Consider the following 72,089-nt stretch of genomic DNA (forward strand, 5'->3'; position numbering starts at 1 on the left):
AAAGCCTTTTGACTTGAATTGAATGGTACTGTGGCTGTGTGTGTGTGTGTGTGTGTGTGTGTGTGTGTGTGTGTGTGTGTGTGTGTGTGTGTGTGTGTGTGTGTGTGTGTGTGTGTGTGTGTGTGTGTGTGTATGTGTGTGTGTGTGTGTGTGTGTTGATGAGGGTCGTATGCATGGCCATAAAGATGTCTGTGTGGCAGTGTGGTGCTAAAGCATAAAAATCAGGCTGGGACAGTCGTAACACACTTGCTAACAAAAGACTCACAGCCTGTAGTGAGTGCCACATTCATCAGCTATCTGCTAGAGAATTTACACACTCATCATCTTATCATCATATACTTAAATATATGCAGACATGTGAGGGGTCTACTCACTTTTATGATACACTGTATATTACAGCTCCCTCACCATCTTCTTACATCTTGTGGGCTCATCTTTATTTTCCTGTTTTTTTTTTTTTTTACTTCACAGGTAATACATCATTATGAATACATTCTTCATCATCTTGATTGTTTAATGCTTAAACAGTCAGAAATTGGTGGGCTTAAGATGTCAGAGTAAACAGATAAACAGAGTAAACACATTTGTTTGCTACAGATCCTTGGTGGGATGAACTATCACATTTCCATACATCCTATTAGCATCGTCTTTAGTGTGAAACATGTAAATGTGCTGTTCATATCAGTTTCATTTTGTGTTGCACACACGCACACGCACACACACACACACACACACACACACAGACACACACACACACACACACACACACACACACACACACACACACACACACACACACATCCTGATTTTCCTCATGGACCAATCTATACAGTCTGATTGCAATAAATTGCAATAAATTTTTCAACTATTTTCAAACTAAGGTCACTGCCATCAAGTACTGTCTTTCTCCATCAATATCATGCTTGCAATTTGCTAACCTCTGACACCTGGTCTTCTTTTGCTCCTCTTACCTTACAGGACACCAGTGCTGTGCTTTGGCATATAAAACTGACTTCAAGTCCTTGTGATGTCGTTCCTACTTCTTTTTACATTAGTGAGTTTCCCTTAATTGGCCCCTGTGTTGCGGAAATGATTAATACTAACTAATACTCTTCATACTGGCTTAGATCTCAGCATCTACAAACAATCTGTTGTTGATATTAAAGAAACCACTTTTGGACCCGTCTTGTCAAAGATTTTGGAATAAAACAGCAGCAGAACACCTTAACTATTTCTTGTAGGAAAATAATGTTACGGACATTTTCCAGTCTGGTTTTCACAGATTGCACTCCACTGAAACCACTGTGCTTGAAGTGTATAGCAGCATATTGATGGCAGTAGACTCTGGAGAATACCCAGTTCTGGTTTTATTGGATCTCACCTCTTCTTTTGATACTGTTGATCCTGTGATCAACATGATCACATGATAAACAGGCTGAAAGGACTTGTTTGCAACAACAATTCTACCTTGTGGGGTACTTTGCTTTGTGTACTCCCTCTAGGCCAAATTATTAGACATTACAGTATTTCTTATCATCTCTATGCTGATGACATTCAGTTATACTATTCTTTCAGTGCCTGACAGAAATCAAGCAATGGTTAAATGACAACTTCTCCCAGTTATATACTGATAAAACAGAAACTTTGATTATTGCTCCTGACCATACGATTTCAAAAATTAGGCAGCATATCAGCTTCTTAGGCTCTTCTGTTCAACAAACCTCAGAAATATTTAACAGTTCAATTTTGCTTGAGATCACTCCAAAGTTCAGAACTGTTTCTATCATTTAAGAAATATTTCAAAACTCATATTACTGCTGGTGTCAAAGGCTGAACTTGAGATGATTATTCATGTTTTTATTTCTACTCATTTGGATTATTCCACTGGTTGTTTTACTTGTTTCAAGAAATCAGCTTTGGATTACCTTCACACTTTTAACTGGGACCAACAGAAGATCATATCCCACTCCAGTTTTAGAACTCTACATGGTCAGGTCCCCCCAGTATATTGCTGACCTGCTGAAACCTCATTCTTCTTCCCAAGCTCTTAGGCCATGAGACCGAAGGTTGTTGCTGGCCCCACACACTCAGTCTAAACATGTAAGGATCAGGCTACTTTTGTACAGACAAGCTTTTAATTAACTTGTTGTTTTATGTTGTATTCTGTAGCTTTACATTGTTATGATATATTTATACTTTTATTTCTTGTGTTTTATTGTGAAGCACTTTGGGATTTTTTCCAGTAAAAAGTGTTACGTATATAAATACATTTTTCTCACTTGCAATGACTAATAAGCATTCTGGTGCTCTTTATTATTGTGTGTCTGGTGATACAGTGTCAGTATGTGTGAATAAGTGCATGTGTGTGAGAGTATATATGTACATAACATTAGAACACAGCGAATGTTTGACATTGTAAGCAAAAAACAAACATAACTCTTTGAATTTGAAGGAATATACAAAAAAGCTCAAATACAGCTTTTCAAAATTGTGTGTGTTTGTATTTGTGCCTGTGTGTGACTGCATGTCTGTGTAAGGGTGTGTGTGGTTTATGGGGATGGTTAGAGAGAGATGCATGTACTTCAGTCAAGCAGCAATTTTTTGTTGATCTTGAGGAAATGATCTTCTTAGAGCCTCTGACAGTGGACTCATCTCTGTTCTTGTCCTGTTAGACCTCAGTGCAGCTTTTGATACTGTTGACCATAACATTTTATTACAGAGATTAGAGCATACTATAGGTATTAAAGGTACTGCACTGCAGTGGTTTGAATCATATTTATCTCATAGACTCCAATTTGTTCATGTAAATGGGGAGTCTTCTTCACACACTAAGGTTAATTATGGAGTTCCACAGGGTTCTGTGCTAGGACCAATTTTATTTACATTATACATGCTTCCCTTAGGCAGTATTATTAGAAAGCACTGCATCAATTTTCATTGTTATGCAGATGATACTCAGCTTTACCTATCAATGAAGCCAGATGACACACATCAATTAGTTAAACTGCAGGAATGTCTTAAAGACATAAAGGCCTGGATGACCTCTAATTTCCTGCTTCTAAATTCAGATCAAACTGAAGTTCTTGTTCTCGGCCCCACAAATCTTAGAAACATGGTGTCTAACCAGATACTTACTCTTGATGGCATTACTTTGGCCTCCAGTAACACTGTGAGAAATCTTGGAGTCATTTTTGACCAGGATATGTCCTTCAATGCACATATTAAACAAATATGTAGGACTGATTTTTTGCATTTGCACAATATTTCTAAAATTAGAAACATCCTTTCTCAGGGTGATGCTGAAAAGCTCATTCATGCATTTATTACTTCTAGGCTGGACTATTGTAATTCATTATTATCAGGCTGTCCTAAAAGCTTCCTGAAAAGCCTTCAGCTGATCCAAAATGCTGCAGCTAGAGTACTGACAGGGACTAGAAAGAGAGAGCAGATTTCTCCCATATTGGCTTCTCTTCATTGGCTCCCTGTTAAATCTAGAATAGAATTTAAAATTCTTCTCCTCACCTACAAGGTCTTGAATAATCAGGCACCATCTTATCTCAAAGACCTCATAGTACCATATCACCCCAATAGAGCACTTCTCTCTCAGAGTGCTGGCTTACTTGTGGTTCCTAGGATACTTAAGAGTAGAATGGGAGGCAGAGCCTTCAGCTTTCAGGCGCCTCTTCTGTGGAACCAGCTTCCAGCTTGGATTCAGGAGACAGACACCCTCTCTATTTTTAAGATTAGGCTTAAAACTTTACTTTATGATCAAGCTTATAGTTAGGGCTGGATCAGGTGACCCTGAACCCTCCTGCTATAGGCCTAGTCTGCTGGGGGGGTTCCAATGATTCAGTGTTTCTTTTTATTTACCTTTTTTACTCTGTTTATACTTCAATCTGCATTTAATTAGTAGTTATTATTAATCTCTGGCTCTCTTCCACAGCATGTCTTTTCTCTCCCCTCAGCCCCCCCTCAGCAGATGACCCCCCCCCCTCCCTGAGCCTGGCTCTGCTGGAGGTTTCTTCCTGTTAAAGGGAGTTTTTCCTTCCCACTGTCACCAAGTGCTGCTCATAGGGGGTCGTTTGACTGTTGGGTTTTCTCTGTATTATTGTAGGGTCTTTACCCACAATACAAAGCACCTTGAGGTGACTGTTTGTTGTGATTTGGCGCTATATAAATAGAATTGAATTGAATTGATTAAACAACTAACAGATTCAGCAAACCACCAGAACAGCTCCAGAAATAGGAAGTGGTATGATACTGCAGTGACAGCACCTCCAATTACTGAAGTTAACTGAGAAAGCTCAGTTGAAGAGAAGAGGTCTAAATAAATATCAGTAGTGTTAAAAGTAGCTGTGCATAATGATATGTCTGTGGATGGTTATGAGTGTTTTTTTTTCCTAAAGGTTAAAATTTTATTTGTGAAGAAATTCATGAAATTAAAGTGAACTAGTTAAAGTGAAAGGAATACTCGGCTCTACAGAGCTCTGACTCTTTGTCAGCCTGGCTACAGTGCTGAGAACAAACCTGGGGTTGTTCTTATTTTCTTCAATCATTGAGCCTTGAGAACTCTTGGGTTCTTATAGCCAACTAATACACAAGCAGGTCCCACATCTATCAATTACCAACAAAACATAAAGCGACGCGTAGCCAGTGATTCACCGTGGTCTCTACAATTCTCCATTCAAGTGCCTAAAATATGGTTATCAATCAAAGCTTCAAATTTACAGTTCCAAACAAATAAGTGGTATCATGGTGGCTGCCCCATGTTTTAAATTGGGTCTATGGGATTAACATAACCATGCCAGTTGATGACTAAATGTTATCAAACAGCTACACAAAAGTCTCAGTATAACATTACAAAAAATAAAACTCAGCCTTGTGGTGAAAGTCTTGTATTAGTCAAAAAAATTCCAAACTTATAGCAGAACATGTAATAATCTATCAACTTAAAACATTAGAAGCAAATGCTATTAGATAACTCTACTTGATGTATTTATTATAAAACATAATGATCATCAACTGTCAGCTTGATTCTATTCGTGCTACTCTGGACAGTGACGTGTACATGTGTGAACCGACAAGTGTTTTTAGTCTTGAGGACATTTTTAACACAAATTCCTCACATTTTGCTACACAGTAACACAGAGGTACAAATGCACAGTTCCATTAATGATGTCACACTATTTCAGGAGTCAGCAGGTGGTCGTGGCAGGCCAAGATAAATAATGGTGCTTAAATATATGCTTAAAATGTGCGAATGCTGCTAATGATTTTGGCATCGTTTATGATGAGAATGCACGTCTACATTGGATTGGACTAGCAGGATGTTGACTTTGATGTCGGCCAGTGTGGTGTGTGTGTGTGTGTGTGTGTGTGTGTGTGTGTGTGTGTGTGTGTGTGTGTGTGTGTGTGTGTGTGTGTGTGTGTGTGTGTGTGTGTGTGTGTGTGTGTGTGTGATAAAACTGGATTGAATACTACTACAGGCCACACTGTTTACTGCTGTTATTACTACATCTGGTAACATTCAAGTTTTAAGTAGCATAATTTTCTTATTCCTTTCTTATTCCTGCTGCTGAGAGTCAGCTGTGTTTGGGCATCAAAAGACAGAAAGCACAGTGTTATTATATCACTTCATTTATGTAGTTATCTTTTGATGATTTGCAACTTTCAGTTACACTTATGTACACAAATTCATGGATTTAAACAAACTGCATTCATTTTCTGTACAAAAGATATTCTAGCAGTCTTTATGACAGCTCAGGCAGCACAGTGTAAAAACACCAGGGCCAAGTTTAGGAATTTTAGTGACCTCATTTAACATCAAGCAACATAACTTTACAACAAAGAGTGACATAAAAACATGCAGTTTTATTGGAATTTCAAATCATAGATCTTGATGCTAACTTGCAATTATGTTGGTACAAAAGATTAGAAAAGGGCTAATTCCTATCACACACTGCACACACCAACTTTCTCACAAGCTGTTGTGTCTACAAGCTCTCAAACTCACAGTGACCTGAATGGAAGACAGCTGGATTTCATTTCACTAACTAAAGCCAAAAAAGCAAAAGTCAGAATGTGCTACCCAAACTGTCTGTTGTTATTCAAGTCATGTTTATTTATACAGCACATTTAAAACAACAACATTGACCAAAGTGCTGCACATTTAAGTATATAGCCCCAAGAACTACACTCAAATATATAAGCATCTTTTACTACATCTACATAAACAGGAAGTAATGGTAACTGTTGCTAAAGCAGCTCATTTTTCATGATCAAAGAAATTAGCATTTGTTTCTATTCTTATAAATGAACTTCCTCTATAACTGTGTCAATCTCATCCACTTTTGTTAACACTGTTCTGACTCTCCTTGAAGGTAGATTGATGGTCTCCACAAAGCTCTCATCTGATCTTATCTAATTAGGTAATGGCTGTGCATTTCACATGCTAATGCTTATTAAACAGATTATTAACTTGTCAGCTGGAAGTGGCTGAGTTGGAGCCTAAATGACTATATTATTTGCTTGTCTCTAAGAATTGTGAAACAACACATAGAAGGATGTGAAAGGACCAACACCGAGTGTTGAAGTCCCTTCTGGGACAATTATTTTTTCACTTTTCACACCTTCTAGGCACCAAAACGACCTGGTTGGTGGTCTTGGTGCCTAGAAGAAGAAAAATTAGTAGCTTGGCTTTATTTTAAAATGTAACTGTATGTATAGCCTTTGCAAATGACCTATGGGATGAAGTCCTTCCATGACTAGATAGGCTATAGGCCTTAGTTTTCCATTAAAATACTTCCAGCATGATTAGAAAACAATTATTTTTTTAAGTATAATTGTGGTTACAACTTTTTGCAGTTGTGTCCTCTTGCAGCAACATTTCTCATAACATTGTACTCACCAAGGTAACCGCTTTGGTTAATATGATGACTGACACAAAAACATATATTTATTCACCTTATTTGGAGGTTAAGGTCAAAGCAAGAGTACTTATTAACTAATAATCCCTTCCCTTAGGGAAACAGTTGTAAAATGTGCTCCCATAACATTATAGTGTTTTGGAATAGAAGAATAATACATGAGTGAAACATTGTGCAAGATTCTCCTACATTTTCTTCCCCAGTTATCCAAGTAGGGTTGTTGGGAGTTAAAGTCCCAACAACCCAGCTCAAAATATCCAGAAGCTAGCTGCACCACAGTCAAGTCTGGTCCATCACAGTGATGAATTTTCTCCTAAAATAAGTTCAGGATTTTTGTTTCCAACCTGTCTGCCTGTTTGACTTCATTTCTAGCCCTGTGATGTCACCATGCTCCCAGATTTCAGCAATTACACTAATTAATACATTTAAAATAGCACCTATGAACAAAGCTGGGATAGGATCAGATCCCTCTCACCCTTAATTGGATAAATAGAAGAAATTGGATGGATTGATGGATCTTAGGCATAAATATTCAGTTGAAGTTGCAAATACCACCAGTTCATAACTGCACTGTCTACTAAGCAATGTTTTGAACCTGAGTGTGATACAAATGGGAAGTCAGACTTCACACAGTTGGAGCTCAGTGAGTGCGGGCGAGGTGTTGTTTGGTTAAGTGTGCACATTAAAGCAATGAATTGGCTTTGAAGTCTCAGTTAAGGTACAGATGAAGAGCTGTCAAACTCCACTGAAGTATGTTCTAGACCACCGTATCCATTCATCTTCTTCAGCTTCAGCTGGTCAACATGGATCAGACCCTGGCTCTCGAGGACCGCCTCTTTCTTTGAGAACATCCGGCTGATTTCCATGAAGGTCTTGTTTTTGGTCTCTGGGATCACAATGTAGACATAGATGGCCACAGATGCACAAATGATGGCAAACACTAAGTAACAGTAAGCTCCTGCTGACATCTGATGGTTGGGTGTGGCAGGTGGAAGATAAGATGGAAAGAAAAGGACAGAAACAGTCAGTTTTGAACTAAAGGCATCAGAATTCAGCTCCTTTGAGTAGATGCTCCAGTATGTATGTCAGAATAGGTAGCTACTCTTACATTTTACTTTGGTTTTCCCTCAGAGCACAGTTGTGTAAGAAACTGAGTAGATTCACAGAAAGGGGAGGAGTCTTACACCCAAACTGTGTGGGTGATCAGTGATCACCTCAGTCAGTTCTCTTCAAAGTACGTTTGTAAAACCTTTAAAGCCATAGTCATTTTATCATGCAGAAATGAGATGCAGGACATTACAGTGTATAGCTTCTACCTGCAAGAATGGAAAGACGAATCCCACAGTAAAGTTGGACAACCAGTTGAGTGACCCTCCTATTATGTAGGCCGCTGGTCGGTGAGACTGTTTAAACAACTCTGCTGTGACCAGAAACGGAACCCCGGCTGCAACAGGAACAAGGTAAAACACATGAGAACAGCAGGCACACTCTCCTGCTGAATGCTACTGCAGTAATTTCATAGTGCTCAAAAGTGATTTAGTCCTCCATCTGAGACAGTTTAAAAAGAATAAGCAAACCTGAGACTTTTGCTCCCTTGATTAACCAAATGTCCAAAAACTCATCATCCTACATCTCCAGTAATTCAGCAGGATAGTGTCTTCATTATATTCACAACTTTCAAACTCGCTGCCTTCAGTTTGTAAAGCTAGTTATCTGATGGCATCAGTGTGATGTCATCAGTTTTAACCACTGGGTTAATATAATTATGAGTGTCTATTTATTTGTTTTAAATACAGCTAATGAGCAGAATTGCAACCATTTTTATACCAGTCCAATATATATTACTTCTATGGCTATCAGACTTACAAAATATAGTATCTAAAAGTGAAACTGTATGAAAAAAGAAAATGTAATTAGAGGTGCTTTAAAATTATAAAACAGTTTCAATCTTTCCACTGGTTAGTGACGATGTTCTAATTGTCTCCACCAGAGGGCGCTGTGCAGCCATTACAGGAAGCAACCTGAATCTCAGTAAATCAACAAGGGCTGCATTTCACCTTATTCACATGGTGTCAAAATATCCAAGTCAAAGCAACCCTGGAAAACTAAATTCAACCATCCATTCTCAGCTGCAATCAAATTGGATTTAAAATAAATTTGTAATTTTTTTTTTTTTTTGCTGTTTTTTTTTTTTTAATTTATATATATAAAAAAACCTGAACAATGAGACCACTGAAATTTAGTTTAAACTACGTTTTATCTTTCTTGAAAACAGTATATTCATTTTTCTATCATCCAATAGGCTAAAAGCGTACCAGGTTAGCCTGTTAGCAACCCTTTACCACTGATCTGTCATCGTTGACACATTTGAAATATGTGTTGCCGTTTTCCAACACCTCGACCACTGTGTGCGTGTGTGTGTGTGTGTGTGTGTGTGTGCGTGCGTGTGTGTGTGTGTGTGTGTGTGTGTGTGTGTGTGTGTGTGTGTGTGTGTGTGCAGGGGTAAAAGAGTGAATATGCGAGATTCCTGCAACGGCAGAGTGAAATTACCGTAATCACCACATGTTGGCTGTGAGGCGCCGGTGTTGAGCCAAAAAGTGATTTCTGATGTTTTTGTGTGCTTTTCTGTTTAATGTGTTTGTTATATTGATAAAAAGAGTGCAGTCAACAGGATTTATAAATGACTTCTATATAAATTAAAGAAATGACCTGTTTTGCGAGTATCTTTATGACTCTGTGTTACTGTAGCAACATTATAATCAATCTATATAATAAATATCTTTATAGATCTGTGATGTCATATTTGTTGTGATTTCTGCTGCACTCTTGGCCAGATTTCTCTTTAAGAAGACATTTTTAATGTCCCCAATAAAGGGGGTTAGGGTTATTTTATATATATCTATAAAAAAAGTCCCTTTGCCAAGATGATTGCAGCTTCTATCTTGTGACAGAAATGTTGTTTCTCGCTCAAAATGCCCTGATATCATTCATGAGAGATATGTTTGACACGTTTCAGATTATAGATCAACAAGTCATTAACAACAGTTTAAAGACAGAGATTCATTTTCTGTCAAATACCTGAAATCACAGGGTCATAAGGGTGGTGCTTGAATAGCTAAATATTTTCTGAGGTGGTGCTCATTGTGAAAAGTTTGAGAACCACTGGACTAGAGAATAATAAAAACACACACATTTAAAAATCACAGAATTCAGTATCCTGTTTACTTCCCCAGAAACTCTGAGCAGCCTATACAAAAGCAAACATCCATCCATCCATCCATCCATTTTCTTCCGCTTATCCGGGGCCGGGTCGCGGGGGCAGAAGCCTAAGCAGAGAAGCCCAAGCTTCCCTCTCCCCAGCCACCTCCTCCAGCCCATCCGGAGGGACCCCAAGGCGTTCCCAGGCCAGCCGAGATACACAATCTCTCCAGCGTGTCCTGGGTCTACCACGGGGCCTCTTCCCGGTGGGACATGCCCGGAACACCTCACCCAGGAGGCGGCCAGGAGGCATCCTAATCAGATGCCCGAGCCACCTCAACTGGCTCCTTTCGATGTGGAGGAGCAGCGGCTCTACTCCGAGCCCCTCCCGGATGGCCGCACTCCTCACCTTATCTCTAAGGGAGAGGCCAGCCACCCTTCGAAGGAAACTCATTTCTGCCGCTTGTATTCGCGATCTTATTCTTTCGGTCACTACCCAAAGCTCGTGACCATAGGTGAGGGTAGGAACGTAGATCGACCGGTAAATCGAGAGCCTCGCTTTTACGCTAAGCTCCCTCTTCACCACGACAGACCGGTGCAGCGTCCGCATCACTGCAGAAGCAGCCCCGATCCGCCTGTCGATCTCCCGTTCCCTTCTCCCATCACTCGTGAACAAGACCCCGAGATACTTGAACTCCTCCACTTGAGGCAAGAACTCGTTCCTGAGCCGGAGATGGCACTCCACCCTTTTCCGGTTGAGGACCATGGCCTCAGACTTAGAGGTGCTGATTCTCATGCCAGCCGCTTCACACTCGGCTGCGAACCGTTCCACTGCGAGCTGGAGGCCCCCCCGTGATGAAGCCAACAGAACCGCATCATCTGCAAAAAGCAGAGATGAGACTCTGAGGCCACCAAGGAAGAAGCCTTCCGCCACCTGGCTACGCCTAGAAATTCTGTCCATAAAAATTATGAACAGAATCGGTGACAAAGGGCAGCCCTGACGGAGTCCAACACCCACAGGAAACAAATCCGACTTATTACCGGCTATACGGACCAAGCTCTCACTGTGGTTGTACAAGGACTGAATGGCCCGCAACAATGGGCCAGACACCCCATACTCCCGCAGAACCTCCCAAAGAACACCCCGAGGAACACGGTCGAATGCCTTCTCCAAGTCCACAAAGCACATGTAGACTGGTTGGGCAAACTCCCACGCACACTCGAATATCCTTGAGAGGATAAAGAGCTGGTCCAGCGTTCCGCGACCAGGACGAAAACCGCATTGTTCCTCCTGAATCCGAGGTTCGACTAACGGACGCACCCTCCTTTCCAGCACCCTGGCATAGACCTTACCGGGGAGGCTGAGGAGTGTGATCCCCCGAAAGTTGGAGCACACCCTCCGGTCTCCCTTCTTAAAGATGGGGACCACCACCCCGGTCTGCCAATCCAATGGCACTGCCCCAGATCTCCACGCGATGTTGCAGAGGCGTGTCAACCAAGACAGCCCTACAACATCCAGAGCCTTCAGGAACTCAGGGCGAATCTCGTCCACCCCAGGGGCTCTGCCACCAAGGAGTTGTTTAACTACCTCAGTGACCTCACCCCCAGTGATGGTCAAGTCATCCCCCTCATCCCCAGACTCTGCTTCCACTACAGAAGGCGTGTCAGTGGGATTCAGAAGGTCCTCGAAGTATTCCTTCCACCGTCCGTCTATAGCCTCAGTTGAAGTCAGCAGCACCCCCCCCGCACTATAAACAGTGTGAGTGAAGCACTGCTTTCCCCTCCTGAGTCGCCTGACGGTTTGCCAGAATCGCTTCGATGCCGTCCGAAAGTCTTTTTCCATAGCCTCACCGAACTCCTCCCACACCCGAGTTTTTGCTTTGGCCACTACCCGAGCTGCATTCCGCTTGGCCTGTCGATACCTGTCAGCTGCCTCCGGAGTCCCACAGGCTAACCAAGCCCGATAGGACTCTTTCTTCAGCTTGATGGCTCCCTTCACCTCCGGTGACCACCATCTGGTTCGGGGGTTACCACCACGACAGGCACCAACCACCTTGCAGCCACAGCTCTGAGCAGCCGCCTCAACAATGGAGGTGCGGCAAACATCTAATATTTTACTATTCTGAACAATCAAAATTAAGTATTTAAGTGTTGCTTGAACAAAGACATCAGCAGCTGCAATTTTGTATATGAAAATGTAGTTTTCACTGCATTCTCCTACAATAACATGTCTGTGTTTTGGTTACACACACAAGGGACATTTGACAATTTGATGTCACCTTTGACAAATTGTGTGTCTTTACTAATTTTGCACATTTAATGGAGCAGTTAGCTGATTAGATAAAATATTCAGCAGATGATGATTTGCAGTGTTTTCTATACATTTAAAGTAACAGTATTTTTTTCTCTTAGCTGTCTAACATACAAAACAGCACTGTACACTTGGTTTAATATTTTGCACCTTACGTTGAAATTTGGATAGTAAATGGGTCAATATTTAATCGTGTCAGGTCTTAATGAGCACATGGCACGTCTTGCCTGCTGCACAGTGTTTTTCAGAATAAGGGTGTAAGGCTACAAGTTATTTTTGTTTACTGCCGTTACTAATTTTTTTTTTTTTTTAGCTGTGTTGCAGCATAATCTATTGATCTGCTCCAAACCTGAAAGACACATTTTTTTATGGTGGTTTCTTGCATTAGTTTACATATAATCCATCCACAAATTCTACCTAATAAGTTTGTCATGGATATTAAGAACACCAAAAAATTCCAAAAGTTGCCAAAGCAAATGTGCAAAAACCAACAATACTAGATTATTGTCTGTAACTGCATGTATGTCAAGCCTGATTAATTTCTACAGTTATGTCTACTTGATGTTATGACTGTTTAATCACAAATATACACCAATCAAGCATAATATTATGACCACCTGCCTAATGTTGTGTTGGTCCCTCTTTTGCTGCCAAAACAGGCCTGACTCATCATGGCAGAGACTCCACTAAACCCCTGAAGGTGTGCTGTGGTAACTGCCACCAAGACCTCAACAGATCCTCCATGGATCAGACTTGTTTGTCCAGCTCATTCCACAAATGTTTGGTTGGACTGAGATCTGGGGAATTTGGAGGCCAAGTCAACACCTCAAATTTGTTGTTGTCCTCTTCAAACCATTCCAGAACCATGTTTGCTTTGTGGCAGGGAGCATTATCCTGCAGAAAGAGGCCAGAGCCATCAGGGAATGCTGTTTACATGAAAGGGTGAGCATGGTCTGCAATAACTTAGGCAGGTGGAAGGTGTCAAAGTAACATCCATATGGATGGCAGGATCCAAGCTTTCCCAACAGAACATCACCCAAAGCATCACACACTGGCTCTGCCGGCTTGTCTTCTTCCCATAGTGCATCCTCATGACAGCACTTACCTGGGGAACCTCGTTTTCCCCAGGTAAGTGATGCACATGCACCTGGCCACCCATGTGATGTAAAAAAAAAACGGTGATTCCTCAGACCAGGCCTTCTTCCATTGCTCTGTGGTCCAGTTCTGATGCTCACGTGTCCATTGTTGGTGCTTTTGGCGGGTGACAGGGGTCAGCGTGGGCACCCTGACTGGTCTGCAGCTATGTAGCTCCATACACAATAAACTGCAATGCTCTGTGTTTTTTATCAGTACTAGCATTGACTTTTTCGACAATTCAAGCTACAGCAGCTCGTCTGTTGGACCACGCAGGCCAGCCTGTGCTCCCCACGAGCATCAGTGAGCCATGACCCTGTTGCTGGTTCACTACTGTTCCTTCCTTGGACACCTTTTGATAGATCCTGACCGCTGTAGACTGGAGGCGCTGTGATCCAGGTGTCTAGCCATCAGAATTTGGCTCAAAACTCAAATCCTTTTTTTCTGCTTCTATCACATCAATTTTGAGAACTAAATATTCACTTGGCTCCTGATATATCCAACCCACTGAAAGGTGCCATGATGAAGAGATACTCAGTGTTCACTTCAGTCCACTTCACCAGTCAGTGGTCATAACGTTACGCTTGATCAGAGTAAAGTGAGCAGTAATCAGTTTGATGTATCTGCACAAGTGCACTCCCACTAGTTTTAGATGTTTTAGCTTCTGGAACATCATGTGATAACCACAGAAAAATAATACCCTGAACAGGTTAATCTGTTTATAGCTAGTTTAATCAGTCTCTTGTGTATGTGTTAAATGAACCAGTCCTTTAATATGCATTATAAAGCAACTTGCCTGGGCCGATACAGAAGCCAGCAATGATTCCCACCACGCAGCCGACACTGACGTAGCGCATGAATGACAAATGAGTCTGCAAGGAGGAGAAACAGCACAACACCGAAGGACAGTGAAAACAGTCGATTATATTTAGTTCATTTCTCTGATGTGAAACAGACTCTACTTTATTTCCAACATGGCTTCAACTATCAGGCCACTGCTACAGGGCTGCATGTACATCACTGTCCCACTGGGCAGAGCATGAACATAACACATTCTGCTAGCAGAGAGAAACACTAACTCCCCTTTCAAGCATCTGCAATGTGTTCACTTGTTTCCCTCCATCCCTCACTTCCTTTTGACTCTTACTTAGACATAATGTGAAGAAGGAGGATTGGAAGGAAGAAAAGAGACTATAAAGAAGATAGAAAAGTATAATAATTCAGTTATTTATTTTGCATGGTGTGCATGCACTGGACTTAATGATGTCACAAGTGTTAGAGAAGGTGTTATCCAGACACGGGCAACACCCGTCTCCTATTAAACGGATCCCTCTGCTGTAAATCTGCTTAATTAAAACGCATCATCATGAATGCAGGTGTGGGTTTTATTCTTCTTCTGCTGATTTCTTTTCTGGAAAACGTTCCTTCAACTTTTGTTTTTATAATTACCACTTAGTGGTCTCTTTCTCTCTCATACACACACACACACACACACCTGTAAAATAAGGGCCAATGTGATCCCAGTGCTGCAGACGCCCATCATGGTAAACCCCCCAATCATGAGAGGCCTCCGGCCCAGCTTCTCTATAGTGAAACACTGCAGGAGGAGACACAATTATTGTTAGGCACTGTTGAACAACAATACACCGCACATGTAAGAGCACAGAGAACAGAATGAAAATTGATGCGACACAATAACACTGGACGTTACGATCATTGTAATGCTAGAATTTCAAAATCAAATACCCAGGAAAATTTGGTACCTGGGTGGGAAGAATAACAAAAAATTATTATAATCTAATATAATTTTTTTTAAATAAAGGTTAGAACAATGCAAATAATAACACTATTTGTCAATAACAAGCTGACATAATAAAGAAAACAGTACAGTAACATGACTGTAAGGGCTACAGTTCTATTTATTTTCTGCTTCTGATGACCGGTAACAGCAGTGCTACAGGTGACACATTTTGTAGTTAGAGATATGAATATTTATGAGCACTGATGATGTCTTGCATTGTGAAGTCCAAGTGGGAATTCCAACTTGAAGGGGTGTTCCAGCTGAAAATTCCAATTCTGAATTTAGAATTTCAAATTTCCCGCTTCAAATGGAATAGGACAGGATTAGAGTTGGTGAGGTAGGCACCCATGGTTTCTGTCTAGCTGTTGCTTGCTTCAATCTGGGAAACATAACGCTCTTTAGACAACAAATAGCCTTATTGTGTTAAATTATGACCATGTATTAACGTTAACAGACAGGCAGGACTGATAAAGTTTGCTGCCTCGCTTGGAACCAGTTAGCATCATTGCCTCACAGGAACACGGTCCTTGGTTCGAATCCACTGGCTGGCTAGAGCCTTTCTGAGTGGAGTTTGCATGTTCTCCCCGGGCTGCGTGGGTTCTCTACAGGTACTCTGGTTTCCTTCCACAGTCCAAAGACATGTTTGTTACATTAACTGTTTTTTTTAATTGGAGTGACAGTGGTTGTCTGTGTTAGCCTTGCAATAGTTTGGGGACCTGCTTAGGACGTGACCCAGAATTGGATAAGTGGGATGGATGGATGGATGGATGGACGGATGGATGGATGGATGAACGGATGGATGAATGGATGGATGGATATTAGTCATATCTGACCCGATATGGCAAAATGAGTCAGAAGTCACAGGGACTAATTCTTAGCCAACTAACATATGATTCAGCGTGTTGTATTGCCCTATTATTGGCTATTATTGGTTCTATTGTTGCCATTATCACTGGTAGCCAATAACAGTGCCCAAAACATGTAAAAAGCAATCTCTTCCTTGTTGCTAAGAACATCCTGTAAAACTGGAATTGAGTGCGCTGATTCATATATTATCTGTATTAGCTCGTGTGACTTCTTGGGTCTCATATGACAACAGTCATAATGTGGCAATCAGATAATTGCTAACAGTTAAAAGACTAATGTTAACATGTGCCACAGCCAGCTGTTTAATACTTCAGTGTTACCGGGAGCTTTATTGACCTCTTGGAGTTCCTCCTAAACAGCAGGGTGCTGGTCTTTAACATTCTTTAAGAAGAAGAAGAAGAAGAAGAAGAAGAAACAGCCTTTATTGTCCCACAGAGGGGAAATTTGGGTGTAACAGCAGCCGCAGTTATTATAAATATAAATAAAGATATAATAATTCACACTATTAAGAAAAGAATATATATAAAATCAACAAACAATATTAACCTTAATACTACTAATAATAATAACACTATATACAATGTACATGATGTGCCTGTGTGTTGAACCTTAACAGGCCGGACTATTTACAGTATATTATATATTATCCTACATTGTGTAGGCTATTGTGGTTTTACCACATTTGTTCCCACTACTCAGCTTTGGTGCCACAGCTTTGTAGCACTGTTTGCATAGAGGCTTATCAACACTTGGTCTTTCTCTGGTTGTTTGCCTTAGCAATTGCTATGTTCGGCAAGCTCAGCACTGATATCAACTACTGTTCATGTGTTCAGCTACTACTGAGGGGTCGGGCTCTGTGCCTGCCCGTCTGCAGTGATGCACTGTGAGGTAAGAGGAGGATGACCCTGCAGGTATTCATACTGTTGTAAACGAGTTTCTAATCTGGCCAGTCTCAGTCCTGGTCACCCCATATATCTGTACGCTTCTAAAAATTACACTACAAAAAGTACAACACCTCTAAAGCATTACAGTTAATATTGTATCCTGTTAAAACATTATAAGAAATATTTCTTGTCTAATATTTTCATCTCTTCTCTGCATAAACAAAATAAATTTATTTATGAAAAGACAGTGTTGAAAGATTGCACCATGATTTGATGAAACTGCATAAACAAACATGATAAAATGTGCTCGTGCAGCGGTGTTAGTGAGCATGACGAAGCTAGCCGAGCTGTTTCCATCTGCTTCCCTTCTGTATGCTAAGCCTTACACTTCCTGATTCTAGTTCTGCACACAGATGTGAATTTGCTATTAATCTTCTTGTGTTTTGAGAAAAAAATGCAATACAACATTAATATAAAGGTAACACCAGCTGCTATATCGTTGCACCATTTCTAATTTGTATGTTTACCCCAATGAGTCCAGCAATGATCTCTATAATTCCTGTTCCCGCTGTGGTATACTGGATCTCTGGCACAGGGACACCCGCGTTTTCAAAGATGCTGTTGGTATAGAACCAGATCTGTGGTGAAAGAGAAATGAATTTTCTTATACCTATTCATTCAGAAACTAGAATCTAATAACACATCATACATTAGAGGTGAGTATGTGGCAGCCTATCACGATGTGATTGAAATGCACATTTCCATCTTTGATTCAGTGGGTCAAACAAAGTATTGCATTAAGTATTCTGGAATTTTTATCCATAGTTCCTCAATTTTCAGAGGCTCAAAACTTACTGGCCCGCTGAGGTCTGCTCCTTCATTATTTCATGAGAAATGAAGCAGATAAAAGATCTGGAGTTGATTCAAAGTGTTGAACTTGTATTTATTAGCGTTTCACTGGAACGCTCAACATGAGGTGCAAAGAGAATTAAATCCAAGTGAAGCAGGATATCATAATATCAGAAAGATGTCAGAAAGATGGTAAACACAGTAGGAGTTCAGCAACAAAAAAAGTTCTAAAAGACCACCGAAGAAAACCAGAGTAGATGATTACAGAATTATTTCCTTTGTTAAGAACAGTTCACAATATCTGGTAATCATTTGAATAATATACGAATGTCTGCCACATAATTCAGAGGAGAAATATGGGTTATTACATATGCAGAAAAAGGAAAACACCAGCTTTTGGCTTTATTCACAATACCACATGAGGCTTATAAAACAATGAGGGATCGTTTAGGCCAATTTTGTTCCTGAGACTTCTGAGACTCGTGGTGTGGATATTGTTTCTAAGACTATTGTTTCTCAGACTGATACTAAGGAACTGACCAAAGAAAAGCCTGTGACCTGTGCTCCTGAGAGGCGCTCAGCCCTCGCACCCATCCCTGTTCCTCGGGTGAGGGCGGTAAAGCCTCCCGGGGTAACACTAGGCCATAAGCAGCCCCAGACGGAGCGCAGTAAAACAAGACAATTCACTCAAATGTCAGAAAGTTACATGGTAACATCTGGACTGATGAAACTGTATTTACAGATAAGATTTGAATAATTATTTTAAAGGCTGATTTAATTGCTTCAATTATTTCGCTTGTGGGCTTGGGACTGGTCTTAACAGGGGGTGTTAATCAGTTTCAGCTGCTTTGGTGTTCATGAAATTAACAACAGATGCCTGAAAGAGGAAGAATGAGACCCCCCCACCCACCCACACACACACACACACACACACACACACACACAAACCCCAAACAGGAATGATTTTACAGGTGGAGGACACTCCCATTTTTCCCTCTTCATCTTTCTGACTGTTTTTCACTAGTTCTTCATTTGGCTAGGGCAGGGGTGGGCAACTCCAGGCCTCGAGGGCCGGTGTCCTGCAGGTTTTAGATGTGTCCCTGATCCAACACACCTGAATCAAATGGCTGAATTACCTCCTCAGTATGCAGTCAAGTTCTCCAGAGTCCTGCTAATGACTTCCATATTTGACTCAGGTGTGCTGAAGCAGAGACACATCTAAAACCTGCAGGACAGGGGCTCTCGAGGCCTGGAGTTGCCCACCCCTGGGCTAGGGTCAGAGTCACTGCTGGTAGCAAGAGGTCATAACTGGACCCTACAGAAGATATAAATTTACTTATTTCTCTTTAAAATGCAGTTTGAAAAACATTTTGAAAATCTGTTTTTAATTAGGTTTTTAATTGAGTGGTTACTGTTTTTGTGTAAACCCTTTTCATAAACTGCTTTATTTCAATGTGCAACGGACAAGTTCACATTCAAGTGGTGCTCCACAGTGAATCAACTCAACAGCTGTAAAAATTTTAAAAAATGTGCATTTCTCCTTTATGTTCACTGTTCTTACAGCATCAATGCCAGACAGCTGCATGCCGATGTTGATGACCACCACGCTCAGCACCTGCCATCGAACTGTGTCATCCAGCAGCAGTTTCCATACCGACAGAGTTTCCACTGACAACAGGGAGCGCTGCTCCTCCTGCATCTCCTCAATCTCTGCCTGGATATTACATTTGGTTCTGTACCACTTCAGAGCTACGACATGGGAGAAAGAGCAGCATGATTATACTGTATTATACTGTATATATACACACACTGGAGAGGAGGACTGCTCTGAGAAAAACTCTCTGGATTTCTGAGATTTACCAAATATATCTAACATATGGTCCTACTGTGTGTTGTCATATGGATTTTCACTGTGTAACTACATCCTTTACTCCTGTGGAGCAAGTGCACAGTTGACTCTAGGCAGGAATCAGTGGATGCAAAAGCTGCGGAAACATGCAGGTCAGGTCCACAGGGTCTTGTCTTTATATTTTTAGCAGGTCCTTTATTTTCCCGTTTTAGTTCAACAATTAGTTTTTAGTGTCATGCTTTGAGTTTTACTTAATTCCCTTTTTCCACACCTGTCCTCTTCTCAAGCCTGTCCTTCTTCAGGTAGGACTGCTTTCTCTCTAAAAGTGGAAACATCCTGTCTCAGCCTGCTGCTGATTGAGCCTGCTGATCTCTTGATTTTGATGGACTGAGGTTCTTCACGATAAAGAGAAGTGCTTGTATGTGTGAAGTCTTTTGATTCCTAGTCTGATTTTGATTTATTTTGTCACATTGGTCCATCCAGTCTGATTTCTTAGTTAATGTGTGATGCACACAACATAATCATCATATGACTGGACAGGACTGAAACCCAGAGAAGACCAGATTTTTTGTACACTGGATGGTTGTCTGTCTCTCTGCGTTAGCCCTGCTCAGGCTGGCGACCTGTACAGGGTGCACCCTGCCTCTGACCCTATGACAGCCGGGATAGTGGGAAGCATACATGTCTGTTATTGTCTATTTTCTGTCCATGTGAGGTGCAGGAACAAAGTGTACAATATTTTTTATTCCTGTCAAAAGGCACAAGCTGTTTTAATACTTCTGTGATTTTCAGTAAAACTGTCACTAATGTCTCTAATGTAAATATAAGAATATAAAAGTTATAAAGTTATATAAATTTGGTGAAAATCTGGATGACAGCATCAGATATGAATACTTATCCATGCTTCTTTTATTGAAACTAGGCGAACCAAATCTGTTAGAGACGACGGCACCGCCCTGGTTAAGAGGTTAGAATGGATTTCATTGTGACACCCCCCCCCCCCAGAAAAGGCTGTGATGTAGCAACTTATGTAGTAAACATTTCCCATGCTACTATTCAATCATCAGTATCTGTTAGTAAACAACTTGAATTTCTTCCTCTCAAACTTAAGCTTCATTTTATCCCCACTGTAGGTTGTTATAGACCCCTGGCAGCAATGAGGCTTTAATATTACTGGACGACTCCCCTTTAGTGAAGTTCTCCTGATTGGAGATTTTAACTGATGCATCATTTATAGCACTATAGTCAGGAGCTAAAGTGGGCCAGGATGATCCACAACAGCATTTTTGGTGCAGATATCCATAAGCTGTGGCTGCAGTGCTTCAGCATCTAGCTAGCACTACAGAACAACCATAAAGAGAAGAACATGCTGTGGCAGGTAATTTCAAATGCAATATTTCTAAGAGCTGAACAACACACAGACACTGTGTCTGCTAGCTAAAGGTACAGCTGCTGTATTTCCAGGGAGAGTAAAGAGTGAGAGACAGCTTCAGTCAGTGATGGAGAAAGATGTAAGAAAGCTGGGACGGGAGAGGAAGAAGAGAGCTTAGATTTATTAGGACTCCTCAATGACATTTGATAAACTGGAAATTTAAAGCTTATATGTAATGCCCTCTTTTTAAAAATCCCCCCTCCTTGGTCTTCTGATCAGCAGGCTTAATTTTTCTGCCTAGATCATGAACTGAGGTGTCTGGGAAGGGATCTCAAGACCTTACTGCTGGTGGCTGACAGCTGGTGTCATCACCTCTGCTCAGCGATGGGCGTTCACAGCGGACATCGACGGCTTCTTTTACCCCTCTTAGACTTGAAGAAGTCCAGTCACCGTTTTTCAAACTCTTAAGACTACCATGACCTAAATAACTAAGAACCTACATACACAAGAGCCCTGTCACAGGGAAAAATATGATTTTAAAAGTTTTAGTCTCAGAAATTCATTTTTTTTCTCAGAATATAATCCCCCTCTCCGAGCGCCATCATTTTTTTTTAACTTAGGTCAAAATCTATTGCTATCATATCAGATCATTGCTATGATATACAGTAAATACAGTAACTGCTGTATTTAATAATAATTAATAATAATAATAAACTACTACAAGGAAAATATGTGGTGTGTGGTACAACTTCACAAAAGTGATGAAACCGAGAATCTTTATTAGCTCACTTCTGTAATATATCTAATATGATCTAATATTCCTACAGAAATGATACAGATGTCGTTTTTTTCATCATCCTCCTCCATAAGCTGACTCATGCAGAGGAGCAGCAGTGCTACAAAACTGACCTGTGATGGTGGCATGGATGTTGTGCTTCTCAATCAGCAGGTACCTGGGACTCTCTGGGAACCATGGCAACAACATCAGCTGGATGAATGTGGGTACAGCAATCATTGAAAGAAAGAGGGGCCAGTGATGCTCCTGTAACAGTAACAATGTGATATTTACCTGCAGTATTGGCTGAGAATAACAGAATGAGGAGACGCAGGCATAAAATTCATTTCATTTCTAAACATGTAATGAAATTCTTTTGTTAAACTTCAGTCACATCCTGACTGCTTGACTGAAAGTCCACTGGAGTGGTGTACAGAAGCAAAAGTACAAAAAGCGTCTCATTGTTCAAAAGCTGTGACCCTGCATGTCTGCAGGGAATGCTACAATCCCCTCTAAACACAGGTTGTTGTGTGACTACCTCTCCTAGAAGCTCGTGTAGGCCGAGGATTTGGGCAGCAAAAACTCCAGTACCAATAAAGATACTTGGCACAAGACCAAGGAAGCCTCTTAAGTTCTTTGGTGCTATTTCACCCAGGTACATTGGTACCACACTTAGAGAGATGCCTGCAGGAACAAAAGCAAAGAAGAAGACTGTTATGATAATGCTCTGATTTAAAATGTATTCAAACTCTAAAAATCATTTAAGCAAACCTAACTAATAGAGTGATATACAGTGTATGTGGCAGCCTGGACATTATATATACATAATTATATGACTGCTTATATGTAGTTGTGCAAACTCATGTGGGATGAAAAATGGTCACAGCTGTGAAACCTGAAATTGTGAAGACATCAGGGGAAGAACCAAAGCCGGCCTGAGGCATAAAAACAGGACAAAGCTAAATATTGTGATAAATATGTGAAGAGTCTGACAACTTAATGTTACTGGTTCACATGATTTCTGCTGCCTGTGTAGATTGTGATTTGGCGCTATATAAATAAAATTGAATTGAATTGAATTACAACAAGTATGTTCTAAAAAAGGATTTATCCCTCTGGAGGGGAAAGCAAAAAAGTAACCAGATAAATGTTTGTTACTTGACTGCATGCAGCATTTTATCACAAACATTAACTTACAGTGACATCAGTGAAACAGAATCATCACACCTTTAGTTCAGTGACTGTATGGTGAGCTTAGGTTGCCTTGTATCTAAACAGGCATTACGATCTACAGCCTAGAACACACGTGGTCTTTGAATCATATTCCTACATTATCTTCATCATTTTAACATGTTATACAGTAAAACACTGCATTAGATACTTACACTATAAACATAACTTATTACTGATTAGGCGACTTTTTCTGTATAAATGTGACCATGGTTTTCTGAACTAAGGGTCTATCTAGTCACATACTAATGGGGTACTGTGATCCTCAGCTTGTCCCAGTGCCAGGCTGAGTCAGATTGCATTATTAGTATTTTCCTCTGTTTCATAGTCTTGGCTCCGATAACAGCCTTACATTAATGCTCATTATCATTTTGGGGTCTTTGTAGTTATAGTCCAACATTGTTACACCTCAGTTAGGTCGTTGCTTTATTTTGTAAGACTGGTTTGAGGGTTTGTTGTTTTACTTATTATATCCTCTGAGGTATAATAAGTTGGTAAAATAAAGTCATCCCATTCCACCAAACTGAAGCACTATTGAAATATTTTGAAACACCAGCAACAGCATCTGCCAGCGATGCTCCTTCAGGTGATCACAGTACAGCAAGTGAGTTTTCAACATGTGATCCTTTACCACAGCTCGATATGGAAACCCTGTGAGATATTCTTAATATATGTTTCATAAGACAGGGGTAGATTTTTTTTTGATCCTTCTCTGCAAGTTAAGAGCACCTTTTCCTAATGAACATTTTGTATTTTAATTATTTATTAGGTTTACCTGTTTAAGTCTGTTATATCTGTGATGTATGTAAGAAAATAATAATAATAAATGTGCCCAATAATTTGATTTATGTTCAATTAATTGTTCTGCCTGTTGACACTTGAAAAGCAATTAAAATAGTTAAATTGCTTTGTGAATGCATTTTTTGATCAATTATTTTATTACTTCCCAAAACACTAGTAAGCCATGATAATGGATGTCTTAGATGCACAATGTGCAAACAACAAACATGGACAATATATACTTAATGTAGACAGTGGATGGCAAGATGGTTTTCTCACGTGTCATCATGCACACACTGTTGAAGCGCTGTCCACCATATTGGATGTGATACTAAAAATGTGTATTTCCCGACTGGCTGGCAGGGGTTTGTGAAGGTTGTTGGTAGGTGAAACTGGTTGCAAAGAAAGTGCTGGACCAGAAGCCTCCTAGTATTTACTTTGGTTGCTAGTAGATTGCCATGGTTGCCTGTAATTTTTCATGTTTGTTCACAAATACTAACTACTAGCAGAGCAGCAGTAAAATCTGAAAATGTGTGAAGTAGGGGTGCTCAATCCAAATACTGATGGCATTGATACCAACGCTGGTATAAGATCAATACCAGCATGACAGGATCAATGCTGCAGTTTGTTTGTCTCCTGTAAGTTCAGTACATTGCTCCCATTCATCAGAAAGGAGACATGTCTGTGCAAACAGTGCTCCTCTCTGCAGCTGCTCCAGCCCTGCTCTGCTGCGTTTAGTTGCCGTGTGGTCATGTGATTCAGCCGCACTGAGCAGAGCCACACAGGCCACAGTGAGTGGGAGGAGCATGGTGGAGAGGCACTTCACAGCTGTAAGTAAAAATTCAATAAATTCAATTTTATTTATATAGAATCAAATCACAACAGTCACCTCAAGGCGCTTTGTATCGTCAGGTAAAGACCCTACAATAATACCGAGAACACCAACAATCAAACGATGAGGTACTGTGCACCGTGTTCCAAATTATTGTGCAGAATGGATATAAGTGTCATAAAGATTTAATTTTTTGTTTTTCCATTAACCCCATGGATGGTATTGTGTCTCAAGGCTCTTCGGATCACTGAACTTAATCTTAGACACCTGTTATAATTAGTTTGCCAGGTGAGCCCAATTAAAGGAAAACTACTGAAGGAGGATGTTCCACATTTCTTATTAAGCAGGCCACAGGTTTCAAGCAATATGGAAGAGAAACCCGAGCCACAGTAACTGTCAGAATGCTCGAAGCACAGGTCGAGGAGGAGGATTAGCTGCAATCTTCAATTCCAGCTTATTAATTAATCAAAGACCCAGACAAAGTTTTCATTCTTTTGAAAGCCTGACTCTTAGTCTTGTCCATCCTAATTGGGAAAATCAAAAACCTGTTTTATTTGTTATTATCTATCGTCCACCTGGTCCTTACTCAGAGTTTCTGTCTGATTTCTCAGACTTTTTATCTGATTTAGTGCTCAGTTCAGATAAATAATTATAGTGGGTGATTTTAACATCCATGTAGATGCTGAGAATGACAGCCTCAACACTGCATTTAATCTATTGTTAGATTCAATTGGCTTCTCTCAAAATGTAAAGGAGCCCACCCACCACTTTAATCATACTCTGGATCTTGTCCTGACATATGGCATAGAAACTGAAGACCTAACAGTATTCCCTGAAAGCCCCCTCCTGTCTGATCATTTCTTAGTAACATTTACATTTACTTTAATGGATTACACAGCAGTGGGGAATAAGTTTTATTACAGTAGAAGTCTTTCTGAAAGTGCTGTAACTAAGTTTAAGGATCTAATTCCTTCATTGTTATGCTCTTCAGTGCCAACACAGTGCAGAGCAGCTACCTAAACTCTGCTCCCAGTGAGGTCGATTATCTCGTCAATAATTTTACATCCTCACTGCGTATAACTTTGGATACTGTGGCTCCTCTGAAAAGGAAAGCTTCAAATCAGAAGTGCCTGACTCCGTGGTATAATTCACAAACGCACAGCTTAAAGCAGATAACCCGAAAGCTGGAGAGGGAATGGCGTCTCACTAAATTAGAAGATGCTCATTTAGCCTGGAAAAAGAGTTTGTTGCTCTATAAAAAAAAGCCCTCCGTAAAGCTAGGACATCTTACTATTCATCATTAATTGAAGAAAATAAGAACAACCCCAGGTTTGTTTTCAGCACTGTAACCAGGCTGACAAAGAGTCAGAGCTCTGTAGAGCCGAGTATTCCTTTCACTTTAACTAGTAGTGACTTCATGGATTTCTTTACAAATAAAATTTTAGACATTCGAGAAAAAATGATTCATAACTATCTCAAAGACCATTTTCATGTTCGGCTGCTTTCAGCACTGCTGGTATTTGTTTAGACTCTTTTGCTCCAGTTGATCTTTCAGAGTTAACTTCAATAGTTACTTCCTCCAAACCAGCAACATGTTTGTTAGATCCCATTCCTACTAGACTGTTCAAAGAAGTCTTTCCAATTATTGATGCTTCAATCTTAAAAATGATCAATCAGTCTTTATTAGTTGGCTGTGTACCACAGACCTTCAAGGTGGCTGTAATTAAACCTCTACTTAAAAAGCCATCACTGACCCAGCTGTCTTAGCTAATTATAGGCCAATCTCCAACCTTCCTTTTCTCTCAAAGATTCTTGAAAGAGTAGTTGTAAAACAGCTAACTGATCATCTGCAGAGGAACGGTTTATTTGAAGAGTTTCAGTCAGGTTTCAGAATTCATCACAGTACAGAAACAGCATTAGTGAAGGTTACAAATGATCTTCTTACAGCCTCTGACAGTGGACTCATCTCTGTTCTTGTCCTGTTGGACCTCAGTGCAGCTTTTGATACTGTTGACCATAACATTCTATTACAGAGATTAGAGCATACTATAGGTATTAAAGGTACTGCACTGCAGTGGTTTGAATCATATTTATCTCATAGACTCCAATTTGTTCATGTAAATGGGGAGTCTTCTTCACACACTAAGGTTAATTATGGAGTTCCACAGGGTTCTGTGCTAGGACCAATTTTATTTACATTATACATGCTTCCCTTAGGCAGTATTATTAGAAAGCACTGCATCAATTTTCATTGTTATGCAGATGATACTCAGCTTTACCTATCAATGAAGCCAGATGACACACATCAATTAATTAAACTGCAGGAATGTCTTAAAGACATTAAGGCCGGGATGACCTCTAATTTTCTGCTTCTAAATTCAGATAAAACTGAAATTCTTGTTCTCGGCCCCACAAATCTTAGAAACATGGTGTCTAACCAGATACTTACTCTGGATGGCATTACTTTGGCCTCCAGTAACACTGTGAGAAATCTTGGAGTCATTTTTGACCAGGATATGTCCTTCAATGCACATATTAAACAAATATGTAGGACCGCTTTTTTGCATTTGTGCAATATTTCTAAAATTAGAAACATCCTTTCTCAGAGTGATGCTGAAAAGCTCATTCATGCATTTATTACTTCTAGGCTGGATTATTGTAATTCATTATTATCAGGCTGTCCTAAAAGCTTCCTGAAAAGCCTTCAGCTGATCCAAAATGCTGCAGCTAGAGTACTGACAGGGACTAGAAAGAGAGAGCATATTTCTCCCATATTGGCTTCTCTTCATTGGCTCCCTGTTAAATCTAGAATAGAATTTAAAATACTTCTCCTCACCTACAAGGTCTTGAATAATCAGGCACCATCTTATCTCAAAGACCTCATAGTACCATATCACCCCAACAGAGCACTTCGCTCTCAGACTGCTGGCTTACTTGTGGTTCCTAGGATACTTAAGAGTAGAATGGGAGGCAGAGCCTTCAGCTTTCAGGCGCCTCTTCTGTGGAACCAGCTTCCAGCTTGGATTCAGGAGACAGACACCCTCTCTATTTTTAAGATTAGGCTTAAAACTTTCCTTTATGATAAAGCTTATAGTTAGGGCTGGATCAGGTGACCCTGAACCATCCCTTAGTTATGCTGCTATAGGCCTAGTCTGCTGGGGGGTTCACATAATGCACTGTTTCTCATTCACCTTATTTACTTTGTTTATACTCCACTCTGCATTTAATCATTAATTGATATTAATCTCTGGCTCTCTTCCACAGCATGTCTTTCTCTCCCCTCAGCCCAACCGGTCGCGGCAGATGACCCCCCCTCCCTGAGCCTGGTTCTGCTGGAGGTTTCTTCCTGTTAAAAGGGAGTTTTTCCTTTCCACTGTCGCCAAGTGCTTGCTCATAGGGGGTCGTTTTGACTGTTGGGTTTTCTCTGTATTATTGTAGGGTCTTTACCCACAATACAAAGCGCCTTGAGGCGACAGTTTGTTGTGATTTGGCGCTATATAAATAAAATTGAATTGAATTGAATTGAATTGAAACGGTCTCTCTGCTGCCGAAAAGCATCAAATAGTGCAGTGCTTTGGGCAAGGTACGAAAACATTAGATATTTCACGAAAACTGAAATGTGATCATTGCACTGTGAAGAGATTTGTGATTGATTCAGGACACAGACGGGTTTGTGCAGGTAAAGGCATAATGGGGAAGGTTTCTGCCAGACAAATTCACCAGTTTAAGAGGACAGCTGCTAAAATGCCATTACAAAGCGACAGTTATTTGAAGCTGCTGGTGCCTCTGGAGTCCCACGAACCTCAAGGTGTAGGATCCTCCAGAGGCTTGCAGTTGCACATAAACCAGCCCTAACCAGTGCTCACAAGCAGAAACAGTCACAGTGGGCCCAGAATGCTGTGCAACACTGGATGGTCCAGATGGATGGAGTAGTGGATGGTTGGTGGATGGCCATGACGTCCCAACAATGCTATGACATCAGCAAGAAGGCGGCAGAGTCACGTTTTGGGCCAGAATCATGGGGAGGGAGCTGGTAGGCCCCTTTAGGGTCCCAAAAGGTGTGAAAATTACCTCCACAAAGTATGTAGACTTTCTGGCTGATCGCTTGCTTCCATGGTACAAAAAGAAGAACCGTGCCTTCAGTAGCAAAATCTCATGCTGCAAAGAATACCTCGGTGTCACTGGCTGCTATGGGCATATAAGGAGAGAAACACATGGTGTGGCCACCATCCTCCCCTGACCTCAACCCTATTGAGAACCTTTGGAGTATCCTCAAGTAAAGATCTATGAGGGTGGGATGCAGTTCACATCAAAACAGCAGCTCTGGGGGGCTATTCTGACCTCCTGCAAAGCAATTCAAGCAGAAACTCTCCAAAAACTCAAAAGTTCAATGGATGCAAGGACTGTGAAGGTGATATCAAAGAAGGGGTCCTACGTTAACAGGTAACTTGGCCTGTTAAGATGTTTCTGATTGAAATAGGTTTGATCTTAGTAAATCTGACCACTTAATGCTGCAAATTCAGGAAATGAATATTTGCTGTTCTTTACAACCTATAAATTGTTTTGAAACTCTTGTTGTGCATAATAATTTGGAACAGTGCATTTTGAGTTTTTTAATTTTTTGAAAAAAAGCTGTTATCATTGGGAGGTTTGTTCAATAAAATTTGATTTATACTCTAACAGTTCATGACTTAAAAATTATACTGACCATCATTTGCATTGACCATTTAGGAAAACCTGAGAAAAATATCACTTGCATAATAATTTGGAACACGGTGGATAGATAACGCTGGGTATCATCTGATTACCAGTGAAAAAGTAAGCTATGCTCTAATCTCTGTAATAAAATGTTATGGTCAACAGTATCAAAACTGCACTGAGGTCCAACAGGACAAGAACAGAGATGTCTCCACTGTCAGTGTCTTCATCGCATTCTCTGTTAACTGCCTGCCTGCTCAGACCAGTACAATCTGCCCACAAACATGAACACAGTTAAAATAGCTCTGACTAAACAAGAACGTGTTCTTGCTGAACAGTGAACTTCTTGCTGCAAGTGTTAGGAGAACAGCAGGCTCTCACTAATCAACGGCTCACTGGACTGCTTGAGATTGCTCCCGGAAATGCTTCCTCAATACAACCCTCGGACCCCCCAGGCCAATTTGTTTCCCCACCAACCCCAGGAGAGGGGGTGACTTCAGCAGTTTCCCCCAGCATCCCCGTCTCAGCTGGAGCGGTGTTCTGGGATGCCGCAGCCCCCCTCTCCGGAGCCATTTGTGAGGGGAGGCTGGGCGTTGTGGAGGCTTCCTTCTCCAGTATTCACTAGCAATCTCCTGTTCTCCACACTCTTTCCCTGATGATACATCCAAGTTGTCATATGTGGTGGGATACCTGCGAGGTGGGCCCTCGCTTGGACGGAAGCTTTTTTCTTTTCCACTCCAATCTCCATTTGCTCTTTTAAAACTTTCACTGAAGAATTAAAAAAACATTTCCAATACAATCCAAATTGATTTCTAAAGCACATTTAAAAAACAACAGAGTTGACCAAAGTGCTGTACGTAGGGAAAATAAGATAAAATAAATACAAAAAACACACATATATCTAAAATATATCTAAGAAATCACAAGATTATAAAACAACACAACAGCTCAGAGAGATAGCTCTCACTCCAATTTGAAGGCTAAAGAATAAAAATAAGTTTTAAGACACACTTTGACCTAACATAGGGGGCAACTCGTTCCACAGTTTAGGGGCTATGAAAACTTGGTTCCCCCTGCTCTTAAGCCTAGTTTTAGGAACACTGAGAAGTAGCTGGTCTGCAGATCTCAGCGACCTACAGGGAACATAAGGTGTTAGGAGTTCGGTGAGGTATGATGGGTCCAGCACATTTAGAGATTTAAAAACAAACAAAAAGATCTTAAAATCAATCCTAAATCCACAGGGAGCCAGTGAAGGGAGGCCAGCACAGGGGAGATGTGCTCAGTTTCAGGAGTTCTAGTAAGAAGGCGAGCAGCTGTATTCTGGACCAGTTGAAGGTGTGAGAGAGAGCACTGGTTTATACCAACGTACAATACAGAAGTCAAGTCTAGTAGAAATAAAAGCATGAATAACTCTTTCAAATTTATTAAAAAGATAAGAAGGGCTTGACCTTAGAAAGGAGCCTCAGTTGGTAAAAGCCTGATCTCAGCACAGAGTTTATCTGTTTCTCCAGCTTTAGATCACAGTCTGTTTTCACACCAAGCTTATTTACCACATTGGGCCCAGGTCCAATTTTGCAGTACTGCTCAAACTACTGGGTCTAAGGTTCATGACCTCAGTCTTGCTTTCATTAAAATGCAAAAAGTTTAAAGCCATCCAGGGTTTCATGTCATTAAGACATTCAAACAACAATTTCAGTGAGCTGCCATCATTTCCTTTCAGGGGCAGATAGTCAGCATAGAAGTGGAAGGAGATACCATACTTTTTCAAAATCGATCCTAGCCCATAAGAACCCACAGTGACGCCGGTGTCACAGTTTCACATGTCAAGAAAATTTCCTTAGATATGTTTGTAGTTTTTCTAGCAGATGTTTTAACTTGCTTTAAGAAATTGTTCGTGTGTGTGTGTGTGTGTGTGTGTGTGTGTGTGTGTGTGTGTGTGTGTGTGTGTGTGTGTGTGTGTGTGTGCGTGTGTGTACCTGAGTGAATTCCTGTGATGAAACGGCCAATGATGATCATCTCAGGTGAACCACAAATCCTGCTGAAGCCCATGAGTAAACCAGCAATAAACACCAGCACTGTGGTGTTCACCACTGTGCCTTTCCTGAAAGTACACACAGACGCAAACACAAATTCACAAATATGTGACCCAGAGGTTTATGAAACAGCAAGGACAAGGGCAACCACTGCTGTGTGATGAAACCGATCAGCTGATAAACATGATTATAAATTGTCTTCCACAGAGTCAGTCTTAAGAGATAAACATGCTGGTGACATCTCACTAATAAGTGAGTGAATCAACAGCTTGAAAATTGTTGATGCAGTTTGCTTCAAACTCCAATAGTGTATTTAATGCACTCTTAATTTAAGGCAGGTCCACACTCTGCCTTGGGGGCTCTGAACAGTTATTAAAATGGAGCAGTTCAACCCAGTTTCCAAAATGTCAGGATGATATGTAAAATTAATTATTTAATTAGTGACATATTTGGGAGTAAAAACACCATTCCAGAGAGACTACCTCCCATTTTGTTTTTCAGAAGGGGAGGAGCTGACCACTGTGTAGAACAGCCCTTCTTGGTCTCACACCTGTCAAGCATTGCTGATTACACCTGGTTCCAGTTGGGCTGATTACAGCTGACCTATTAAAGCTGGGTTTCCACATTTGACACCACATTGTTACACCCATTTGCTCCTTGCTATCGTGATTATTACTGTGACTATAGTGATTTTGGACTTACCTGTGCTTTCTGTGTTTAGACCCACCCCCCCAAGAGGAGAACACTCACCTGCCTCCCTGATACACCACACCACTTTTTTCTTGTTAACTCTATAACAGTGGTGATCGCCGCTGAAGCACCCGTTATCTGCCCTTATTTGCTGTGAACAGCTGTCATCACAGAGTGTATCTCCACTGAGGCGTCTGATCAAAGGATCTTTGAATTACTGTAATTACACGACTGTTTGTCCTATTTGAAAAATTCAAATGGCTTCAGAAAGCTTAGAAATACAGGGTCATTAAAGCAGCCCTTTTGAAGTACGTTCTGTTGCCGGAGACAGGCTCAGTATTAAAGGGTTAATTCAACAATAAAAATCCTGAACTTTTATTCCTGCATGCTGCAATTGTATCCAGGTTTGCATACATTCATGGTCTGGCCAGCAAACGGACACAGCAGATGCAGACCTATTATGGAAGGCTCTGTCCAGCCCAGCATTTCTGGGGAATCATGAAAAATCTCTTTGCTTTCTCAATGACAGACAGGAGACCAATGTATGCTGCAAATTCTGCCCCCTGTCAAAATCTGAACCTGAGCTGGCTTCCCCATCCCTGCCTCTGACTGCTGCACTTCTGCTGCACGTACCGATGCCTGAGCTCTTCTCCAGGTGTTAAGAAATTGTCGCTCAGCTTCTGGAGTGCTTCCAGCATCAATACCACAGACCTGTACAAGAGACTGATTGAGGTTGTTTTCTTTGACAATTACCTATCATCCAACTCCCAGCTCCTGGCTTCACCTGATACTGCTTTCCTGACACACAGTAACTCAGCTAAGACAGAACCTCCAGTTCAAACTGGAGGTTCTGTCTTATCTGCACCAACACTGGGCTGCAGTCACAGTAGGTTTTCCCACCCGTCTCAACTGATCTGGTCTTTATACTGTACACATTGTTTATACAGATTTTTTTTTTATTATCATTCTACTTTCTACTTTACCTCATGCTTTTTTAGGTTTTCTTTATTTTTTATTTTACCTCTTTTTTTTTATTTTATTGTATCCTAGTTACTGTTTAACCTCTGTAAAATGAATTTCCCCATCATGGGACTAATAAAGGGATTTCTTTTCTTAGAACCAACCTTGGTGATGAGTAGAATAAACTTTTCCCTCTGTGCTCAGTCCAAGCCAGAAACTGAGACTTTTTGGTTTCAAGGTTTGAAGATTTAGAGACTGCGTTGCGTATGGCAGTCGTCAGAATATGAGACTGTTTTTCAGAGAGTGAGAGTTTGTTTCTGTGCTGGACAATAATAAAACAGACTTTGTTTGTCGGAGCCAACTGATAATAAAACTGAGTATTTTGTTCCTGAGATGGCTATTCTGAGTCAATTAATTTAACTATTGTGCCGTGTTGCTGAGCCAGTCAAATGAGAGACCATCTGCAGTGTTCCACAGCCTGCACCCCCAGACTGTTTATTGTGCATCTGTGCTGGCCTCCCTAGAGACTGTAGCCCCATTTGGGGTCACATAAGGCACTGTTGCCCCACTTAGGGTCTCACCAGAGACTGAGCACCTTGCACCCGTCCCTTCTCCTAGGTAGAGGGCGGCTGAGCCCCTGCTTCAGCTTCAGTTTTGAAAGTCAGCTGTGTGCCCTGCCCTGCGCAACCCTAGTCATCGGGAGATGGCTGTATATGTGGTGTCCCCAGAAGAGTTTGCTTGCCCTGCAGAGAAGCCCCAGTTTCCAGAGGAGCCTTGATGAGGATCCAGTATCACCAGAGCCCAAGCCAGAGCGAGTGGGTCCCGCATGGCACTAGCCAGAGAGTCCTGTGCCACAAAAGCATGACGGTCTCTGCCTCTGCTGCAGGCCACCTGCTGAGCCCTTTCTGACACAGACAGCCTTCCTCTATGCCACTGGTTGCATCCCAGCAAGCCACCAAAGGGGGTCTGCCTTTGTTATTGTCCCCGGCCACTTGCCAGGCCTCCTGGGGAACCCACTTGACAAGTGATTTTTGGTTTGGGACATTTGAGAGCTGAGGGGTGAGGGCTGGGGGAGGTTTGCCTAATTACAGCTGACCCATTGAAGCTGGAGGCTTTTCCACAACCAACACTAGATTCTTGCACCACATTAAATTAAATTAAATTTAAATTTTATTCTATTCTATTCTATATACTACCAAAACACAACAAACAGTCGCCTCAAGGTGCTTCATCTTGTAAGGTGAAAACCCTACAGTAATTACAGGGAAAACCCAACAGTCAAAACGACCCCCTATGAGCAGCACTTGGTGACAGTGGGAAGGAAAAACCCCCTTTAACAGGAAGAAACCTCCATCAGAACCAGGCTCAGGGAGGGGGGGTCATCTGCTGTGAGGGGGGAGAGACAGAGATTAATAATAACTAATGATTAAATACAGAGTGGAGTATAAACAGAGTGAAAAGAGGTGAATGAAAAAGAAACACTCAGTGCATCATGGGAACCCCCCCCCCCCCCCCCCCCCCCCCCCTCACTTATGGCGGGTGTTACATTCCAGGACCACCCGCGATAAATGAAAATCCGCGAAGTAGGGACGCCATATTTATTTGAATACTTATACATTATTTTAGTAGTTATACACTATTTTAAGTTTTTATAAACCCTCCCCACACACTTATACGCCAAATATATACATTACTGTACAACACATACTACGCATGTGAAGAACAAGTACCGCAAAAACTTTTTACTTTTTACTTTTTTGTGCACGGGGCCTAAAACCCACTTTTTCAGCACTTTTACCAAGGTGCAGGCAGGGGCTTACTTTAATATATGATGGCACAAAGACCATTTGAGATACTGGACTGAAATGTGATGTGTGTATATTTGGTGCCGTCTTGATTTCAGCAAAGCAATTTTCCACATTATAGTTTGATTTTTAATTTTTGATTTTTGCCAGTACCTAGAAAAACTTGGAGTCCCCCCAGAAGAGCCGTGGGACCTTTTCTGAATGGTTCTTCCTGTTTAAAGGGAGTTTTTCCTTCCCACTTGTCGCCAAGTTCTGCTCATATGGGGTCATTTTGACTGTTGGGTTTTCTCTGTAATTATTGTAGGGTCTTTACCTTACAATACAATGCACCTTGAGGTGACTCTTTGTTGTGATTTGGTGCTATATATATATTAAATTGAATGGTCCACTACTGGTGCGCTGTACTTCTCACAGATGAGTTCACCCTGTGCATGTGACAGATGTGAAAGGGTCTGGAGAAGCTGTGGAGAATGTTATGCTGCCTATAACATCATTCAGTATGGCCAGTTTGGTGGCCACAGACCTCTATAGGCTATGTAACTGCACCCTGACTGCCGCTATGCATTTGGATGAAATCCTTGGACCAAGACCACACCCTGGTGCAATGGGTCCTGGTTTCCTCCTTGTCCATGACAATACCTGGCATCATGTAACTTGAGTATGCAGGCAGCTCCTGGCGGCTGAAGGAATTAATACCACTGACTGGACCCCATGCTTGCCGGACGTAAATCTAACAGAACACCTCTGGGACTGGGATTATGTTTTGGTCCATCCAACACCACCGGGTTGCACCTCAGACTGTCCAGGAGATCCCCCAAGACATCATTAGGGTGGCTGTGGCTCTGGAGGTAGAGCAGGTCACCTACTAATCGGAAGGTTGGTGGTTCGATTCCTGGCTGCTCTGGACTGCATGCCAAAGTATCCCTTGGCAAGATACTGAGCCCTAAGTTGCTCTCCGACACAAGCGTTGGAGTATGAATGTGTGTGAATTATTAGATATAAGCATTACGGAGTCTGTGATACATCCACGGTGGATCCGTTCCGTTCCTATCTGGGAGGGGTGTGGGAAGACCCTCCACCCCCTCCTCCCACTCAAAGTGTTTGGGGTGATGTGTTGGATGTATGTGAGTGTATGTAGTGGAAAGAATGTGTATGACTGTGTGAAAGCTACGCTGCTATTAGAACTGGAGGAACGGATGTCACATGGTGGTGCACCCGAGGGGGCACAGATCCCTCGGGCACAGGGCGGGACAAGACCAGAAAACGGGCAATTCTGGGTGCCAGGATGCCAGGGCCCCAGACCCCTGCACAGGAGGTCGGCCGCCCACCCCCGGGCCAGCACCCACCATCACGAGCAAGCAATCAAAATATTGTTAATGTTTGCAAAGAGAAACTACAAGCTGTAGTAAATCCTGATCACTAACGAGAAGTTAATAGACAATAAGTTAAAGAATATTGTAGTACATGCAGCACCACTTATAAAAAGGTAAGTGTATATATGATATATGTATATATTTGAGCCTGTATTTATAGTTTTGACCCTGTGTGGATTAGAGAAAATCCAAAATAAAGTCAAAGCTGTGCACCCAATTCTGTTAATCATTAAAGAGGTCTGCTGTAAATCATTCTACCCTGGAAAAAAAATACTGTAAAGAAATCATTAAAAGCCAAACATTACCATGACATTTGTGCCCATGATGACTGTATGTAAACCTCTGATAACACCTGTATATGTATGTATGGTAGTGTTTCACTAATGAGAGTACTTGAGTAGTGTGTACAGTTTTCAGTGTATGGTGTAAATGATAAAATTTCAGTACTGTGCATAAACGGGTACAACCAATATTGACTGTTCTATACTTGTCAGTGATTAAGACTCCCAGACAGTGAAGACAGTGAAGTGTTTACCTGCCGAAGCGTGTGACCAGCATTCCCACAATGAGGGAACCCAACAGACCTCCTATAGCGAAGACAGACACGGTGAGAGAGTATATGAGGGTCAGGGCCTCTTCACTGAGTCCTGCTCCATCGCGTCTTACAGCTGTCTTGTTGAAGAAGTCCTTAATGTACTGACAGGATGAGAAAGAGCAGAAGAGGATGCAGGTGAAGTTAGATAACAAATAAAATAGGTGGAAATGCAAAAAATAAGTATGAATGCAAGACAGTTTGAAATTAAAATAGAGAGATCTGTCTGATTAAGGGGCTGTGATTTTTTTTTTTTTTTTAAATTTATTATAAAAATAATAATAAAAAAAATTTTGCTCATCATTCTACATTCTACAGCATATCATATAATACAGTGGCTTTTAAAAGTATTCATACCCCTTGAACTTTTCCATATTTTGTCACATTACAACCACAAACATAAATATATTTCACTGGAATTTAATGTCAAAGACCAACACAAAGTGGGTACAATTGTGAAGTGGAAAGAAAATTATACATGATTCAAAACATTTTTTACAAATAAAAAACTGTAAAGTGCGGTGTGCAAAAGTATTCATACCCCTTTTCTCTGAGTGCAGCCAATTGCATTCAGAAGTTGCCTGATGACTGCTAATGACTCCAAAGAGTCCACCTGTGTGTAATCTAATCTCAGTACAAATACAGCTGCTCCGTGACAGCCTCAGAGGTTGGTTAAGAGAATATTGGGGAGTAAACAGCATCATGAAGTCCAAAGAACACAGCAGACAGGTCAGGAAGAAGGTTGTGGAGAAGTTTAAAGCAGGCTTAGGCTATAAAAAGATTTCCCAAGCTTTGAACATCTCACGGAGCACTGTTCAATCCATTATCTGGAAATGGAAAGAGTACGGCACAACTGTAAACCTACCAAGACAAGGCCGTCCACCTAAACTTACAGGCCCAACAAGGAGAGCACTGATCAGAGATGCAGCCAAGAGGCCCACGGTGACTCTGGACCAAATGCAGAGATCCACAGCTCAGGTGGGGGAATCTGTCCATAGGACAACTATTAGTCGTGCACTGCACAGATGTGGTCTTTATGGAAGAGTGGCAAGAAGAAAGTCATTGTTAAAAGGAAACCATAAAAAGTCCCGTTTGCAGTTTGCCAGAAGCCATGTTGGAGACACAGCAAACATGTGGAACAAGGTGCTTTGGTCAGATGAGACCAAAATTGAACTTTTTGGCCAAAATGCAAAACGCTGTGTGGCAGAGAATTAACACTGCACATCACTCTGAACACACCATCCCCACTGTCAAATATGGTGGTGGCAGCATCATGCTCTGGGGCTGCTTCTCTTCAGCAGGGACAGGGAAGTTGGTCAGAGTTGATGGGAAGATGGATGGAGCCAAATACAGGAAGAAAACCTGTTGGAGTCTGCAAAAGACTTGAGACTGGGGCGGAGGTTCACCTTCCAGCAGGACAACGACCCTAAACATAAAGTCAGGGCTACAATGGAACGGTTTAAACCAAACATATTCATGTGTTAGAACGGCCCAATCAGAGTCCAGACCTAAACCCAATCTGCTGTTCACAAACGCTCTCCATCTAATCTGACTGAGCTTGAGCTGTTTTGCAAAGAAGAATGGGCAAAAATTTCAGTCACTAGATGTTCAAAGCTGGTGGAGACACACCCTAAAAGACCTGCAGCTGTAACTGCAGCAAAAGGTGGTTCCACAAAGTATTGACTCAGGGGGGCTCAATACTTTTGCACACCGCACTTTTCAGTTTTTTATTTGTAAAAAATGTTTTGACTCATGTATAATTTTCTTTCCACTTCACAATTGTAACCACTGTGTGTTGGTCTTTGACATTAAATTCCAGTGAAATATATTTGTTTGTGGTTGTAATGTGACAAAATATGGAAAAGTTCAAGGGGGATGAATACTTTTGCAAGCCACTGTAGCTAATCATAGCTCTTGTTTTCAAACATTTTAATTACTGTGTCTTATTTTCTTTGTGAAGTAATTCAGCATTTGTTAATGAAGTGAGCATTACATTAAAAGCAGCATAAAGCTGGGGCAGGATTTTTTTTTTCAGGTACACTGGGGGGGTTTAAACAAGAAAATATCCCCCATACTATCACACCACTACCCACAGTGTCACACCACATCAAGCCACTACAAGGCAGGAAGGATGTTGTTTACACCCTATTTTGCAGCAGAAATCAAGACTTATCAGGTCAGGCAAAAATGTTTTCAGTCTTTCTTCTGTTGTGCCACGCAAACTACAGCACCAATTTCATTTTGTTAGCTGACATTACTTGTTTCAGTTGGGGGTTGTACTCTACCAGGCCTGTCCATTGTCACCAATTCCATTCAGAACTTTTATGGACAGAATTTCTAGGTGCAGCCATGTGGCAGAAGGCTTCCACCTTGGTGGCCTCAGAGTCTCATCTCTACTTTTTGTGGATGACGCGGTCCTGTTGGCTTCATCAGGTGGTGGCCTCCAGCTTGCACTGGAGCAGTTCAAAGCTGAGTGTGAAGCAGCAGGTATGAGAATTAGCATCTCTAAGTCTGAGGCCATGGTCCTATGCCAGAAAATGGTGGAGTGTCCACTCCAGGTCAGGGATGAGTTGCTGTTCCAAGTGAAGGAGTTTAACTATCTTTGGGTCTTGTTCATAAGTGAGGGCAGAAGGGAGCAGGAGATTGACAGATGGATTGGGGCTGTGGTGATGCAAACACTGCACTGGTCTGTCATGGTGAAGTGAGAGCTGAGCGTAAAGGGGAAGCTGCCAATTTACTGGTCGAACTACATCCTTACCCTCACCTATGGACAAGCGTTTTGAATAGTGACTCCAAGAACAAGATTGCAGATATAAGTGAATGAGGTTCCTCCAAAAGGTGGTTGGCCTCTCTCTTAGAGCTAGGGTGAGGAGGGCAGCCATTCAGGAGGGGCTCAGAGTAGAGCCGCTGCTCCTCCACATCAAACGGACCAAGCTGAGGTGGTTTGGGCATCTGACTAGGATCCTTCCTGGGTGCTTGATGAAATTGTGACAGCTGCCACTAATCAGTACTTTTCAAGCAAGTAGGAAGATAAATATGAGAATAAATATATTAAATAAAAATAAATAAGTACAAGGATATGTAACACAAGAATATATGTGTATGTAGAAGTGCGTGAATGAGTGAATGTAAGTACAAGGATAAAATACAAGAGAAACAGAATTCAAAAGAATATTTACATTTACATGGGGGGGTACCTGTTATTAAAAAACTATAATAAATAATGTGATTTGTATTCCACATGGGTTTGAAGTATTGCAGAAAAGTTGGCATGGCATACATAAATAAAATTTTGCACTGCAACCAAGCTGAGTGTTGTACTGCTGTTGGCAAGAAAAAAAAATTAAAAATTTTCACAGCTCATTTCTATTGCCCTGTAATTGTCTTATGGATGAAGGAGCAGGTGTGTTATTGTAATGTGTTTAGAAGTCTGATAGCCCACAGATAAAAACTGTTTTTCAGTCTATTGGTTCTATATTTCTGGGACCTGAACCGTTTGCCTGGTGGCAGAAGGTTAAACATGGCCGGAGTGAGTAGAGTCTATGAAAATTTTCCTGGTCCGGCAAAGCCCACGAGAGCTAGTGATGTCTTCCAGGGAGGGCAGAGAGCTACCAATTACCTGTAAAAGTGCATACTGATAGGATGATGTGGCTTCTGCAATATGCCATGAACCCATGAAGGGGCTGCAATGATAAGAAAAGCCTCATAGTGAGCACTGCATGGACCTGGCCTACCTTTCAGTTTGTGGGCTTTTAAAAAACAGTGTTCGAAAAGCTGTTATGTGCTGCAAATGTTACTTTTCACTCACTCAAAAAATGAATTAATTAAAGCAAACTCTGATAGTGACTGTGCTGATCGCCAGTTTCAGTATTGTTTCAGTATTGTTTAAGAAAAAACAAGTCAAACTAAACTTATCTTTTCTCATCTTCAAATATACAATTTCATTTTGTTGCTGTATAAATATCCTGTGTTGGTCGTGCCATATCATGGTCCTCCAGTGTTACTCCTACTTAAGTGCTATTCCATACAATAGTATTATTCATGTGTTTAATTGAACATTTAGTTAAGTATATTTTTGCATTCACCTGTTCTCCCTGAGGGTCTGCATCTGAGTCCTTATTCCTCACTCCATGATAATTGGCTACATTGTCACACATTTTCGGTCCAGTCCTTATATCAACCATTTTCAGAGGAATGTTTGTTTCTATGTTTGTTTTAAAACACTGACCTATGAATCATTCAAGTATAAAACAGCATCTAACTCAAGGGATGAACCAGTGTTAGTGTCGTATCTACACATAATAACTAATATTTATTGTATCTTTAGGCACTCTGTTAGTAGGAGCCTGTTGCAAACACATCTGTCAGAGCTGAAGTTCTGAAAAATGCCAAAGATGTGACAGATGTGACAATGCAGAATGTGACCGGGATAAAATGGCATGTCTGATTCCCAAAGATCCAGCTACTGTTACCAAAGCATCATCAGAAATGCTCTCAGTGGAAAGGCAGTGGTAAGAAGCCATCAGGAAAGAGGTGCAACAGTGAGTGCCTACAGGCATGTGTAAAACACGATGAGGTTCTGTCGTGGTTTGGAGGATCGTGTCAGAAAAACAGAAAAGTGCCGTCACATTTTAATCCACCATGCAATAACAATCTGGAAAGTGTTTGGCAACAGCTTCATTTCTCAAACTGCTAAGGCAGTAAAAGCATACTTGGACAGAAAAACACACAATGGGACACTGTCAGTCATAGATTGGCTTCCCAGATTATTGAAGCAGTGTGGGGTCATCTTGGCAGCAACCACTGGAGAACTATCCCTGAAGACTACTTAAAAAATAGTTTGTTCAGAGTGTGTTGAAAAAAAAGGCAGTCATACCAAATATTGACTCTCAAGCTTATTAGAATTTTACAAAGTCTGTTTTTGCCTTAGATACTGTATTTCTGTGTATGTTTGCAGGTGTTTCAATAAATTGATGCACCAATTTCCGATTGTCCTAGAAAACTATAAAGAAAAGATGCAGGACTGAAGACTGCGCACACATCAGGTGTTTCCTAAAAGCAACTAAATTAGAGAACATTTCTTTCTGATTAGAAAGGAAATATTATCTTTGTGTCATGTGGTTTAGATATCATGCTTTCACAAGACCAAGACAAACATTCTCTTTTTTCGCTGACATTTTCCACTCTCTGTGAAATTAAATCCACAAGTATATTTGACCTCGGCCTCCTGATCAGTTTACATGTGATAGTAAGTCTTGGTGCCAGCTTCAGTTATGCTTAACTGCAGGGGAAGTATATGTCATGTGCCAGGAGAACTGGTAGGCACGTGCTGTTACTCAGCTGGTAGCGTTCATGTCTGTGACTTTCTCTTAGTTTTCCTGATCTTACCAGCAACAAAGAGAGTCCCTCTGGGGACTTTGGCTTCCTCCCAAAGGCAGGCATGTTTGCTTATCTGGTAAGTCTAATTTGGCCATGGATGTGAGGTAAAGAAAGTGCTGTATGGATGTTGTTGCAGTGCTGGCTGGGTTCCTTGTTAGTTTTAGTTTTATTTTCTTGAGTTTTTTCCTGTGTGCTCAGTTTGACCTCTCTACCTTTGAGGATCTTCAAGTGTCCCTCTGCAGATCTCCTTCTGATTGGCTGAATTTGTGGGCAACACATCAGCTGCTGATTGGTCCTGATTTACATTTGGACATTTTAGTCGTGCATTTCATTTGAAGTTAGAAGTGCGAATTTCTGGGTTTCCCGTCAGAATTTCAGCTGGAATGCCATGAACTTTGGCCCCCAGATAGTGTCATAACAAATGTATGGTTAAAATGTGGCTTGGAGTGTAAAGTGCTTTGAGCAGAATCTACACAACACCACTACACTGTGTGAGCATTGTGTACTGTAGAAGGTTAATCTTGTTCCACACAAACATTATACTGTGCTTCACAATATAAATTCCTGATTGGTTTCTTTGTATACATCTTCAGACTTCTTAGTTTTGTCTGAGTTCTGTTCTTGGCTGTTGTTCACTTCCTATTTAATCCTGTGTTTCAGTTCTCAGGGCTCCAGTGTTCATGAGTCTGATTGGTTGCTGTTTTGTTTGTTTATTCTCCTGTTAAGTAGGTTTAGTCCTGGTCTCTGTTCTTTGTGCTGTAGTTTAAGTCCTCCATTGGTGCTCCTTCCTCTTGTGTCTTGTTACCTATGTTGTGTTCTTGTTCCTCTAGTGAGGGTGTTACAGTCTCTAAGTGTGCCTGCTTCCCTGCACTGTGTCAAGCCAGAGTTTCTGTTTCTGTGTCCACTTCCTGTTTTACTTTGGCAGTCCTTATATTGCTTCCCTTGTCTTGTGAAGCTGTGCATCCTGGTGCATCCTATCTTCATGATAGGACCTTGTTTGTGTGTATATTGCCTGTGTCCTCCTCCAGTTTTTGTCACATCGACTCACTCAGGTAGTGTGTTTACTGGTTCAGAGTCCTCCCGTGTTTTCCTACTTGTTGAATTATTTGCTCCAGTTGAGCTTTCCTAGTTTCCTTTCACCTGATGTGCATCCAGCAATAAAGTTGTGTATTTCTGAGTTCATGCTTTGCCTCCTGAGTCCTGTGTTTGGGTCTCTATCCTGCCTGCCACACTGCTGAATCGCGACACTTACATGTCAGAGCTGTTGAATATTTACAAGGTTCAGTGGACGAGACATGCTAGCTGGGTATATGTTGGCTTTACTCATGAGTGCATATTTAGACATAACTGTGGTGGTTTAATCCGACTGGTTTATTCACTGTTTCTGTGGTGACAGCGTTTTGGTAAATGGACTGCTTCTTATATAGTGCTTTTCTGCTCTACCTGAGCACTCAAAGCGCTTTATATAACATGTCTTCATTCACCCATTCATACAAGCCATTGTTCTAGATCTAAATGCTTTTAATCTACCATTCACACTCCAATGAATATATCAGAGAGCAACTTGGGGCTCAGTATCGTGCCCAAGCATAATTTGACATTCAGACTGGAGCAGCCAGGTATCGACCCACCAACCTTCTGATTAGCAGATGACCTGCTCTATCACCTGAGCTACAGCCACCCCAGTCGTTTTCACACTGTGGTCAGGTTGCATGGCAGACCAGTAGACCTTGCTTTTATGTCTCATTTGTGATCTTGGGGTGCCGCCCCATCATTTTGTGTTATAACAGTGTAACAACATATTTAGGGCACTTCTTGTAGCACTGGGCATAATTGCTGACCACTTGTAATCCATTTAATTGCATTGATGCTCAACAACTCTGTATGCTGCATAATTGTAATATATAATTACAAATGGCTTATTTTCTAGTCTGTAATTAGGTGCATTTTGGATGAAAACAGCATGTCCAACATGTCCAAAAGTAAATGGACTGGTACTTTATATATATTTATATATATATATGGATGGACTTAAAATAACAACAGCCAGCCAGTAAGAGTTTGGAGAGCGTGCTGGACTCATCAGCACTCAGCCATGTCTCATCTCAGGCACACAGAGAAAATCCAGGTCACAAGAACTGAAGAAATCCCTAACAATGTAAGTTTGGTTTACCGTGATAAGACATTTATCAGGCAAACTCTGGCAGGAGCTGGAGCCTCAACCTGGACTTCAGCAGGAACCAGATGTTACAGACTCAAGTTGTGAAGATTCACCCTGACAGGCGGGGCCGGGGAACAGAGGCGGTGGGGTCAGAACACCTCATCCAGGTCAACCACAGGTACCAGGAAGGCATCAGTGGGATATGGAAAGCTCCAGGACTCAAAAAAGCAAGAAGGTAATCCACGGTTTGTCCAGAAATTAGTAGAAAACTGTGGCTGACAGATCTTCAGCTTTATGGTGCTTCCCCAATCGAAGCATCAACCGTGGCAACAGCAACACCACTGCCCAGAGGGCGGAGTCGAAGCCTGGCACTGGTGAGTTGGGACTCGTGACGGGAACGGGGCAACAAATACCACAATCAAACATGACTAGGTCAAAGATCACATGGTCAGAGATCCAAGAGGGTTTGGTAATCACAACAAGCATCAGCATAATTCTTTGAGAACCAAGAACCAGAAAGAACAGAATAACAAATGAAAACGACAGATGGACAGTTTTAGTGAAATAAAAACTAGATTTCTGAAATCAATAAAACTTAAACAAATTCACAAACCTACCATACTTACTAAAATAAAAAAAACAAACAGGAAATATCTTTACTTTGAGCTTTTGTCATTTTTGTCCAATTTCATTCCAACCAGGTGTGTGTTTATAGAGGGTTTTCTGCATGACTGAATCAATTGCAACCACTCTGCTTGTATTGTAATATCTAGTCTATGTCATATTAATCATAAAGACTAAAACTAGCAGATGATAGTATTTGCTGATGACCAGTTAATCAAGGCCATCTCTTTAGCAGCACCTGGCTGCTACTTACCCTCTTAAACTCTATGGAAATTGTAAGGGTAAACAAAGTTTATGTTAATGTTGTTAATGTTTAAGTCTAGATTACTGCATACATGCTTGCAATGGCTAAGTTACATAACGTTAGCAACCCCATCAGTTCCAGAAGAACTGCAGCCCCAGTACAGACACTGCCTATAATACTTCCAGCACTAAAAAAAAACAAAGGTACCATTTTCAGAATTTTTGTATCCTAAGTACCAGTTCTGATGACATCCCTATATTGATCTTTATTGATTTACTCTTCACACTATTTAACAGATGATCACTCAATATTATTTGCACCACAAATGGACTAAAAACCAAACCAGAAGCTTCCAAACCAAAATTCTGTCAGGAGATTATTCATAATCATCTGTAAATATCTGGTGATACAGATCATAACTGACACTATAGAGTAGCAGCTCCAGTACCCAATCAAATGCAGTCATTACATTTCAATAAACTACTTGACATGTTAGGAATCAGCTCTGTGTGTGTGTGTGTGTGTGTGTGTGTGTGTGTGTGTGTGTCTTACCACAGCAGGGGAGTTTACCACCGCCAGATTGTACCCATACAGCATAGAGCTCCCAAAGGAGGTGAGGAATGCCACTGCCAACAAAGAGCCAGTGAGATGCTGCAGACAGACCATGAGAGATGTATTAACAAACAGGTTTCACGCAGAGAATGATGGTGAAGTCCAATGTTGCCAACTTAGCATCTTTGTCGCTGTTTTTAGCGAGTTTTCAGACCTGTCTGGCAACAAAAACAAACAACCAAAAATAAAAGCGACAAATCTTTTTTCAGTGCTGTTGGAGACTTTTGGAGACTGCACAAAGTAGCAGTCGTTGTGCAGTTACAGTCCTCAGCGAGCAGCAGGTGCTGCCGTGAGCCCCCCTGACAGGCACTGACAGGTGCTTACTCTCACAGTAACCTCACACAGTAATCCCCACTGCAGTCAGAGCAGGGGAGACCCACACACACCACATCCACACTGCAAATGTATCACGTGTGCAAAGCCCCCACTGACTCCGCCCTGGCTAGCTGGATGGAAATGGAAATGTTTGTTCACTGTCGTACTAAAATAAATCACTGATCAAACGTAGATGTTTTAGTTTTAGTTCATAAAGTTCATTCGTACTTCTAAACATATTTAGGGTGTTTTTCCTCATTTTTTGCCTTTCCAGCGATGTTAGTCGTCTCTCCTACAGCCTTGATTACAACTATATGCACCAATTATGCAAATTTGCTGTTGAAAAATCAAAACAATTGCCTGGTAGTCTCTGGAGCTTGAAAAAGGCGACTGGACTTCTTTTTGTTTCTTGAAGACGTTTCACCTCTCATCCGAAAGGCTTCTTCAGTTCTCAACCAACCAACCAAATGCCCACAGGGGTTTAAATACCTGGGTCTCTCCACCATTTGGTTGAGAACTGAAGAAGCCTTTCGGATGAGAGGTGAAACGTCTTCAAGAAACAAAAAGAAGTCCAGTCGCCTTTTTCAAGCTCCAGAGACTACTATGGCCTGGATGACTGAGAATCTACACAGACAAATTGCCTGGTAGCTTTAATATATGAAAAAGATTAGCATGACAGATTACATGACAAATATGAAAGTGGATATTTTGTGCAAAGCAATCATAATATAAACATATAAAGTACTCATTTCTTTATATTTAGCTGCCAAGTAGCCAGACTTTGGTGTAATGTTTTAAAGTGGTTTTGAGCAGTGAGTCTGCAGCTTTCTGAAGGTCTTTCAGTGTTTTTCTTTTTTCATTGGCTGCTTTTTCACTCATTTTCAGTCCAATCCTTGTAGCTGACAATTTTGAGAGATTATATAGGCTCATTAAGGCACTTAACACCGACCTATGAATCATTCAGGCATAAAAAGGTACCAGAGGATGAACCAGTGCTATGCCGACACATAACAGACAACTTATCAAAGAAACAATTTTAGATTGTATCTTCTGTCACAAAAATACATCATTTATTACAATTTCTTTAATTAAATCAGTCAGTTTGAAATAGTATTTTGGCACCGACAAGGTGATTACCAAAGAGAAAACTTGGCATATTTTGGGGTGGTGTGCAGTCCTTAAAAAAAAAAAAAAGGGGAGGACAAAAGAAGAAGTGACAGACATTAAAAAAGAAAGAAAAGAAAATGATTTTTTTGGTTCAAATTGTTGTCAGTTTGTACAGAGGAGTTTAGAACACCTATAAAACATGACAGAGTCTCTGATTGGCTCCCTCGAACCTCAGCGTTTTTAAAGAAGCCTGGAGAACTATTCCTGGAGACTACTTAAACATTTATAAATGTTTAGATTTATAAAGCCTTGCTGGCATTTTGTTTGGTGTACACGTATAACATTTGCAACCATTAAGATCATTCATTTTATGCACTTGAGCATTACCCCTAATTTCCATTGGATCAATAAAGTATCTATCTATTGATGCTGTTTCTCACAAATGAGAAAGTCGTTTTCAGGCATTTGGCTGAACTTCAGAACATGATGTTTTTGAGCAGAAACAGGTTCCCTTATTTGATCTGCATTGTTCACAAGATTCTTATTCTGGGTTTGAACCTCCTGGTCAGCTGGGGCCGTGTGCATTTTATTCCTGTGACTGCATTAGTTTTTTCTGGATATGGGAAAACTTCAGTAGGAGGAGGGTTACTGGTTTATTTAGTCTTCTTCTATATGGTACAGGCATCTGTCATGCAGGTCACACTTCTCTCATGGGGGTGTCCAGTTGGAGGAACACGCAGACTTTAAGTAAAACAGAATGTTTCCATGCTTCATTTGTTGTTGTTGTGGTAACAAGATATTTGCCAATAAATAGAAGTTGAACCCATAAAATTTGTTTTATTGCTGACTAATATCAGTAACAAAGGATGGTTAGCAATTACAGAGGCTTTGGTAAAGAAAAGGCTGGAAGAATGGAGTTGCAATTTGGGGAAAAGTCACAGACCTCAACAGAGAAAAGTGAGCACTTGCCATTTTGGCATTCTCTGGGACGATGAGAGAAATGATACTGGAAATATTGGTGGATGACTTAAACAAGGACACTGGTATGAACCCATTACTCATCAAATTTGACAGTTTGTTTCTCAAGAACAGAAGAAAACTGTGCCTAGAATGCTTATTATTGCTTCAATCTGGTAACAAGAGACCTCAGTGTAACGATGACAAACTACATCATAGACTTTGAACAATGATATATTATACAAGATGCAGTTTTGGCTTTTAAATTGTTAGATGCTGCATGTTTGGGTGCAAAAACCTGCCAAACCTCACAGCATCCTCAGATGTGACTAATGATGTAATTGGTGCTGAACTGGTGGCTGCCTCAAACGTGGGACTTAAACAACAGAGGGCATACATCAACAAGATGATAGGGGAGAGTGGGGTAAGATGAGCCAGTGGGTAAGATGAGCCACCACCTGTATATTAGCAACCATGCTTGTCTAGGGTCATGTGACCTTACTTATAGGTGGCATCTATCATTTCATTCATACTGAAAAAGGCAGGAGTACATGTGACAATTGGTCAGATTTTTTTTTCCATAAATAACCAGTTTTTCCTTTTCAAAGTAAATTTTTAGCATTTCATGTTTAATGAAAATTATCATGTGTTTATCATCTTGATAATAATTATGAAAATTATTATCAAGATAAATTTATTTTAAGGTATTGTTATCATGGTATACATTGGTAGATTCCCAAGCTATAAAACCATGTCAATCATTTTGTTACAGATTAGCCTTACTAGCTAAACAAGACCATTTTGTTCAAAATGGATGCTATGGGGCAAAGTGAGCCAAAGGTCATGGGTTAAATTGAACTACTGGTTCAACTTCCTCCTGCCAAAAGCCAATAACTGTCAGCCATATTTCTTCACATTGCATTAGAGCTATTATGCTAAGAATGTATAAAAGTTTTCAACAAAATGAGAAATAAGATTTCCATACTGGATTTTCAAAATCCAGAATTTAATTTTTTTTTAAGCACTCGCTTAATTTTTTGTTTTCTGTTTGTTTTTGACAAATCAAAAAACAAAAGGCTCGTTTTTCATTTTTTGTTTACCAATTTTGAAATGGTAATTGGTGGTTCATCTTACCCCAACCTCCCTAAGCCATAGTTACAATAGGATAAGCATTAGAAGGTGAGTCATTTGTTAAGGCTGGTAAAATGTCCATTAAGCAAAACACAAATCCAAACGTGGTAACAGGAACTAAGACCAAATGGGAACTGAACTGTTAATAGGCACAGGAAACTGGAAACATAGGAGGAACAGGAAACCACCAGGAAACATGCTGGGGAACAGAGACTGGACAAGAACCAGGACAACAGATACTCTGACTAAGACAAAGAGAAAGACAGGAACTATAAATACACAGAGACCAGAGAGGAAGCACCTGGGAACACAGCTGAAACTCACTGGGAAAACAAGACAAGGGAAGCAAAACTAAACACAGCGCACACCAGACACAAGACTGCCAAAATAAAAAAGCAACTAAACAAGGAATCACTGACGGACGCAGACATGACAAGAAGTCACAGCGAACAGAGGGGATGCATGATTAATGAAACACTGATTAACCAACCAAGAGAAGAACCCTGATAACTAAAACTAAGAAGGCATGAGAATAGAAATACTGAACACAGAGAAAACTAAACAAAGATATCACGAGCAAATAATACTAAGAAAATGATGAAAACCAAAAACAGGAATTCATAGTCCGTATTAGAAATAGATATGAATTCAAAAGGAATAAACACAGAAATGCTGGGTCCAGAATGATCAATGTTCAGCTGATACTTGAAACAAAATACTTTATATTCTGTTGGATCTACAGTACTGCATCATATTCTGTAAATCCATATGTTTGTAGCAAGGTGGCCCTGTGATCTTTAAAAATAGCTTTTAATGAGCTCAGAAAATCAGGCCTAAATGTTCAAATTTTAATATGTTAAAATATATTATTAAAATAATGAATTTAAATAATTAATCAATGATTAAATGAATTACATCTTGAACATTGTGTAACATGGTTAATGGTTATGGTCAATCTCTACAGGGGGATTAAAAATATTTTTAAAAAGTATGGAGTCTGGATAAAATGATGTTTTGGGTTTTGTTTGTTTTTTTTGTTTTTTTACTCAAAAAAAGTGATTTGATCTGATGTTGATCTGAAATTGCTGGTGGAACCTGAACCTGGACATGGCAGGAGTTGATGTCACCCCTCATCATTCAATTCAATTCAGTTTTATTTATTCATCACCAAATCACAACTAACAGTCGCCTCACGGTGCTTTAGGATAGAGAGAATGCTTTACTGTCATTATACAGGATGTACAATGAGATTGGAGGGCCACTCCTGTTCAGTGCCATGCAACAGAAAGTCAAACACTCTAAAATAAAAATAAGAATATAATAATGTAATATAATCTAAAAATATACAGAAAATAAACACAATGTATAAAATATACAAAAATAAAATGTATAAAAATATATACAGAAAATAAAATGTTTTAAAAACACAGAAAATAAGAGAATGTATAAAAATATATACATTGGTGCATATATACATTCATAAGAAATATATATACATTGTAAAAAACAGTGAAATAAGTGTATACATATAATAATGAAGATGGTGAGTATTGCACTAGTGAATGAATACTGGATATTACACAATATAGGAGTGATGGATATTGTTCAGTATGAATAGTATTGCACAGAGATGTGGGTGTTGCACAGTTACAGTGGGTGAGTGTGTGAGTTCAGGGTGGTGATTGCTCTGGTGAAGAAACTGTTCCTGAGTCTGTTTAAAGCCTGTTTATGATGTCAGGTAGGGTTTCTCTGCTAATGTGCTTCAGGAGTTATTAAAAGCTTCTTACATCACACGTGTTGGCCAAGGCAGTGAGTAAGAGAAAACATATGTTAAGATGATCAATTACAGTCTTCATTTACTTACTAATGCTACTTTCCACACAAAATACTCCCATCAGTTCCACTGAGCAGAACCAGCATGCTCGAACAACAAAAAGCTGCAGGCCTCTCAGTTTGACAAACACAAGCCACTGTTAGCAGGACACTGATTTATTAAATGAATAAACCTCTTTATTTATTTTTTAAAGAGACTGTGCAAACTGCTTTCAGTATGTCGAGCTTGTTGATGTGCAGCAGAAACGTTAGCTGTCTCATGAGCCACGTGGGTAACATGGCTGAAACAAGAAATGATCAGCTATGTCCATTTTTAGATCCACGTACTGTGTTGACACGTTCAGCTCTCTCTGTATTGGAGGCTACACTGTATGTGGCTTTATACTTTTGATACCCAGCACTTTTCTATACTTTGTCTTTCTAGCAGATATTACTGCCTCAAATTAGATGGAAATGATCATCAAAATCTGATTTGATGTGCCTGTTTGTCACACCGTCTGCTTGCTTGGCTGTTTGAAAATGCTATTTCTGATGTTCTGATGAGTGTGGTGTCCCACGTCATAAGCTGCACATGAGACCATCCCCGTGAGGATTCGCTCTGACCAATCAGAGTTGAGCCATACAATAAGGCTTGCTCTTCACAGTGATTCACTGAGTAACAGGTTACTCTGTTTGATATTTTGACATTTGGAAAGGACGACAGAATATCAAAAAGTCATGTCAGTCAAGAGGTCCATCAATCAAGTTAATCAAACTTTTGTATTACTGTGATAACACACTATACTTCCTCATCCTGTCCAGTGCAATTCAGAGTTCTTTCCTGAGTTTACATACATCTACCAGGTTATGACATAAGGGCCGTACTAAAAGCACTTACATGTATGATGAACACATGATTGACAACAATGAAAAAGAACAGTGTTCTCTGAAGAGGAGTAAGGTAAAAGGAACTAACTAACCTTTATCCATCCATCCATCCATCCATCCATTCGCTTCCGCTTATCCTGGTCAGGGTCGCGGGGGGGGCTGGAGCCTATCCCAGCTGTCATAGGGCGAGAGGCAGGGTACACCCTGAACAGGTCGCCAGCCTGTTGCAGGGCACTAACCTTTATCTGGTACTGTAAAGTGTTTAGTGTAATATGCAGATAATTTAAAAAATAACTGATTTTTTACAGTTGAGAGTTTTGATTGACTTTTATAGATGTACATGACTACTAATGACATTTAGAATACCTTTTTCACTCAGTTATTAAGTTTGAAGCATTGGAAATGTTAATTTATTTACTCAGTTTCCAAATATTAAAAATATTGGCTCGTTTATTTTTTGAGAATAAAAGTCAAAGTGATTATTTTCAGATTTTTATTTTAATGTGCTTTCTTCTTTCAACCATCTTTAAATGCTATGTAGAGGCTACTTCACGATAGTGAATGTTATTAGCTGCTGTGGCTTCATGTCCAGCACAACAGGGGCTCAGTCAGCTGATGGCCCGTTTCATGCTGTTCGTCTGTACTTACCGATGTGATTTTCCCAGGCGGTGGGATTAAAACCTCCTCAGCCATTTAAGAATCCTGTCATCTAGTCCCAACTAGTAAAAAAGCAAAATTTTTCTTCCCTACACTGCGAAGAATCTCATGGACGTAGTAGCAGGCGTGGTCAAACAGGCTCCCAACCACAGACTGAAGTGTTTCAGGTCTCTTCTCCAGCGAGCAGCCTGTATGCCCCCAGTAACAATCCCACATAGTATCATCACATGATGGAGAGCAGCGTGACAGAGCGGGAGAAAAGCCTGCTGGAAACAATTAGCTCTAAGTGAATTCACAAAGAAAGAGAGAAGAGAAGATGCAAGAGAGAGAGGAGAGGAAAGCAGTGAAAGAAAGAAAAACTGAGTGAAAAAAGAACAAGAAGGGAAAACCAAAAAGAGCTGAAGTTAGAAATATTACAGGAGAAAAGAGAAGAATGAAGGCAAAGGAAAATAAATGGGGCAGAAAGAGAAAAGAGGCAGCAGTCCCCCTCTGTGGGACAATAAAGGCTGTTTCTTCTTCTTCTTCTTCTTCTTCAGTAAAAGTACCAGCTGAGAATAGATCAGAGCAGTGAAGCTCTCTTTTGTTTTTTGGGGAAAGACAAATTAATGGAGATTAGAAATCTACATAAAACTACTGCAGTACAAGGTACCAGAAGAGTTTCCAAATAAACTAATATGAATTTATGTGATTTGCAGTACACAGAAAATAAAATATGCACCACCACAAGTTTGCTCCTTCAAATAAACCTTTGAAAGAAACCTACTGGTATTTTCTCTGAGTTCATAAGAACCATCACACAGTGAGATTATTAATCTTTTAATCGATTTTTGTTTCAATGAACCTCCCAATCAGCCCTCGCCTCTTTAATCACAGTCATCATGTGCTCATAATTTGCTTTGCAGTTGAAAGAAGAGGGGCAGTGTTTCCTGTGACTGTGAACAATCACCTGCTTTGCATTACACGTCTCTAATCCTGTGACTTTACTGCTACTGCTGCTTGAAAGGCTGGTTTTGTTCTGAAAATCCGGCCTACTGGCACAAACATAAACTCTGTTACATTCAGTCACTATTACATTATTATTATTATTATTAGATATCTGTAAATTCCACCATACACTCCTGTTATATACAAGACCATTAGACTAACAGGCACAAATAACCTTTATATTTTATAAACTATTCAAATTAATGTCTACTGTAGAAATCATTATAAATGTTAAGTAGCCCAGTCTTCAGTTGTCATGCTGTCATGTCCTGGGCCCAGCGTTTTGTGTTAATTTATTTCCTGAGTTTGTCCTCCCTGTATGTTTGTCATGTTCCCAGTGTTGTGACTTGTCTGCGTGTTCCTTGGTTTATCACTTCCTGTTTTATTTTGCCAATGTGATTTCCTTGTGCTTTGTGTTTAGCTTTGCTTCCCCTGTGTAATTAGTTTCATTTGCCTCACCTGTTGTTCCCTGCTGTTTCCTCTTGCCCTGATTACCCATTGTGTATTTAAGCCCTCAGTTTTCATTTGTTCTGTCGCGTCGTTGATGTTTTGTGCCCGCATGTTCCTGTGTTCCCTGTGCCTGCCCTTCGTCTCCCTGTGCCTCCCTTCCAAGGTTTTTGTATTTGTGTTTCCCCGTTGAAATAAATCCCCTTTTTAGTTATGTTTGCTTCTGGAGTCCTTCATGTGAGTCCTTCCTCGCCTGTTTCCTCCCCGGCCATGACAGAACGACGCGACCATTACAAAACCCCCTCCGGCTCCAATTTTTTCGACGGCACTCGTCTAGCGCTGGGGGGCCCGGCGTCTTTGAACAGTCCCCGTCATCGTCACTCACCTGCCTCCCCTTTCGCTGATCCCTCCCTTCCTCGGCAGCCGCGGAGGAGAGGGAGTTCCCGGCAGCAACGGCGGAAGGCACCCCGAGACCCGAGCGGTATAACGCCGCGGACCGCTTCACCACTTCACACCCAATCCTCCGTTTCCGTGAGTAACACTGGCTTCAACGCTACTATGCCTGCGGACAATTATTCCCGTCACCCCCCTGCCTTTCCCCTCCCTGAGGTGGCAAAGCAGACCATTATCCGTTGGGTGGATTCACTGGTTATGGACCTTCTGGCTGACCCATGTGAGCAGGAACAGCAACAGCTCACGGCCCAGCTGCAAGGGCTAGTCGATGATTACCCTTGGTTATTTGGCTCTCTGCATGGGTTAGTGCAGGATTTCTTAACCTCCACCCTTCACCTACAGCAGTCCCCAGTGTCAGCTCATTCTCAGTCCCCAGTGTCAGCGCATTCTCAGTGCCCGGTGTCAGCTGTGTCTCAGTCTCCCCAGTCAGCTGTGCCTCAGGCTGCTTCCACGCAGTCAGCTCCTCTCCCTAGCTCGCAGTCAGTCTCCTCGCAGTCAGTCTCCTCGCAGTCAGTCTCCTCGCAGTCAGTCTCCTCGCAGTCAGTCTCCTCGCAGTCAGTCTCCTCGCAGTCAGTCTCCTCGCAGTCAGCTCTAACGCCCTTAGCTCCTGCTCTCTCTAGCTCGCAGTCTGCTCTTTCTGTCTCCCGGCCTGCTTCCACGCGGCCAGTTTTGACGTACTCAGGCCCCTCTAGCCTTCAGTCGGTTTCCCTAATGTCTGTTCACCCTAGCACTCTGTCAGTTCCTCCAGTGTCAGTTCCTCCAGTGTCAGCTCCTCCTCAGTCGCAGTGTTCCCAGTCAGCTGTAGCTCCAGCTCCTCCTCAGTCGCAGTGTTCCCAGTCAGCTGTAGCTCCAGCTCCTCCTCAGTCGCAGTGTTCCCAGTCAGCTGTAGCTCCAGCTCCTCCTCAGTCGCAGTGTTCCCAGTCAGCTGTAGCTCCAGCTCCTCCTCAGTCGCAGTGTTCCCAGTCAGCTGTAGCTCCAGCTCCTCCTCAGTCGCAGTGTTCCCAGTCAGCTGTAGCTCCAGCTCCTCCTCAGTCGCAGTGTTCCCAGTCAGCTGTAGCTCCAGCTCCTCCTCAGTCGCAGTGTTCCCAGTCAGCTGTAGCTCCAGCTCCTCCTCAGTCGCAGTGTTCCCAGTCAGCTGTAGCTCCAGCTCCTCCTCAGTCGCAGTCTCAGACCCCTCAGTTAGCTCCAGCTCCCTCTGCTCACCCTGCTCCCGCTCCCTTGGCTCCAGCTCCCCCTGCACCCGTACCTGTTCCGCGGGTGGGGGCAGCCACGGACGGGCTGACCTCTGCACCCGTACCTGTTCCGCGGGTGGGGGCAGCCACGGACGGGCTGACCTCTGCACCCGTACCTGTTCCGCGGGTGGGGGCAGCCACGGACGGGCTGACCTCTGCACCCGTTCCTGTTCCGCGGGTGGGGGCAGCCACGGACGGGCTGACCTCTGCACCCGTTCCTGTTCCGCGGGTGGGGGCAGCCACGGACGGGCTGACCTCTGCACCCGTTCCTGTTCCGCGGGTGGGGGCAACCAGGTCCAAGCCTTCGCATCGGTTTTCTGTGTTAGCTGCAGCAGCAGGGTCTCAGTCAGCTCTAGCTCCAGTCGCTCTCCCTCGCCTTCAGTCCGCTCCAGTAACTCGTCCTCGGTCCCCAGTGTCAGCTGTTTCAGTGCCCTCTCAGTCAGTTCCCTCAGCCCCTGTCTTAGTTCCTTCGGTTTTGGTCCCAGTTCCCTCAGCTCCTGCTCCTTCTGTAGCTCCAGTAGTGTCAGCTCCCTCTCAGGCCCCAGTGTCAGCGAGCTCTCGGTCTGTTTCCACGCAGCCAGATCTCCCTAGCTCACAGCCCGCTCTCTCTGGCTCCCGGCCTGCTTCCACGCAGCCAGTCGTCTCCCGGCCTGCTTCCACGCAGCCAGTCGTCTCCCGGCCTGCTTCCACGCAGCCAGTCGTCTCCCGGCCTGCTTCCACGCAGCCAGTCGTCTCCCGGCCTGCTTCCACGCAGCCAGTCGTCTCCCGGCCTGCTTCCACGCAGCCAGTCGTCTCCCGGCCTGCTTCCACGCAGCCAGTCGTCTCCCGGCCTGCTTCCACGCAGCCAGTCGTCTCCCGGCCTGCTTCCACGCAGCCAGTCGTCTCCCGGCCTGCTTCCACGCAGCCAGTCGTCTCCCGGCCTGCTTCCACGCAGCCAGTCGTCTCCCGGCCTGCTTCCACGCAGCCAGTCGTCTCCCGGCCTGCTTCCACGCAGTCCCCTGCACCTCGGCTATTCCTCGAGCAGCCCCTGCTGCTCAATAAAGCAGCAGTGTGCCCTGTTCCGCGGTCCCAGCCTACGCATCCGGTGCCTCACTATGTAGGCCCCGTTCAGCCCATGGGCTCAGCTCACTCCAAGCCGATGGGGGTCTCCGCTCATTCTGAGCCGATGGGGGTCTCCGCTCAGTCCGAGCACTCCGCGCCAGAGGGCCCCGCTCAGTCCGAGCCGATGGGGGTCTCCGCTCAGTCCGAGCCGATGGGGGTCTCCGCTCAGTCCGAGCCGATGGGGGTCTCCGCTCAGTCCGAGCCAGGGGGTCCCGCTCAGTCCGAGCCGATGGGGGTCTCCGCTCAGTCCGAGCGCTCCGCGCCAGAGGGTCCCGCTCAGTCCGAGCCGATGGGGGTCTCCGCTCAGTCCGAGCGCTCCGCGCCAGAGGGTCCCGCTCAGTCCGAGCGCTCCGCGCCAGAGGGTCCCGCTCAGTCCGAGCCGATGGGGGTCTCCGCTCAGTCCGAGCGCTCCGCGCCAGAGGGTCCCGCTCAGTCCGAGCCGATGGGGGTCTCCGCTCAGTCCGAGCGCTCCGCGCCAGAGGGTCCCGCTCAGTCCGAGCCGATGGGGGTCTCCGCTCAGTCCGAGCCAGGGGGTCCCGCTCAGTCCGAGCACTCCGCGCCAGAGGGTCCCGCTCAGTCCGAGCCGATGGGGGTCTCCGCTCAGTCCGAGCCAGGGGGGTCCCGCTCAGTCCGAGCACTCCGCGCCAGAGGGTCCCGCTCAGTCCGAGCCGATGGGGGTCTCCGCTCAGTCCGAGCGCTCCGAGCCAGGGGGTCCCGCTCAGTCCGAGCCGGTGGGGGTCTCTGCTCAGTCCGAGCGCTCCACGTCACCCGAGGGTTCCCCACCAGAGCCCTGGGTCGCCCTTCTCCGCCGCCGCATGCCCCGCGGTCGGCCTCCAGTGTCTGCTCCCCGTCGCCGCCGCCGCACGCCCCGCGGTCGGCCTCCAGTGACCCCTCCTCGTCGCCGCCACCGCTGGGAGCGCGGTCGGCCTCCAGTGACCCCTCGTCGTTGCCGCCGCCGCTGGGAGCGCGGTCGGCCTCCAGTGACTCCCCCTCGTCCTCGTCGCCGCCGCCGCTGGGAGCGCGGTCGGCCTCCAGTGACTCCCCCTCGTCCTCGTCGCCGCCGCCGCTGGGAGCGCGGGCGGCCTCCAGTGACTCCTTCTCGTCCTCGTCGCCGCCGCCGCTGGGAGCGCGGTCGGCCTCCAGTGACTCCTTCTCGTCCTCGTCGCCGCCGCCGCTGGGAGCGCGGTCGGCCTCCAGTGATTCCTTCTCGTCCTCGTCGCCGCCGCCGCTGGGAGCGCGGTCGGCCTCCCTCGTTGGGATTTTGCTTTGTGGCCCCTTGGCCTCTGCGGCCTCCTGAACTGTGTGTTTTTTGTTTTTGGATTTCCCACTGACTCCCCTGAACTGTGGACTGTTTTTTCCCCTGCTGTTTTTTGTTTTGTCATAGCTCCTGGACTGTTCCTTGTTTCGGCCCCCTGTTTTGGACATTGGAGCTCTCCGGCCTTGTGCCGTCGCTTTTTGTTTCATCCGGTTGTTTTTTTTTTTTTTGCTTCTCGTCCCCGTGTTTTGTTCTTGTTTGGACTGTGTTGCCTCTGCTCTGCCTCATTTTGATGCCCCCTGTTGGACTGTCTCCGGCCTTGTGCCGTCGCCTTTTGTTCTGGTCCTGTGTTTTTGTTTTCTTCCTGTCCGGGTTTGATTTGTTTTGTTCACGCCCTGTGATTTCTGTTTTGCTCCCTGTCTTTGTTTTTGTTTCGGGCCCTCCCTCCTGGTCCCCCGCCTCCCGCCCTTGTCTGGTTTTGTTTCTGGTTTTGGCCGTCGGGAGCCGGCCTTTGAGGGGGGGGTACTGTCATGTCCTGGGCCCAGCGTTTTGTGTTAATTTATTTCCTGAGTTTGTCCTCCCTGTATGTTTGTCATGTTCCCAGTGTTGTGACTTGTCTGCGTGTTCCTTGGTTTATCACTTCCTGTTTTATTTTGCCAATGTGATTTCCTTGTGCTTTGTGTTTAGCTTTGCTTCCCCTGTGTAATTAGTTTCATTTGCCTCACCTGTTGTTCCCTGCTGGTTCCTCTTGCCCTGATTACCCATTGTGTATTTAAGCCCTCAGTTTTCATTTGTTCTGTCGCGTCGTTGATGTTTTGTGCCCGCATGTTCCTGTGTTCCCTGTGCCTGCCCTTCGTCTCCCTGTGCCTCCCTTCCAAGGTTTTTGTATTTGTGTTTCCCCGTTGAAATAAATCCCCTTTTTAGTTATGTTTGCTTCTGGAGTCCTTCATGTGAGTCCTTCCTCGCCTGTTTCCTCCCCGGCCATGACACATGCAGTCCATGGAGAGTTTACAGAAGTTGTACTTTGGTGGATAAAAGGACTTTGGCCCTGGTGACCTCAGTTTGATGTTCTTAAATAGAGAAAAAAATCTGTTGCTGTGGAATTAGGATGAAATTGGCTTTAATGGCTTTAACTCTGGACCAGCATGTTTTTCCATGTTACATTAGTGCATTAGAAGTAGTGGGTAAAGTAGAAATTGGGTTTGAGCATAGACAAAAAATTCGTGGAATTATTAAATTTCATATTTCAGATTCTTTTCAGGTTCATTTTTTTCTTTTCTAAAACATGCTTGTCAGAGAGTGGTAACAATGTTTTGGGAGTGCAATACTCAGTCTGAATGATGTTTGTAACCATGTGCTGAGTGCTAAACAGAACTAAAAATATAATCATGCTTTGGCCATAGGACAACAATCAGTTTCAGATGTTAATAAAAGCATGTCCAGAGCAGCATTATCACTTTTTATTTGCTTTTTGCAAAATTTGTCTCCTAAACTTGACCTTTGTGTCATGGTGGGGGGGTGGCAGGCATAGTTTGGGCCCAAATGCAGTCCTCAGCAGACAGGTATTAACTTAAGAGGCTTTACTCACAGACTTCAGGCAAAACCTCCACGGGACAAAACTGAACAGGTAACCCAGAAACTTCTGGCAAAAAAAACAGACACACACACCACCCCGAGACGAGCTACTGATGACAACAACACGACAAAGGACAAGGGGCAGAGGTGGCAAAAGTACTGACATTCTGTACTTAAGTAGAAGTACAAGTACTTATGTTAAAAAATACTTTAGTAAAAGTCGAAGTACTGGTTCAACTTCTCTACTTAAGTAAAAGTAAAAAAGTACAGGCTCTGAAATGTACTCAAAGTAAGAAAGTAAAAGTAGTTCTTTGGAGGATGTTTCTACAAGCTATTTTTGTGTAAAACTAACCGAACCTCATTATATATTATTGTAATAATATAAAATAATATTACATGAGAATACAAACGTTATTCCAATCTAAATTTTAATCCTAATGAATGCACTCAGCTTGAAACTGTTATGTAGGACACAAACTGTGAAAGTGAATTTAAACACAGCTCTGTTCTCTGTGTCCTCCATAGTAGAGGGTGACTGTGCCTCCACCTAAACACCAACATGAGGATACTCAGGGGTTACAGTGGGATTCAGAAGGTGGAGGAACCCTAAGATCAGCTGTAGTGGCTCTGCATGGGGAGAAGAATCACAACTTTCTATTGTGAGCTGGAGTAAATGATGTTGGTGTGCAGGCTGTGATCAGCTGACCTGCTGCTGCTGCTCTGAGGTTTACTGCTCTGTGTGGATGAAGTGAACTCACAAAGATGTAACCCAGTATTTCACAGCTATCTGAGCTGAGCTCCATCCCCTACACTGACAGCATACAGGCTGTAGAAATGTTGGATTCAGTGAATGAATCTCAGCATCAGCAGCTTTGATTCAAACTCATCTCTGCTGCACTGATGGAACCTGTAACTCTGACCATGAACACAAACACTGTGCTCCAGTCCAACACTGAGCTTTACTGTAAATACAGTACAACAAGCTAACCTAAACTGCAGTATTTTCATAGAATCTTTGAATTACACAACGTCAGCATACTTCAGTTTATTTTCCAGTCCTTACCTTTAATTCTAACCTCTCTTCTTCCTCTCCTGTCCTCTTTCTCCATCTCTGAGTGAACTTCTCTCTCTTTGCTCTCGCTGAAATACAGCAGCTCTTCTTTTAACTAGCTGTGTGACAAACTGCACACACTTTGTGTGTTTGCTGATATTTGTTGAGCATTTAGAAACGTTGCATTTACCTGCCACACGTTACTCCCTTCGTGCTCGCTCCTCTAAGCTGTTTATGTGCCGCAGCGCAACTTACGGACTCGGTCCGGTCCGCTGTGACCCCTGATTATAGCGCTATAAATGAGACATTAATTATATGGGTTTGCGTATTTAATCCCTTTGTACGAGATAAGCCCCGATGATGGAGGATACGCCAGTACGATTGTCTCTTATATGTTATTATTCCTCCGTTTAGGCTCAGATCGTTTGATGTTTGACGGCGCACTGACCGGAAATGCAAACTTCTCTCTGACGTGTTAAAAAGTAACGAGTCTGTTTGAAAATGTAAGAAGTAGAAAGTACAGATACTTGTGTAAAAATGTAGGGAGTAAAAGTAAAAAGTAGTCAGAAAAATAAATACTTAAGTAAAGTACAGATACCTGAAAAATCTACTTAAGTACAGTAACGAAGTATTTGTACTTCGTTACTTCCCACCTCTGACAAGGGGAAAACACAGACAATATGTACACAAGGGGTAACGAGGATAAGTGGAAACAGCTGGGAGGGAAACACAGGAAGCAAAACAGAATACAATGCACAAGAGACAGAGACTAAAAATAAAACAGGAAGTAACAGAACATGGAAACACAGACGTGACTAAACAGGGGGAACATAAGAAAGGCAGAGCAAACTTAATGCACCAAAAGTAAATACTCAAAACTGAAGGAAAAACACAGAACTGCAAAAGCTACCAAAACACTGGGCACAAGGCTCAGGACCATGACCTTGAAAATTACAACTTATATTTGTATTTTAAGTTGTAAAAATAGTTCGTTAAACATATTTGTGATTTTCACAGTAAAAAAATATTTTTTTCTACTCAGATTTGTAGGATTTTAGGTCCACACATGTGAGGTTGTGCTGAAAGCAGTGATACCAAACAAGGCAAGGTAAACAGTTTTTAAGATGAAATATTAAAGTAAAATCAAAAGTAGTCAAAAACAGCCAAATATATATGTACTTTCTTTTTAACTTTTGGCTTAATAAGCAGTGCGACACAGAGGTCACTGCAGGATGAAGCCAAAAGAACGACATCATCTGCAAAAAGCACAGGTGATTCTGAGGTCACCCCCACCTGAGGCAGAAACCATCCACCACTTCCTTGTGTGTCGAAATTCTATCCAAAAATGTACTAACAGAGTCAGGGACACAGTGCAGCCCTGGTAGAGTCCAACTCCCACCAGGAATGGGTCTGACTCACTGCCTGCAATGCAAACCCAGCTCTCACCATAGTTGTACAGTGATTGAATGGCCCATAGCAATGGACCAGAGACTCAGTACTCCCGAAGCACCGCCCACAGGACAACCCAAGGGATGAGGTTGAATGCCGTGTTCAGATTCCCACAAAAGTTGTAGACCGGAGCTGGTCCAGCATTCCATGACCAGGACAAACACTGCATTGTTCCTCCTGAATCCATGGTGATTCAGAGGGGTGATATCACATTTGGGATGTCACATTGAATAGTCCACTAAAACTAATACACAAAGGTAACCCCAAGCACTCGGTGAAATGGCCCAGTGGAGTCCATGCATCAATCTGTACCTTCACTAAAAGAAGAGCGTGCAGTGAAACTTTAGAAATGGCCAGCTGATTAACTAATGGGCATTCTGGGCAGGACACAAACCAGTACACATCCAGAATAAGCAGCCAGTAGAATCTGGTCCTGTATATCCAGAGTTTTTACTTAACCAATATCACCCACCATCAGGTTAAAATGAAACATCTGGAAAAATAAGCACGGCGTTCTGGCACCAGCAACTGTTTATTTCAACACTGAATCAGGTGACACAATGGACTCTGTATAGAGTCAACTGTAAAAAGTCAAAAGTGAATCAGTGAAAAGTGTGGTTATATTTGTTTTGCATTAGACCATCAATCTCTCTCTCTTGGCTTAGGGCAAAGCACAGTGGAAAATCATCCGTGGAGTTCATTACGGGAGTTGTCAAAGTGAGCAGTACTGCCAGTTGCCCCTCATACCTGTACCACCTTTCACAGTCATACTCCCACACTGCCCCTCTAGTTTATTAAACACAGGTCAATCTGTACCCAAAATCAGGGTGTTCACAAGCTGAGAGTTAACCGTAGCCTTAATTTTATAAATTTTCCATCAATCCATGTTCTTCTGCTAATCCAATTCAGGGTTGCAGGGGGGCTGGAGCCTATCCCAGCTGCCATAGGGTGAGAGGCAGGGTAAACTCTGGACAGGTCACCAGTCTGTCACAGGGCTAACACAGAGAGAGTGACAACCATTCACACTCAGACCTATGGGCAATTTAGGATCACCAATTAAGCTAACCCCAAAAACTCTCTTTGGACAGCAGATTTAATCCTAGGACCTTCTTGCTTTGAGGCAACAGTGTGAACCCTTAAACCACTGTGCTACCTTTATACATTTTTCCCTGATATTGTTGCTGGGGGGTGGCTGTGGCTCAGGAAGTAGAGCAGGTCATCTACTAACCAGAGTGTTGGTAGTTTGATCCCAGGATACTCCACTCTTTCATGCCAAAGTAAGCTTGGGCGAGATACTGGACCCTGAGCTGCTCCCGATCCATTCATCAGGGTGTGAATGTGTCTGAATATTAGATAGAAAGCACTTAGAGGTAGAAAAAAGAGCTTGCATGAATGTGTGTGCAGATCGGTGAATGACCAATGCTGTAAAAGTGCTTTGAGTAGCACAATGCCACACAGTGCTTGTGTCTCTGAAAAGGTCTCTGGGATACTAGCACTTTTTTGGGCGATCATTTAAAGGCCCGTTCCAACAAGCTTGACATGCCAAAAATGATAAAACATGAACATAAATTAAATGTAAAAATATATAATTTTTTATTTAATGATTTGTATTTTTTTTTAAGTCTTTATTAGACAGGAAAACATGGAGTGAGTAGGAGGATGCAGGCCCCAGGTCCCTGCAGCAACCTTTGGCTGAAACATCCTTTCTCAGAGTGATGCTGAAAAGCTCATTCATGCATTTATTACTTCTAGGCTGGATTATTGTAATTCATTATTATCAGGCTGTCCTAAAAGCTCCCTGAAAAGCCTTCAGCTGATCCAAAATGCTGCAGCTAGAGTACTGACAGGGACTAGAAAGAGAGAGCAGATTTCTCCCATATTGGCTTCTCTTCATTGGCTCCCTGTTAAATCTAGAATAGAATTTAAAATTCTTCTCCTCACCTACAAGGTCTTGAATAATCAGGCCCCATCTTATCTCAAAGACCTCATAGTCCCATATCACCCCAACAGAGCACTTCTCTCTCAGACTGCTGGCTTACTTGTGGTTCCTCGGATACTTAAGAGTAGAATGGGAGGCAGAGCCTTCAGCTTTCAGGCCCCTCTTCTGTGGAACCAGCTCCCAGCTTGGATTCAGGAGACAGACACCCTCTCTATTTTTAAGATTAGGCTTAAAACTTTCCTTTATGATAAAGCTTATAGTTAGGGCTGGATCAGGTGACCCTGAACCATCCCTTAGTTATGCTGCATTAGGCCTAGTCTGCTGGGGGTTCACATGATGCATTCACCTCTTTTTACTTTGTTTATACTTCACTCTGATTTAATTATTAGTTATTATTAATCTCTGTCTCTCCCCCCTCAGCAGATGACCCCCCCTCCATGAGCCTGGTTCTGCTGGAGGTTTCTTCCTGTTAAAGGGAGTTTTTCCTTCCCACTGTTACCAAGTGCTGCTCATAGGGGGTCGTTTTGACTGCTGGGTTTTCTCTGTATTATTGTAGGGTCTTTACCCACAATACAAAGCGCCTTGAGGCGACTATTGAATTGAATTGAATACCCTCCTGACATCGATTAGGCTCAAGGGAAAATATCGAGTAAGAGCTCATTGTGTCGGTTTGTTTGCCTGTAACCAGCATTACTGCCAAGTCCTGATGAAATAAAAGGAACTCAACCAGAAATACCAGATTTAACATTTCCTTTAATGTCATGACTTAGGAAAGGTTTTCCTCAAAGACCATCCTCTCTCTCTGCCTCTACACTAGTCATACTGACCTTCTCCCTGGTACTACTCTCCCCTCCAACCATCTATACTATCTGTCTCATCTCAAGCAAGAGGCAATGGAAATCTCACTGCATCCCCCTTACTGGGTAGGAAGATAGCCATTTTTATTTTCTTTGTAGAAAAGAAAGAAAGAAAAAATCTAATATGCTTTGTTTAGAATGGTTAAACAATATCACAAATACAAATATCCTGTCAAATTATGGTGTGAAAGTGGATCCAAATGCAGACTCAGGACATAGACAGGAATTAAACAAAAGTGAGCTGTTTATTAAGGCTGCTGGTAAATAATTGACAGAAAGCAAAAAGCACAAAGTCTAAAAGGGAAATTAAAAGTCTAAATGACTGAAAAACATAAAGCTTGAATACACACTGAGACCAGGAAATATGGAGGCAAGATGAACAGACATTCTGGGGACGACAGCAACTGTAAATACACAGAGGGGTGATTGGGGCAAAGAGGAGATGCCTGTTAACACAGCTGAACTAAACCAGAGCAACAAGGTGTGGGGGAAGTAAAACTGAACACCAAGCACAAGAGATTAATGACTAAGAAAGTAAAACAGGAAAAAGGGAAACATTGATGACAGACTAACATATAACTTGACAACAGAATACAGGAAACACAGGCAAGGTAAACAGAACCAAAAAATCTGCCACTGCCACTCAAATTCTGCTTTAAAACTACTGTATGAACCCACAATCTTCTCTCTCTTCCAAGGCAGATCAGTGTAATGCCTACCATTTGGGCACCACTAAAGCATAGGACATTTGTATCTGGTATCTGGTAATGCCTTTTGGCTTGACAAATGCTCCATGAGTGACTGTCTACCTGGATGATACTGTGATCTTTTCACACAACCTGGAGGAACACCAACACTAAATTCAGTGGGTACTGGAGAACAAACTGTTTGTAAAAGCAGAAAATAGGTTTATGTGTATCATTGAGAGTGAGCAGGCACCCTGGAAAGGTGAAAGCTTAGACAGTGGACCACGTCCCACTGATCGCAAGCAGCTCCAGAGATTTTTAGCAAAGATTCATCAGGGATTACAGCAAGGCAGCACATTTACATCAGTTATCCTCTTAAAATTCCTTTCACCTGGGATTCCACAGCTGAAAAGGCCTTCACTGCTCTCAAAGACAAATTCACTTTAGCTCCATTCCTTGTTCACCCGGACCACTCGGTAATTCACAGTGGAGGTCGACGCCTCTGATTCTCGGGCAGGTGCAGTACTCTCAAAACTTCAGTATTGTGTAAGAATCTCAAAATCTCAAGCCACCTCTTATTTCATTATATTTTGCTTCAAAAGAGCCACACTTGTGATTTTTTTTAAAGTTTAATGAGCATGATCTGAAATTATTAAAATATTTCCTGAGCTCAAACCATGAAAGGATTTACAATTATAAATGTCCAACTTCTGAAACATATGTTTATTTATATATTCAATACTTGCTCGGGGCTAGATAAACAGTACCATAAGCACCCCCTCCTGGAGAAGTGCGAGGTTTGTAATTACACACACACACACACACACACACACACTTTTGTTTTGAGTTTATAGTTTAGACCAAACGCAAAATAAAATCCTTTGAATCCCTCCCACGAGTGACTGTCCTCCAGTGGCTGTGAGCGCCTGCTAGGAGCGGGCGACAGGTCAGCTCTGTGTGTGTGTGTGTGTGTGGGTGTGTGTGTGTGTGTGTGTGTGTGTGTGTGTGTGTGTGTGTGTGTGTGTGTGTGTGTGTGTGTGTGTGTGTGTGTGTTCAAAGAATGGCAGTGTGTTGGTGTTTTGAGATGTGTGATCCAATTCTTTTAACTAGGTTTTAGTTAAATTCTGAAATGGGTCATTACAAAAGTATCTTTAATTATTGTGCATATTTATAAGTTTATAATACACCAGCTGTTATGTCATTCGGTGCTTCATTATTTTGCTTATTTCTCTGTCTCTTCTCTCCTCAGTTAATTTTCCTCACTACTGCTGGACTGGAGGGACTTTCTCACTGAGATTTGATCTTTCCTCTCTCAGAATATGAGAACATTATGTGTACTAACACTGACTCGTGGAAGCCCCCTGGTGGCCACATTATTTACCTGTGTGACAGGGAGGCCTCTGTCAAATAATGTATTTGCAGTTTTCTCCCATTTTATATACAACATTATGGAAGTACGCACACAAATCTGAAAACATGAAGCTCATATTACCGAACTAGAAACTCTAAGCACAGTTCCATTGGTCTCACTGAAATATCATTCTAAATCACAGTTTTGCAGATCTCTGAACAAAAACTGCATCATTTAGCCCACTGTGTTCACTCGGGGACCCTGGTCTTCAAAATGCAACAGAATGATTAATTAGCCTCACTCATGTTAAACCTAAGATAACATTGTTTTGAGTGCTGTGTTTCATTTTGCAAAAGAAACACGGCCCGAGCTCAGATTTTATATGGCCTCCACATCTTGTCCATAAATGTGTTATCTTTGGCCAACTGACACAAGCAATGAATACAACACAGCACGCAATTCCTCTTGTTAACTCATGGAGGCAGTGTTGTGTCTGCCAACTGCTTCAAAACCTCAAAAAGAAGAAGATTGAAGGATTAACCAATCACAGCCCATGCTGTGAGATACCGTGCAGCTTGGGTGGGGGTCATAGGTGAGTGACACACACTGTTGCCAACTTAGTGCCTTTTCAGAACCCCAGCAACTTTTTTTTTTCCCAAAAAGTGACCAGTGAGAAATTTAGCAACTTTTTCCAGTGATTTCGACAACTTTTGGAGACTTTTTGAGATAGCCTGGAAAACTGATATCCTCCACAAGAAGCCCTGTTTTGTGTACATCCAGCGCTCCCTTCACTTCAGCATGGGGGAGACATCCCCCAACCCCCCCGAAATTCGCTGCAAAGAAAGCTGTAACTTTTCTAGAGACACTTGCCACAAACGGAGCCCTGCACCACACACTTCCCATCTCCGCTAGGGTTTAATATTTTTCCCGAAAATGACATGAATCAAATCCCGGGAAATGACGAGCCATTTCCCGGGAATCCCGGGAAAAAGTTTATTTATTTTTTTATTTTAATTAGGCCTTCTGTAGCCTGTGTCGGCCTTAACCTATTGTGATATTGTAGAGGTAGCTTTCCAGCTATGTCCTGTTATGCCCAGTAGGGGGCAACGTTGGCTTGATTAACGCAATAAAACCTACATCTGGACATTGGAGTGCTCGAGCTATGCGGTGTTGTATCGTTCCTCAACACTCCCTTAACAAATATAATTCGAATATTCCTCCATTGTACATGGAATTATAACAAGCTATTTTACAATTGCTGGTGCAAAACAATACGGTTCATCTCCACAGCATTGATAAAGGCTCAGCCACGCTGTCGTGGCGACATCTGTTGCGCTATATCTCCACCAGTGGAACGCTGTAATAGTCATTGAAAAGTTAACTACCGTACTACACTATAATATGGCATAACACAGGGCCTTGAGTAATGCACTAGGACTTGGTCATTGCCATTCTGGCAACAACAAATTTATAACACCGTGTCTGAGGGTTAAAGTAGGTTCGCTGTGAATCGTCTTTTGAAAAACTGGCCAATCCTTATAGCCTAAAAAATATACATTTTACTCAACTCCATTTTAAAAGCGAAATATGTTAAAGCAATCTATTTCATGATAATTTCTTCACCCATTAGGCCCGTATCCTAATTCATGATTGTTAGTAAGCGGCTGCAAACGAGGAAAAGAAACACTCGAAGTTAAACAGATATTTCTTTATTGTTCAGGGCAGGCATATTTTATAGGCTATATAATGCAATATAACAATATATAATAATATAAAATTATATAATACAAAATACCTTAGGGTAAACACATTGCCTACGATTTCAACAAATTAAAGAGGAAAAAAGCACAACTGTGTAATACCTCTATTAAAACGCTTGAGATGAAGGCTGAAGCCTTAAACGGAGGCTGAACGTGCCTGAAATGAAGAGTAATGCTTTTCGCATTAAACGAATCCTTCTCTCAATATTCCCTTAAATTTAACATTCTGAAGCTTTCTTTTCTTTCTGAAAGTCAAATCGACGCGCGCGACTTTTTTCCCGGTTTCCCGTCTAACGTTTCCCGGGAAACGGGAAATGGTTCTGATCGCATTTCCCGGGAATCCCGGATCCCGGGATTAAACCCTAATCTCCGCGGGAGGTCATGGTTGTCAGTACGGGTGTGCAAACGAAGCGGTATGCAGCAGTCATCATATCCCTCCCCGGCGAGTTCAACCGAAGTTCAATTGAAGGACATGTTGCTGTTGACCCTGATGACGCTCCACCTGCAGCTGGAGCTGACTCAGTGTGACAGCAACACCAGCATCTCTCTCTCACCTTTTTTACCGGTGTCATGCCAAAAAGTGATTTTTGGTAATTGCCAAAACATGATTTGCTGTATTTAAACTGGTGTAAATGAGTTTTTGGCCTCTAATCAGTCAAACATATCTCTCATGAATGATATCAGTTCATTCTGAGTGAGAAAGAACACTCCTGTCACAGGTAGAAACTCATTTTTTCAGAGAGGTCTGGCTTAGATAAATCTTGTTGACTACAGTCTACTTACCAACATAATCAGAAAAATGAAAAACACATAAAAACATCAGAAATCAGTTTGTTTTTTCCTGAAATCACTTTTTGGCACAACACCAGCAACACCAGCAGCTGGATCAGATCAAGTTTCCAGAGATGAACAAAGAAAACGTTCAGCTTGTTTGGCTCCACATGTTGGTGTGAGCAGATTTTCTCTGTTCTGAACTGAAACAAGAACTGTTGAGATCCAGACTGAGTGACTCCACACACACATCTACCACTGCTCTGGAGCCACACCTGCCCTGTGTACCTGTGTGCCCTTCACATTAGCGTCAGTAGTTTACCTGTTGCTTTGTTATCAGAAATACGTAGTAGTATTTTACAGAGTTTCTGTATGTTTTAAAATTTTGCTGGAAATTCAGAGCTTTTATGCTCTGATGTGTTTCTCTGAATGTTTACTTTTGGTTCCTTTGTGTTTGTTTGCTGCATGAAAATGAAAGTATTAAATAACAATATTCATATTAATCTTTTATTCCTTAAATAATGTCATCAGGGACTGTTGGTCCTCATGCTCTTTCACATTGTCAAATCTGGAAAAATGGACTGGTTCTTATATAGTGCTTTTCTACGCGAGTATTCAAACATGCCTCATTCACCTACAGTGGTGAAAATAGGACGAGAGGTCAGTGGTTTTTATCATAGGTACACTTTTTGAAGTAGGTACACTTCAAAAATCGCATTATATGATTTTTAAATAATTAATTTGCATTTTATTGCATGAAATAAGTATTTTATCACCGACCAACCAGCAAGAATTCTGGCTCTTACAGACCTGTTAGTTTCTCTTTAAGAAGACCTCCTATTCTGCACTGATCACCTGTATTAATTGCACCTGTTTGAACTCGTTACCTGTATAAAGACCTGTCCACACACTCAATCAATCACACTCCAACCTCTGCACCATGTCCAAGACCAAAGAGCTGTCCAAGGACACCAAGGACAAAATTGTAGACCTGCACAAGGATGGGATGGGCTACAGGACAATAGGCAAGCAGCTTGCTGAGAAGGCAACAACTGTTGGTGCAATTGTTAGAGAATGGAAGAAACACAAGATGACTGACAGTCTTCCTCAGTCTGGGGCCCCATACAAGATCTGACCTCGTGGGGTAAGGATGTTTCTGAGAAAGGTCAGGAATCAGCCCAGAGCTACATGGGGAACCTGGTCAATGACCTGCAGAGAGCTGGGACCACAGTCTCAAAGATGACCCTTAGTACCACACTATGCTGTCATGGATTAAAATCCAACAGGGCACGCAAGGTCCCCCTGCTCACGCCAGGAAATGTCCAGCAAATGAAGTTCCCCAGTGACCACCTTGATGATCCAGAGGAGGCATGGGAGAAGGTCATGTGGTCAGATGAGACCAAATTAGAGCTTTTTGGTCAGCTCCACTCGCGGTTTTTGGAGGAAGAACAAGGATCAGTACAACCCAAGAACACCATCCCAACTGTGAAGCATGGAGGTGGAAACATCATAGTTTGGAGGTGCTTTGCTGCAAAGGGGCCAGGATGACTGCACCATATTGAAGGGAGGATGGATGGGGTCATGTATTGTGAGATTTTGTCCAACAACTTCCTTCCCTCAGTAAGAGTACTGAAGATGGGTCGTAGATGGGTCTTCCAGTATGACAATGACCCGAAACACAGCCAGGACAACTAAGGAGTGGCTCCGTAAGAAGCATTTCAAGGTCCTGCAGTGGCTTAGCCAGTCTCCTTCTAGCCATGTCCTCCCAAAACCTGAAAGATGTGAAGAAGATCTGTGTGGAGGAGTGGGCCAAAATCCTGCTGCAGTGTCTGCAAACTTGGTCAAGAACTACAGGAAACATCTGACCTCTGTAACTGCAAACAAACTTCCCTCCTGCTCTCTGACGGGGATGGTCGCATTCTCTCTCTCTCCTGCCTTCCTGCCCTCCCCATCTCTCCTGCTTGCTGCTTGCTGTAAGAGCGTCTCCCACACACTGACCGAACAAGAATAAGATTAAGAATCAACATGGATCTGGCAAACTGGGCCCTAAACACCATTGATCGAATTTTCTCCGCTATGAGATCGGGGAAAGGGGAGCCCGCGTGTCTGAGTGGAACAGACCCCGTCGGCTACGTCATCGATTCTTGGAGCTCGTGGAGACCTGTGTGCCTCTCAGCTCTGGAGGATGAGGGTGTGGAAGACGTCTACATATTCGGCTACTTGGTAGCAGGATCTCTTCTGTCTGGACTCAGAGGATACCTGATTTACCGGGAAATTAAGAAAATCTGGGCAGCAGTTCAACATCTGCTGAGGCTGCAGACCCAGGTGGATG

General features: G+C 42.4%; 1 protein-coding gene across 1 annotated transcript; it reads right to left on the reverse strand.

The window, feature by feature from the left end:
- Positions 1–5,546: 5,546 nt before the first annotated feature.
- Positions 5,547–52,993, reverse strand: slc2a15a (solute carrier family 2 member 15a). The gene is made up of 12 exons (XM_030725444.1): positions 52,838–52,993; positions 45,920–46,018; positions 36,903–37,063; positions 31,483–31,607; positions 22,505–22,650; positions 22,101–22,233; positions 19,532–19,719; positions 17,649–17,759; positions 15,065–15,166; positions 14,366–14,441; positions 8,243–8,370; positions 5,547–7,894 (listed from the first exon to the last, which is right to left on the reverse strand). The coding sequence occupies exons 1-12, from the start codon at positions 52,880–52,882 to the stop codon at positions 7,640–7,642; spliced, it is 1,569 nt and encodes a 522-aa protein (XP_030581304.1). The 5' UTR covers positions 52,883–52,993; the 3' UTR covers positions 5,547–7,639.
- Between the last annotated feature and the right edge of the window lie 19,096 nt (positions 52,994–72,089).

The sequence above is a fragment of the Archocentrus centrarchus genome, unplaced genomic scaffold, assembly GCF_007364275.1.
Source record: "Archocentrus centrarchus isolate MPI-CPG fArcCen1 unplaced genomic scaffold, fArcCen1 scaffold_55_ctg1, whole genome shotgun sequence".
NCBI classification, from domain to species: domain Eukaryota; kingdom Metazoa; phylum Chordata; class Actinopteri; order Cichliformes; family Cichlidae; genus Archocentrus; species Archocentrus centrarchus.

What these genes read in the sequence shown, in the direction of transcription:
- slc2a15a (XM_030725444.1), bottom strand. Translation starts at nt 52,882, where the DNA reads ATGGCTGAGGAGGTTTTAATCCCACCGCCTGGGAAAATCACATCG. An exon ending in TACACGAGCTTCTAGGAGAG is followed by an intron (nt 22,234 to 22,504) that starts GTAGTCACACAA and finishes TTACTGTTACAG; the next exon opens with GAGCATCACTGGCCCCTCTT. An exon ending in TCGTCTTTCCATTCTTGCAG is followed by an intron (nt 7,895 to 8,242) that starts GTAGAAGCTATA and finishes CCCAACCATCAG; the next exon opens with ATGTCAGCAGGAGCTTACTG.